At 47.6% G+C, this 71,165-nt stretch overlaps 1 protein-coding gene across 3 annotated transcripts; it reads right to left on the reverse strand.

Moving 5' to 3' along the window:
* Positions 1–1,127: 1,127 nt before the first annotated feature.
* On the reverse strand, positions 1,128–57,220 carry LOC117052298 (hexokinase-2). Of its 3 annotated transcripts, none has more exons than XM_033159106.1 (19): positions 57,143–57,220; positions 27,672–27,834; positions 20,708–20,856; positions 19,847–19,966; positions 18,954–19,031; positions 18,491–18,586; positions 17,973–18,072; positions 16,690–16,873; positions 15,596–15,751; positions 14,987–15,220; positions 14,078–14,382; positions 12,393–12,541; positions 11,241–11,360; positions 10,598–10,693; positions 9,982–10,081; positions 9,018–9,201; positions 7,386–7,541; positions 3,023–3,256; positions 1,128–1,763 (listed from the first exon to the last, which is right to left on the reverse strand). In XM_033159106.1, the coding sequence occupies exons 1-19, from the start codon at positions 57,188–57,190 to the stop codon at positions 1,619–1,621; spliced, it is 2,817 nt and encodes a 938-aa protein (XP_033014997.1). In that variant the 5' UTR covers positions 57,191–57,220; the 3' UTR covers positions 1,128–1,618. The 3 variants fall into 3 exon arrangements, with proteins under 3 accessions (XP_033014997.1, XP_033014996.1, XP_033014999.1); XM_033159105.1 differs by lacking the exon at positions 57,143–57,220 and adding an exon at positions 39,360–39,482; XM_033159108.1 differs by lacking the exons at positions 18,954–19,031; positions 57,143–57,220 and adding an exon at positions 39,360–39,482 and having other exon boundaries at positions 1,619–1,763.
* Between the last annotated feature and the right edge of the window lie 13,945 nt (positions 57,221–71,165).

Raw genomic sequence — 71,165 nt, forward strand, 5'->3', positions numbered from 1 at the left:
GGATGGCCAAGAGTGAAACAGACTTGTGAATGGGTGGAGGAATTTCCACCCAAAGAATAAAAGAACGTGCTTCACTTTGCAAGGAAGCAGAACACTGCCCTTCCCAAACAGGTTAAGCCCTTATCCTGCTCCACCAACACTAACCAAGTAGCAGGTGAAAGAGACAGCCCAAATTTGCACCGCAGCTGCACAGCCTCGGTCCATTGCAACAAACCCGTGTGCCTCCGAAAGGAACAGAGGCTGCAGAAAAAGTGTTTGCAGGACAGAGCCCAAAGAGAAAGAGAAAGAGAGATTGAAGTTCCAGTAGTGGTGATGAGAATGTGGCCAGTTTTCGCCTTCTGCTAATGGATAGGCTTCACATTTTCATATTCCTCTGCTCAGCCTTGAACTGTCTCAAGTATTCTCCTATTTTTTTCCTCCCCATTTTGATCCGCTGCTCCTGCCCACCCCTCCTCCCACCAACCCCACCCTCGGAAACATTTCTGCTTGTCAGAACCCCCAAAACGCTCTTCATCCCTGCACTCCTGCCAACACTATTATCCACACAAGAATCCCCGCCCCCCCACTATATACAGAAAGAGAGGTACAGACCGCAAGACATTTGTTCCAAAGTGTCGAGCCAGTTGTGAGGTAAGGTGAAGGTGCTATTTTCACAGACAAAATATAATAAGTTATTCCCCAAACCCAGGTAAAAAGATAGTGCAATGCAAAACTTTTGAAGGGGGGGGGGTAAAACAAGCTTCTGTTTGGCGACCGCTATATTTACAGGAGTAGCAGCAGAAAGCAATCCCAGTCACCCAACCCCCAGATGTGCAGGCAAGCCCCTCCACACACGCTATCAACCAAGCTGCAGTGCTAATGGAGGAAGAACAGGCTGCAAGGCGGAACCATCCCAGGAGCCCTGAAACACTCCCAGGCACGTGACAGAGTCTTCAGATCAACAAAGCACCTTCAAATGCACTGCAAACAGGCCTTTCTTGACAACAGAACGCTCCCACATTCCCTGGACTCGGCACCCTTTCACGGACATTCTACTCTTGAAATGGGTATACCCTGTCCTTTTTTAAAATAGCAATGCTGCTAATGACAATGAGATGCCGTGGCTTTCATGGAAACAGCAACAATCCTTCAAGCCCAATATTCAAGCAAGGTTTACCCATCTTTTGTATTCTTCTGCTAGGACTGATCCTGCAGTTTGGAAACAGAGACAGACAGAGACCACAGGCTGCAAAGTGGCAACGCGGGTGTCCCAATTGCCCACTTTTTTTTTTTTTTTTTACGGAAGACACAGGTTGTGGGGAGGTTAACGGGTGAGATCTGACACCAACACTGTGTACACAAGAGAGAGAGAGAGAGATTTGGGGTTTGAAGCAGCAGTGGTGGTGGGGAAACACGCAGACACCACTGGGTGCTTGACTCGATATGTGCTCATATGGCATGCAGAGGAGCAAAGGGGACACTTTTTTGCACAGGGAATGCAGGGCCTTGGGTCACAGGAGTGGCATCTTTGGAGAAGAAGTAAAGCGAGGATCCGGCCAGCGGTGATCAGGGGCTCGAGCAGAGTGAGGGGCAGGCGCAGCTGGAGATCTGCTGTGCCCAGCCCTCCTGACCTGCGGGCCTAGTGCTGGCCCGCCTCTCGGATCCTGCACGCCACAGCAGTGATGAGCGCCGCACCCTTGCCGCTGCCGTCTTCCGACTGGAGGAAGGTCACCTCGCACTTAGGAGAGAGCTGCTTCACGGTTTCGCGCATGACGTTAGAGAAGCTGCCGGGAAAAGGGAGAGGAGAATAAGATGGGGCCGGGAGGAAGCCAGCCATAAGTACATGAGGAGAGCTCTTCTGGATCCTGCTCTCACAGTAGCCAATCACAAGACGTAGGCTAGTAACTGTTAGAGCATATATAATAGAATAATGGTATCATTCAAAAGTAGAAATAAATCTATTAGAGTTCATATATACAGTGTAACAGACTAGTGGCGCAGAACGTCAAGCCATGTGTTCAAGATAGGTGCTGAGAAAACATCCGCTGAAACTTTTGAAAAACTATTGAAAAAACTTTCACAAAGGTGGAAACAAGAAGAAATACTGACAAAAGAAGACTGGACAGTGAAATTAATGGATATGCAGAATTGGACAAAATGACGGGAAGAATCCGGGAACAGCGGGACCAGAAATTCATCAAAGACTGGTTAAAGTTTACGAACTATTTGACAAACAATTTGCAGTTGAATACGCTAATAGGACTTCAAGAAGCTTTGTAGTTAATGTGTAGAAATATTATTGTAATTATGGTAGTTAAAGTGAGTAAGAGATTTATGATAATGTAAGCAATGGTAGACTAAAGAAGTATAATATTAAGATATAATTCTGAATGCCATGTGGAAGGTCTGAGGGAAGTCACGGCTATGTTAGCCAAAATTGAAAAATGTATGTGTATGTATATTTTATTCTTTGTAGTAATTTAGTTTAAAACAATAAAAAATTATTTAAAAAAGAAAAAAGAAAAAACTTTCACTTTTGAGACGTGGGAAGTAAAGGAGTTTTGATCTTCTCCCCCCACCCCATGCACACTTAATTTCATGCAAAACACTGTACAGTTAGACCACATCTTACGCACATTTAACTTGCACAATTTCAACTGTACACAGAGGAAGGAAGGCTGGTTGAAATCGTACGAGAGTTTGGTAGTTATTTTTGCTGCAGGTCTCCTTGCAAACAAAAGCAGGGGGCCCAGGCAAGGCCACGCTGGGATCAGGAGATGCCAGGAGCTCAGAGCACGTTTGCCCAAAACTTTGCATAGAATCAGGCCACAGGATGGAGTGACTTTGGTGCAGGAATATTACTGCAAAAAGCATACGCCCAACTCTGGGTGAATGGGTTAAAGTCCTAGAACCAGAGAGAGCCTGATACACACACACACACACACCCTTCCTAACTCTGTGCAGAAGCAGCAACACTGAGGGTCCAACTCTATCCCTCCAGCCCTCCCAGAGGCAAGGTCTTGCTGAAAGAAGAGAGACTTACTGAGGATGGAGCTTGTACAGGGTCCCATCCACGCCGACAGTGACTTTCAGGGAGTCTAGCCCACGGTTCTCTCGGATCTTGTCCACCACCGCAGCCATCCCTGCCCCACACAGCTGGGCGGCACGCCGGGCAATCACTGTGCACACCTCTTTCACGATGATGCTGTCATCACAGGTGCTCTCTAGACCAAGATGCTGGAGGATGGAGCGGACCTGGAGGAGGGCGAGGCGGTCGCTGGGGGGGGGGGTCAAGAGAGAGAGAAGGTTGGGAGGGGCAGAGGCAGGTGCTTCTTGACAGCTACGCCAGGATGGATAGAAGGCGGTCCAGCTGCCTCAAATGTAGGGCAGGAAGGGGCACTGCAGTTCCAGGCACCTGAAGCTAGGAGGCACTGTGCAGATGCACCAAACCAGGTAAAAACAGAGCAGTTTCTTCCTGGACCACCCAAGACTAGCGTTGGGAGTGTGCAGGGTCCCCCTCCCCCCTCCCCAGCTCCGTGCTTAGAGCTGGGGGCTGCCCCCCTATAAGAGACCGAATATGTCTGCAAGTTGGTTACGATATATGGACATATTGCAGCAGGAAGGGGACTCATTTAAGCTGAAAAGCTATGATCAAGTCAAAAGTCAAGTCCCCGACTGGCTGCAATATCACCAGGTATTTGAAACATTTAAATTGGACAAAAAAATTGGTTTTCAAGTGGAAAAATCAAAACTGGAAACAGAACTGATTGAATCGAACTCTAAAAACCTTTCCAAGATGTATAACCTGTTGCTAGAGTGGCATACGAAAGATGAATTAGTTAAATCGGCAATGATAGATTGGGCAAAAGATGTGAGACATAATATTATGATGGATGACTGGGAGAGATTGTGGCAGAAAGGTATCAAATTTACTGCTTGTAATAGTTTAAGAGAAAATATAATGAAAATGGTATACAGATGGTATTTGACACCAGTTAAGATAGCTAAGATGAATGCCAAAATGTCAGATGTGTGTTGGAAATGTAAACATGCGAAAGGTACCTTTTTTCATATGTGGTGGTCGTGTCCAGGGGTAAGTGCATTCTGGGACAAGATTTATAATGAGCTTAAAAAGGTAATGAAAATTACCTTTAGTAAGAAACCAGAGGCATTTCTCCTGAGCATGACCAATGAAGAGATTCCCAGTCAGGACAGAGTATTTTTTATGTATGCCACAACAGCGGCTAGAATTCTATTGGCAAGACTCTGGAAAGATGAAGAGATCCCAACAGTGGAAGAATGGCAGATGAAGCTAATGGAATACATGGAACTCGCAGAACTGACCGCCAGAATCCGAGACCAGAGGGAGGAGAAGGTGTCACAGGATTGGAAAAAATTTAAAGACTATTTAATTAAATCTGTAAAACTGAATATTTGAGCAGAATTAAGCAGAAGATCGGCTTTAGTAGGTTTATGTTAGACAAAACTGTTTAGAAGAATTTTTTTGTGTGTGAATGATTTAATTGTTAAAAAGCATTTTAAGATTTGGTGTTTAAGCTATGATTTATATTTGATTAAGTAAAGTTAAGTGTATCAAGAAATATGGTAAATGTTAATGGAATAAGATATAAAGCTACCTATAACGTATATACGATTTTGAAGACAGTGGAGGGAACGGGGGAAGTCCCCTGAATAGAGAAGATTATAATAGGAAAACTACAAAGATAAGTGTTGGTTAAGGTTTGTATGTGTTTTTTGCTTTATGATTGTTTATATTGTTATTGTTTTAAGTGTTTTATGTATTGTGTTTTTATGGTGTTCATGTTTATGTTTATGCTGTGTTTTTCTCTTCTTTGTTTTAATGGAAAATAATAAAAATCTTTAAAAAAAAAAAAGAGCTGGGGGCTGCCCCAGACCTCACCTGCAGTTTGGAGGTATGGGAAAAGGTCAGGAAGAACTCGCACTTTGGTTGGCCAAAACTTGCTGACTCCTGGAGAGTTGCTTCCAACTGAATACACCACGCAGAATCCCACTAGCCCCGCATTCACATATTTCAAATATTTAGAGGGACGCAGCAACAGACCCTGCAATGCTGAGCATGGCAGTCCAGTTCCGCCCATCACATCCCTTCAGAAAAGTGGGCCCTGTGGTGATATCACTATGCTTTGCAGAGCCATTGCATTCACACTTATTCCTTTTTCTCCAAGGAGCTCAGTTTGGTGAACAGGGTTCGCCCCCTCTTCACTCAAATCACCACAACAACCCTGCAAGGTAGGTTTGGCTGAGAGTGAGTGACCCAAGGTGCAAGGTCACGCAGTGAGCTTCGTGGCAATTTGAACCCTGGTCTCCCAGTCCCTAGTCCGACATTCCTAGTCCCACTGCATCACCCTGGCTCTTTTTCAGCCTTGCTGCTAATCGAGAGAAAACATCACGAAGGCATCCTATCCCATATTTCCTTTGCTAATTAATGTTTGTGCGAAGAGGCTTTGGCCACGGGGTCAAGGTCTTGCCCAGTTCTGCCCAAAGGGAGATAACCAGAATTCGGGTGCCAGCTAGAGAATGCGACGCAGAAGGTTCACTAGCCACCAGGCGGCAGCAAATCACATGCAGAGAACCACATAGGTGGGAAGTTGAAGTCCGTGCAGAATGATGCAGCACAATTGCTGGCAGGAGAGAGACCCTGTCTGTGCAGGGCACCTGCGATCAGAGATCTGCACTTAATGCTGATTTGCTCCTATGCCAAGTTCAAGGTGCTATTATTAGTATACAAAGCCCTTGGGCAACTTGGGATCTGTTTATCGGCAAGATCACCTGAGCCTACACATGCCCTCCTGACCACTTCAGTCTGTGGAACTGGTACTCTTTCAGGTGGCAGCACCTACACTTTGGGACTCCCTGCCTATGGACACCAGGCAGGTGCCTGCTAAAAACATTTGTGTTTAGACAAGCCTGCCTGGATGTTCAGAAAGTTTTAATCTGTTTTCAGCTTTTTAAAAGTTTTACGAATTCTTCTTGTTCACTTTTCTCATTGATAGTTTTGCTGTTTTATCTTTTTCACAAACTGTTTGGAGGTGTTTTTTTAAAAAAAACACAAGTATGCATAAATCTTGTGAAATAAATATACAGTGGTGCCTCACAAGACGAAATTAATTCGTTCTGCGAGTGCTGTCGTATAGCGAATTTTTCGTCTTGCGAAGCACCAATGGGAGAATAGCGGTTTGACGTAAAAAAAAAAAATCGAATTTTTTCGTCTTGCGAGGCAAGCCCATTGAAAAATTCGTCTTGCGAGACAGCCTTCTGCTACCGAATGCCTTTCGTCTAGCGAGTTTTTCGTCTAGCGAGGCATTCGTCTAGCGGGATACCACTGTAAACAACATGAACGCTGGTAATAGTGGAGTGCAATGTTTGATTCTCAGGCTACACCAACAAGCCATGCAGGCCTGACATGCAGGGCAGTTCTACAATGGCCCAGGCAGGCTCCCAAAAGGATCACCTCACACATGGCTTCCTCTTCTGCCCTGCCCTGTAGAGTCTTGTCATTCCCACCCACACTTTGGCCAGTGTTGATGTCCAGCACCCAAAAGACTGGGAGTCCACTCATAGGTAACCTCTTCCACAGGAAGGTTCCTACAAGACTCAGACCACATTTACACAATACATTTAAAGCGCTGTGATACCACTTTAAACAGCCACAGCTTCCCACAAAGAATTCTGGACACTGTAGTTTCTTAAGGGTACAGAGAAGTGCTAGGAGGCCCCTATTCTCCTCCCAGAACCGCAATTCCCAGAGTTCCTTGGGAAGAGGGACTGGTTGCTAAACCACTCTAGGAATGGTAGCTTTGGGAGGGGAATAGGGCCCTCCTCACTACTCTCACCCACTGAGCACTTTCAGCCCCCCAAGCACTTTTTGGGAAGCCATAATGGTTTAAAGTGGTATCACAGCACTTTACATGTATTGTGTGAACGTGGCCTATGGGGACATAGGGTTCGCAGGAGCAGAGGTCCTCTAGTCCTGCGATAAATGGCCACAACCCCAGCAGACGGTCTGTCCATCCTCTGCTTAAGAGAAGAGTAGAAGAGTTTGGATTTGATATCCCGCTTTATCACTACCCGAAGGAGTCTCAAAGCAGCTCACATTCTCCTTTCCCTTCCTCCCCCACAACAGACACTCTGTGGGGTGAGTGGGGCTGAGAGACTTCAGAGAAATGTGACTAGCCCAAGGTCACCCAGCAGCTGCATGTGGAGGAGTGGAGACGCGAACCCGGTTCACCAGATTACGAGTCTACCGCTCTTAACCGCTACACCACACTGGCTCTCCAGAGGGTGGGAGAGGCAATTGGCTCCACTTCCAAACCACTCTTGCCTTTAGATTGTCCCTTCCCCCCCCCATTTTGCCCCCAACCTACCTCTCAATCTGAGACAAGAACTTGGTCTCAAAGATTCCCCTCGTCTTCAGCCGCTCAGAGATCCGCCCACGGAACAACAGGCCTCGCTTGGTGAAATCGATCAGGATGTTTCGGACGATTTCACCCAAGTACATCCCGCTGATCATTTTCTCGTACCTAAGACAGTAAAGGGGAAGGGGATTTTTATTTTATTTTTTATTATTTGCTGTCAGGGAAATTCAGTTTAGGGGGAGGCGGGGCACATTGATGCAAGGGGCCATTGATACACCAATAATATTTCAGTATCGAGAAATGTTACTCATGTCACGACATCACTAAAATGTGTTTGAGTACAACAGTTGTGACTACGCCGTGCGCTAGTTAGCCATTACCGTTTGATGAGAGTAGGTATGTTTTTAGTGCAGCCAACTAAAAAATTACATGAAAATAGCGTTCCAACACTATTTTACGCTGTTCGTTGTTGTTTAGTCGTTTAGTCGTGTCCGACTCTTCGTGACCCCATAGACCAGAGCATGCCAGGCACTCCTGTCTTCCACTGCCTCCCATAGTTTGGTTAAACACATTTAGTTAAGATTTAAAAATACCAAAGGTAAGTTATTCCACTCAGTAATCAGGATTATACGTGATTTTTAAATAAGTTCAGTGGTTTTATTAATAATTGTTAGTGTTTTGAAAATGTCTGTTGGGGCACTTTGATACACTAAGTCCCACTAGTGTACAATAGTGCCCCAATATACAAGTTTGCATGAAATCTCCAAAGTAGTTATTCTGTTTTCCAGAAAATGGTGCAAACTTATAAACCTAAGACTGATAGTGTCTCAGGAAAAAACCAGAATCTTGTAAGTTTGTCTTCCCCACTGTAGAAGATAAGGCAAGCGTTGATTTCAAGGGTGCTGTTTTGCAGTTGCCAAAACATGTGCAACAGAAGCTAAACGTTAAGTAATTATCTTATTTTTTTATAAGCTTTACTATTTTTTGACTACCTAATGTGAGCTCTTATACTTTTTAAAGGTTTTCCAAAGTTTTTTTTTAATGGATAGGTGTTTGAGGAAAGATTAATATAAGTTTTGATATTTGTTAAGAAAACCTGCCATAATCTGATATGTGTGAAACACTGTTAGTTTTGATACGTAATTTAGATTTTAAGTAACATATTGTAAGGCCGATTATGATCTCTCACAATATTGTTTTTTTAATTAAATTTTTGTAAATTAATTACCATTCTCATACAATTTACGCTGTGTATCAAAGTGCCCCGTAGGTAGGGCAGAATGATACAAAACCCATTTATTACTCAACTGATTATATTCTCATTATCTTTAATGGTTCTTTTGATTGCTATTATAATATTGACAAGTTATGCTATGCATAAAGCAATTTTTTATTATTTGACTCATTTTGGTACATAAAATAGGAGATTGAATTTTTCTGCATCAATCTGCCCCACTTTCCCCTAGAGAAAAATGGAGAGGCAAGCATCCATGGGGAAATACACTCCCTTCATAAGAACATCGGGAGGAGCTGAGCGAACAAGGACATAAAACATCCCCTATAGAGCCCTTGATAGGAGGCTGGTATGTATTAAACACAGAGGAGGAGTAGGAGGAAGAGGAGGGAAAACCTCCCACCCACCTTTGTTTCCCAGGATTGAGAGAGTTTTCATCCACGGCAGCATCAAACTCCGTCCGGAAGTCATCCAAGCAGCCATTGTCGCCAAAGGCCCCCCACTCCATGTTAATGCACATCCGGCCCTCGTCCCCTTCCACCAGCTCCACGTTCTTCATCTCCTCCATGTAGCAGGCGTTGCTGCCTGTGCCTGGGAAGCCACAACACAGGTCAGTCTCACACACGGGGGGGGGGGGGGAGAGGACACCTGCTGCAAGCGGGCAGGATAGTAAACGGGGACCAGGGCAGCGACAGCCTAACTTCTGTGGCTTGAGGGCTGCATTCACCCTCTGCCAGACGGATGGTGGTCACTGTTGGAGATTCACTCCCCGTGTCTGCAGTCATGGGATTATTATCCATCACATGACGGTGTTTACATTCCAGAGTGGGAAGTGACTAAGACAGGAGGATGTTTGTGTTACTGTGTTTCCTGAAGTGGGACTATTGTCCTTTGTTCTTTCTCTTTGCTGTCTGATGCTAGAGAGAGAGGGAGACATGTTGCAGTGCTCCATTTGTGTTTATATGTAAATAAAGTAATTAGCCAAAATGCTGAGTTGCTGAGGTCTGTTTACGCAATTGCGCAAACTCTGCTGATCCCCAAGTGTGCTGACGTTTCTTGGCATCAGTCGCTGGGATGTTCGGGCTGTGATGTTGGGTGTTGCCAAAAGCAGATCTGGGTACCGCACAATGTATGAACACACGTGTGCGCACACACACTCAAATTTCTTACAGGTAGGTAGCCGTGTTGGTCTGCCAGATCTGAAGAAGTGTGCATGCACACGAAAGCTCATACCAAGAACAAACTTATTTGGTCTCTAAGGTGCTACTGGAAGGAATAAATTTTTGTTTCAACTCATATTTGTGTATTTCTTATACATTTCTTATGCATACTTATACATTTCATTAAATAAATGAATAAACGAAATCTTACCGACAATGAGCCCAACTTCACAAAAGGGGTCTTCGTACGCGCAGGCCATCATGGTGCCCACTGTGTCATTCACCACGGCCACCACATCCAGGTCAAACTCCTGAGAAAGAGGGAGCAAAGGGTTGGCCTCAGGTGCTGAATGAAAGCCAGAATCTTTCCAAAATTCAGCGGGGGTGTATGTGACCTCAACCAACACAAAAACAAGGATCAAGTACACAAAATAAACTAGGCATGCATCGATCTGCAGAGGCCATTCCAACGGCACAGTTGGGTCATGAGAGTTTTGTTTATATCTATTACTCCTCTGATCACAACCAATAAATTATTTTATTAGATTTTTAGGGTCTCTGATAGGTTTGTGAGACTGGCCTTGCCTTTGCAGAAGCCATGCTGGCTCTGCTTCTGTAGGCCTTGTTCTTCTATATGCCCGTTTATTTTATCCTTAACAATACTTTCCACCAGTTTCCGCAGGGCAGATGTTAAGCTAACCAGCCTGATGCTTCCAGGATCTCTTTTCAAAACCAGTGTTACGTTGTCTACTTCCCCATCCTCAGGTGTGGAGGCTGATCTGAGGCACAAGTTACATATTTTTTCACACCTGTCTGACAGGACGCACCTCTCTCCGGTGAATGGCCTCCTTCAGCAGGCTAACCACATCTTCCCCTTCACAACCAGTAGCATTGAAACCTTTGGTCCATTTCAGGAGAATTGCCTTAAGACAAGAAGAAGAAGAAGAAGGAGGAGGAGGAGGAGGAGGAGGAGGAGGAGGGGGAAGAAGAAGAAGAAAGAAGTTATGCAAACACAAAATTGTCAAGGATACATTGAAGCAAAAGGATGCAATTCAAGAACTGTATCCTAGGATCATTGCAAGGACAAACAGGCCATGTTTGCACATCAGACCATGATTCAGTGCATCCTCCCCATCCTGGTTGCCCCCCCCCAATGCTTTGGGTTACAGCTTCCATCAACCCAAGCCTGGACGATGCAGGGGCCAATGCGACAATAGTGCAAAACATCTGGAAGGCACCAGATTGAGGAAGGCTGGTTTAGCGTGATGTGTGCTAGCAGGAAAAGTTTGCCAGCATTTAGTTTCTTTTCCCCCAAAACTCCGCCAGAGATTGCATTTGATAACAAACTCCACTTAGCCTAACAAGCCAGCTTTGTCGTAAAACACATTGTCTTGTCCTTTTTGCAGCTGGCCAGCATGTTGTGCTTGCAGGAGTGACTTACGGCGGAGGGAGAAGCCAAACGAAGCTCACCTCATCCAGGCTGTTCTGGTCACAAGGGAAAGAGAAGGTGAATCCGAGAGGCAGCGACACGCCTTTCATCCCCATGTACTCCAAGAAGTCAGCAATGCAGTGGACAATGTGATCGAAGAGCTGAAAGGCAGAAGTGCAAAATGGAGTCGGGAGAACACGGCTCAGAGCAGCTGAACGGGGGCCTCTGGTGGGGTCTTGTTGGCATCACAAAGTGAGCAGGACTGAGCCGCTCTCTATCCTGGACCAAACTACCACCAGCATTTGAAGCCATCTTGCATTTAAAGTTCTTCTGCAAACCGCCAACATCGTTTAAAGCAATCTTGGGAATGCAGCCACTAAGTTCCTCATCGTGGGATAAGGGCTGCATTCTGGACAGGGCAGTGGGGTGCTATGGAGGGAGGGCAGCAGAGGGAACAGGACAGGCCAGTCTCCCGCAACCTGATGCCCTCCAGGTGCTTTTGGACTATGACCCCCATTAGTTGTGCTGTCTGATGGAATTTGTAGTCCAAAACATCTGGAGGACACCAGGTCTGCAAAGGCCAGGATGGCCTCAGTCTCCATAGAGCGCATGCACATCGCTGCACTAAGGCACAGGATCCAGGCCCTTCTCTGAATAAGCCATGTTTAATGTCACAGATAATTCAGCCTGCACAGCCCCATTGCACCAAGGGCCTAGCATGAGGTTCACTGCCCAAGGTGCTCAAGGAAACATTTCAGGCAGAAATGTTGTTGTTTTTTTTCCTTGGTGGAGGAGACAGGCATTCCAGGGAAACTGGATCCAGCCTAATGGGGGGCATCATCCTGTGTCACATTGCAAAGCCAATGTAACAAATGTACATTTGAAATGTAACAAATAATGTCACAAGTAAATAATAACACATAGATTGCAAGCACTGAGCTTGAATGGTTAGGATTGTCTGTAAAACACCACTCAGGGCCTTTACTATCTGAAGAAAAGGGAATCTGCAAAAAGGAGTTCTGATATAACAGTCCTTTGGCCAGAAAATGATCCCCATCCCTGGTCTACCAGGTCGGACAGCTGGTCATCGTCATCATCGCACCATCTCTTCTCATCTACAGTTTTCTCTGACCCTCTCAGAAGTCAAAGCCCCCGTTTTGATCCCTGTCACAGTGTTGCACTGAGTTGCTCACCTCATCTCCTGTCCCCTGCATGATGTCCTGAGGGATCGAATAGATCTTGTTGTTCATCTCCACACTTCGCCGCATCCCATTCCGCACACGCACGAGCAGCACCCGGAAGTTTGTGCCCCCGAGATCCAAGGCCAGGAACTCCCCCTTTTCTGAACCAAAAACAGACACACTTGCCATCAGCACTCCCCTCCCCTCCATCTTTCAAGGGCACTTGAACCTAGAGGAATATCTGTGGTCTCTTTTAGTTGGGTGGGATGTGTTAGACCTGCCTTCTAGATATGTATGAGTGTTGAGATAGATACCATCTGCAGGGCACCAGGTTGGCAGAGGCTTCTCTGGTTAATCTGGCACAAGCGAAAATTCCTTTCTGACTCCAGAAAGGGCAGTGGAGAAAAGTGAAATGACAGGTTGCAGCGTTTGTGATTTGTAAGTTTAGAGAAAAGGCGAGTGAGAGATGACTCGGTAGAAGTTTATAAAATTATGCAAGGCATGGAGAAAGTGGAGGAAAAAAAGGGTTTTCTCCTCTCATAACATTCGAACTCATGGGCTTCTAATGAAGCTGAATGTTGGAAGATTCAGGACAGACAGAAGAAAGTATGTCTTCACACACTGCAGAGTTAAACTATGGAACTCCCTGCCACAAGAGGCTGTGATGGCCACCAAGCGGGATGGCTTTAAGGGGATTAGACAACCACATGGAGGACAAAGCTAGTAGCCAGGATGGCCGTGTCTTCCCTCTACAATTGGAGGCAGCAATGCTTCTGAATATCAGTTGCTGGAAACCACAGGAGGAGAGAGCGCTCTTGGGCTTGGATCCTGCTTGCCGGCTTCCCATAAGAAGCATCTGGCTGGTCACTCTGAGAACAGGATGCTGGACTGCATGGGTCCTCATCCTGATCCAGTAGGCTCTTCTTATCTTCTTGGGAACAAGAGCTTCGAAAGCAAAAATTTATTGCGCTCCATATTTGCCCCATGCAAAGTCATGTCTCTTATTCCAACAGTTTCACAGGGTCCATAGAAAAAGGATTTGCTGAGGAGGAGAGGGAAGAGGGGGGGAAACAGAACAGAAACCTTTCTGACACCAGCAAATTCAGACACAAGACACAATGCATCCACTTCCGCTCCCTTAAGGTGTCCGACAGAGACTTTTTCAAACTCTTGCAAGCAGGATTCCAGCACAATTCCCCTTTCCTCTCCTGCGGCTTCCGGCATCTGGTGTTCAGAAGCATTGCTGCCTCCGACTGCAGTGGCAGGGCAGAGCCACTAGTAGCCTTGGATAGCCTTGTCCTCCATGAATCCTCCAGTCCTCTTTTTAAAGGAGGGAAAACAGCTTAATTTCCCACCCCATTCAAAGAGGCCAGAGTTGCCACCACCACAACCACTGTGACACATATTGACATCCCCACGGTTAGATGCCATAAGCCAAAAGGGGTCATATATTACTATTAATTGCTTTTATTATTAGATCCCACCTTTCCTCCAACGTGGTGCACAAAGTCCTCCTGCCCATTTTATCTGCAAAATGGCCCTGTGCGATAGGCTAGAATGAGAGGGTGTGACTTGCTCATGGCTCTGTGGGGATTTGAAACCGTGTCTCCCAAGTCCTGCTCCAATACAAGTGATGCACACGAGTGGCCAACTGACTTTGGCCAAGGACACTGTCCACTATCTTGGTCCCACGTTACCTGTTCCGTCTGGGGTGGAGCAGACATAAGAGGGCAGCATCTTGACGGTGGCCTCCTTGTGCGTCTCTTGACCCAGGCCCCGCTCCATCTCCTCCTTCATCCTCTCCTTTATCTCCAGGAGCTGCTCCCGGCTGAGTCTCAGAGGATCCAAGATCTTCTGGCGGGCTTTGTGCTGGGCTGCCAGCCGGTAAGCCACCGCGGTGACCATGGCCGCGCCTTTCCCACTCCCGTCCTCTGAGCGGATGAATCGGATGTCGCAATCGGGCAGGAAGCGGCGAACCATTTTCTGAAGGCGGCGGGCAAAACTGTGCAAGGCAAGGCAAGGGGAGAGAACAGGACCATTACAAACACATCCACGGCACGTTCAGAAATCACTGGTGTTGACAGACTCCAGCTCCCAGCCAGACGGGGACAGCATCGTCTGGGGGACCACGGATTCCCTCCCCGAAGGATGAACTCCCTGAGCACAGAAAGCAAAGACCACAGTTGAAGGAGCAAATTGATAAGCTGGGGTGTGTGTGTGTGTGTGTGAAGAGGACGGTGGCCAAGGTGATCAAGGGTGTGGAAACAGAGGCAGATTTAGGGCAGTGAGACCAGTTCCCCAGCACTGGGTGCCAAGTTGAGGGGGGGTGCCACAGGGTGCAACAACTATCACGTAGCCGCGCACATGCAGAATGAAAGGTGAGAGGTAGGGACAGCTGAATTTTGGCCTTGCACAGGGTGCTGGTGAAATTTGAAAGACCAAACGTCTGCCCCTGCTGCAAACCAAGCACTTTACGAGGAATGCCTGAGGGAGCATTCTGGGATAGCTTCCCCTTCTAGGATTGGCACGCAAGGGACTTGCTTTCGAATAACCCCAAATGCCCCACCCCCCGTGGCTATGAAGGCTGCTTTGCTTGCCCCACTTACTGAGGATGCTTCTTGTACACTGTCCCGTCCACTCCAACAGTGGAGCGCAGGCGGTCGACACGCTTGTTCTCCTTGATGCGCCGGAGCACAGCCACCAGGGCAGCGCCACAGAGGTTGGCCGAGCGCGTGGAGACAATCTCGCAGATGCGCTGGGTGGCCACACAGTCTTCGTGGGAGGGTTCCAGGCCCAGCTTCGTGAGGATCTCCTGGGCTTTCAGGAGGCCTTCCTTTTCCCTGCAAATCCAGGATGGCAAGCAAAGGGGGTCTGTAAGAGGCAGCAGTTCCTGCACGGCAGAGGGGGGTGCTCTGGGGTCGTGGGGAGTCAAAGGTCCTTTACTATTTCTGCAACAGGTTCCCTGTCCCCAGCATCCCAGGGCCACCCAGTCAGCGTGAAAGGGGAGCTTTTCAGCCACTGAGACGCCTGTCTCAGCCCTTGTGCTGATTGCAGCCGGTCAGAGAAAAAGGAGGTGAGTCGGCCACTGAGGATGGGCTCCTAGGATCCCTCCGGAGAAGGCGCATGGGGAAAACACCAAGGAGGATTTGTTCTGGCTATTCCAAAGCTACAGATTTAGGAGCACGGAAAACGCAAGGCAAGGCCCCTTCACTCACTTTTCAATTGCAGAGACGTATCTGGTCTCAAAGTGTCCCGTCGTCAATAAGTCCGAGGTGAGTCTCCCATTGAAGAGGAGGTCTTCCTTGGCCATCTTCACCAGGATGAGCCGGACCAGTTCACCCATGTACATCCCGCTGATCATCTTCTCGAACCTGTGACGCACCCAAAGGTGAGAGAGCAAGAGACTGAGTTTGGGCAGCAGCAGAAACCGAAGCTCCAACACACCAAAAACTTCTCAGAAGGAGTTTGATGGATAGTTTGGGTTGCATATGACTCCATTGTGGCAAGAATGGGTGGGGCAGGAGCTCAGCCCTCAAAGGTGACAGGCGGGAGTTGTGAAAATGACAGCCCCTCCATACACCCTGTGCCGCTCCCCCTGCAAGGAAAAAGGAGCACTTGGGCAGGGGAAGAGCTCAACAACCATGTAACCCCCTGCAGAGCTTTCCTTGTGCTTCCCAGGTTCTTGTTTCGTACCAGCTAAATATCCTGCTTTAAGCCAGCAAGCATATTCCCATATTACTTGTGGGACTTCAGACGCGCCCTCTCAACTACTTTGATTTGTGACTCCTTCCACACCTGCAAGCAAGCAATCTTTTCATGTGGCAGCACCACACTTCGGAAGTCCCTGCCTATTGATACCAGGCAGGTGCCTTCACTGCACTCTTTTCAGTGCATGTTGAAAACCTTCTTATTTAGGCAAGCCTTCCTAGAGCAAAATATACACCAGGAGCCTTAGTTTAGTCAGAATGGAGCGTACACTTCCAGGGTCAATGCGAGATACATTACTTCTGATAAATGAGCCACTATGAAAATTTGTGTCCATGCTTTTTAACTAGTTGAAACCCAAGGGCCATTTTGGTTGGCAGATGTGGATTGTTTTTCAGCTCTCGTGCCCCACTGCAGTTGCCAGAAACCACAGGAGGGGAGAGGGCTCTTGCTGGTTTCCTACAACAGGCATTTCTGAGAACAGGGTGCTGGGCAAAAGGGGCCTTTTCAACCCGATCCTACAGGCCCTTCTGATGTTACCCAGGGCTAATATATATATAGATTTAGATTTAGATATTAATCGCAGCTGAGGCACAGGACTTACAGCTGCTTTCCCGGGTTCAGGGAGCCCATGTCAATTTCCCGGTCAAACTCGGTCCTGATGTCATTCAGGGCCCCATCGTCGCCAAAAGCTCCCCACTCCATGTTGATGCACATGCGCCCCTCGTCGCCCTCCACGAGGTCAATGTGCTGCATCTCCTCCATGTAGCAAGCATTGCTACCTGTACCTAAAGGCAGGGAGGGGGAGGGAGAGAGATTAGGAGAGTCCAGGAGAGTGGAAAGGCTGCAGCTAGGGCCTCCCACCCTTTTCCTACAGCTGCTTTCAAGGGCAGCCACTACGGTGCTCTCCTGATGCCGCTGAGTGACAGCCCCCATCACCCCTGGCTGTTGGCCAGGTTGGCTGCTGGAAGCTGGGCAGGTGAACGTGGCACCTGCCCATGCTTTATTTCCTGGCCTTTCTGGCCCAGAACACTCATGGGGCTCCGCGACTGCAAGCAAAGTGCCAGAAGAGACTAAAGAAAATCCGCCACTACTTTCTAAGACATATTTTTGGCAGGTCAAAAGACAGCCTGTGTGATGGAGGGATCAAACTCTCTGGATTGCTGCAATGCGCTCTGTGTGGGGTTTCCCTTGCACTTGATCTGGAAGATGCCGTTAGTGCAGAATGCTGCAACACGGTTGCTGGCAGGAGTGTGGCCGTGTCAGCATCGAACCCCTGTGCTCAGAGATCGGCACTGGTTGCTGGTCTGCTTCTGGATCGAGTTCAAGGTGTTACAATTAGTATATAAAGCCCTTAACAATTTGGGACCCCTTGACCTTTGAGATCACCTTACCTCACATGTGCCCCCTCGACTGCTTTGATCGTTGGAACTGGCAATGCAACAGGCGCCACAAAATGCCCTTTCTGCATTTGTAAGAACTCAATCTTTTAGTGTGACAGTAGTTACACTTTGGAACTCCCTGCCTATTGATACCAGATAGGCAGCTTCACTGTACTATTTCCAGTGCCTCCTAAAAACATTCTTGTTCAGACAAGCCTATTCAGATGTTTAGAAAGTCGATTTGCATTTTAACCTGTTTTTACTCTATTGTTATTTTCGGAAAGTCTTAAATTATTGTTGTTAATTCTTCTGAGCATTAATTTTATTGTTTTATCTTAATTGTAAACCGCTTCGAGATTTGTTTTGTTTTGTTTTACAGACAAACAGTGTACAAATATTGCAAAATAACGTAAGAAGCAGTCTGGCCTCAGGTACGCAGGAAATTCAGGTGCTTTCCAAAGGTGGGGGAAATGCCACAGCCCTCCTCTCCCCGCAGACTTCTTACCAACAATCAGTCCGATTTCACAGTTGTGATCGTCGTAGCCGCAGGTCATCATTGTCCCAACGGTGTCATTCACCACAGCCACAACATCAATCTCAAAGTCCTACAGAGGAGGAAGTTGGAAAAGGCCACCGTTGATTCAAATGCTGAACAATGGTTTGTCAAGAAATGACCAAAATACTCAAATATCCTATTCTAGCTTCTATGATGGGGGTGATCAACTCTTAAGAACTCCTGACATGGAGGCTGGTGGCTGCCAGAACCTCAACTGCCCCAAAATAGAAAACCTTACAGGATGTGCAACTTTTGCTTTGGTACAAAAATATGTGGAGTTTGGCATTAGCTGAAAAAATTAACTCATAAATTAACTCAAAGACTCGGAGGATCCCAAAAAATTGTTGTGTGGATTAAATGAGGACAGGCAGGACCATGTATGTCCCCTTTTAGCTCTTTGGAGGAAAATGTGGGATATAAATGTAATAACAACAACAACAACAACTATCTTAAGAGGCTTAGATTACCCCTCGTCTTTTTATGGCTTCCCGTAAGAGCCCCACGACGTCCCGGCCTTCCACACCACTGGATTTGAATCCCTTGGTCCACGTCACGAGGACGCTCTGTTTGAGAAAAAAAGAGAGGAAAGGAAATAAGGAACTGCCTGCTAGACAGAGGAGACAAGCAGAGGTTCAGTCTCCAAAGCAGAGAGAACTTCCCCACATCATACTTGTAACACAGGTATCTCATAACTTAATGCACCTTTAACATGTGTTTTCCCAGTAAAGGAGGAGCTTTTAAGCTCTCTGCCTTGCCTTAAAAGCTCTCTGCCTTGCTTGGGGGGGAGTAAGGCCTGCTTGATGCTTCAGCTCCAGAAGAAGGTAAGACTGCTCAGGGCAGGGGCAGTTCCAAGGGAGTGGTTTGAGTATACACATTTCTGTGTACATGTGCCTTCCCTGAAACATAATCCCCTTGCAAGATGTGACTTACCTGGGCCACCCAACTCCTGGGACTGTAATTTGTTTCAACTTTTGAATACTGAATTTCAAACCTGCCCTGGGACCAGCCCTGGGAAGAGTGGGTAAAGATCACAATAAAAACCTATGAGATCACCTTGCCCTGCATATGCCCACTCAGCCACTTCGACTGGCAGAGCTGGGAGTGCTCTAGGTGCCACCTAATACTCGTTCTGCATTTCTAAGAACTCAAACCTTCAGTGTGGCAGCACCTGTCCTCTGGAACTCCCTGCCTCTTGACACCAAGCAGGCGCCTTCAGTGCACTCTTTACAGCACTTGAGAAAAACGTTTTTGCTTAGGCAAGCTTAATGTAGGTTTTAATCTGTTTTTAGTTTATTACTGTTTCTATCTTTTAAACGTTTCAAAGAGTTGTTTTTACTGATAGCTGTATTGTTTTATTTTCTTTGTAAATTGCTTTGAGGGTTGGTTGGGGGTTTTTTTGCAATCAAGTGGATGTACTAAATTCTATGAAATAAATAATCATCGTAACATTTCCATTTGTGCTGCCGCTAATTGGAAGCCACCCCAGTTTCTATCACCAAAAACAGCCATTTCTCCTCTATGCAAAAGTCCTGAGCTCCAAAAAGTGCCTGACACACCCTCATAGATTAATTATTCTTCATATCATGAATGTTGAAAGTATTCCATGTACATCATCTTAGTAAGTTCTTACAACAACCCTGCAGGGCAGACCAGAATTATTACCCGCATATGTTGCAAATCAGGTGCCAAGAAATTAGCTTCTCCAAAGCCTCCTAACTGAATTCATGGAGGAGGCAAAGTTTAAAGCAGGGAATCCTCCAGAATTCCTGGAGCCTTTGCCACCTCTCTCACAAATCCCAGGAGAACTTGAGTCACAAGCTTACCTCATCCAGTTTGGTCTGGGAGCAAGGGAAGGAGAAAGTGAAGCCCAGAGGGAGTTTCTGGTCCTTGATTTCCAGTTGGTCCATGAAGTTAGCTAAACATTCAGCAATGTGGTCAAAGAGCTGAGGGGCGGAGAATGAGATACACACTTAGGAAGGCTGGCTGTGGTCAGACAACGGTGGCATCAGGATCCACCTTATTTATTTATTTCTATACTATACACACAGTATATACATCCATTGAAACCAGAACTTGGCAGTTGGAGTCTAACGACGAAACATTCATTCTAAACTGCAGAATTTTGAACCTTTTTTGGAGCAGAAAATTTGCAAACACTATTTTTTTTTGTCTTCCCACTTAACCCGAATGACTTGGAAATCGTTTGTCAAAGGATTCGAAAATGAATCTGGATCCTATCAGCTTCCCCAAAAACATTTCATCACAAGGAAACAGTGCGATTTAAGAACGCCCTCTGTTTCTAAACAGCTTCCCTAAGAGTTGAGAATTTGCACAAATGACCAAGAAGCCATCACAAATCGTGTGAAATTAAGCAAAGCGTCTGAGCAAAGTGTCTGAGCAGCTGACAGGAGCAGGTGACAATTTTGTACCCTCAAATGACAAGCTTGTTTCCAAGCTCAAGTCAAGGTGCTGCTTTTGCCATTTAAAGCCAAATTGTCCTGGGCCCAGGAGATCTAAAAAGCCACTTAAGAGTGTTTGCCGGGGTCCTCTCTCTGCAGTCCTTCGTCACTGCTTCCCCATCGCTGGAAGTATGACAGTCCCTGATTTAGCTTCCTTTTTCAACAGACAACAGCAATGCTGCTAAAAGGTTCCCGAGATGGCCAAGAGGCGGCAGCTCAACTCACCTGCACTCCGCTGCCCCGCATAAGATCCTCGGGAATAGCATAGATCTGGTTCTCCATCTCTACTTTCTTGCTGCCATTATCAGCCACCTTGACTCTCAGGACCCGGAAGTTTGTGCCACCGAGGTCCAAGGCCAAGAAGTTACCTTCCTCTGCAGGGGAAAAGAAAAAAAAGAAAAGATGGGGATTGTTTCATTCACTGACGTAAGAAGCCCTGGATGGTGAACTAGATTTGGTTGGGCATCTGCTGGAAGACATATATTGAGAAGCTACCAACCATGGTCACCAGGCATGGTGCCTATGCAGTCAGAGGCTGGAGAGCTTCTGAATATCACTTGCTGTAAACCAAAGAGAAGAGAGGGCTCTTGTGGGTTTCTCATAGGCATCTGGTTGGCCACTGTGAGAACAGGGTGGTGGACTAGGTGTGCCACTGGTCTGATCCAGCAGGGTCATTTTGGGTTCTCAAGGGCCTCTCTCAGTATCCAATTCTCCTTGCAGAAAAGGGAAGTTGTCAAGGCCAGGAACTCTGTGAGTCTGAAATTCCAGGTCTTGTGAAGAGGCTTCTACCCATATGGTGTTCATCTAGACAATCACCCAATCAGACATCAGTTAGAGCAGGGTTCCCCAAACTAAGGCCCGGGGGACGGATGCGGCCCAATAGCCTTCTCAATCTGGCCCGCGTACGGCCCGGGAATCAGCATGTTTTCACATGATTAGAATGTGTCCTTTTATTTAAAATGCATCTCTGGGTTATTTGTGGGGCCTGCCTGGTGTTTTTACATGAGTAGAATGTGTGCTTTTATTTAAAATGCATCTGTGGGTTATTTGTGGGGCATAGAAATTCGTTCATATTTTTTTTTCCAAAATACAGTCTGGCCCCCCACAAGGTCTGAGGGACAGTGGACCAGCCCCCTGCTGAAAAAGTTTGCTGACCCCCCAGTTAGAGGCTGCCATGACCCCATTCCTCACTGTATATGGAGAAGAAGAAGAGTTTGGATTTGATATCCCGCTTTATCACTACCCGAAGGAGTCTCAAAGCGGCTAACATTCTCCTTTCCCTTCCTCCCCCCAACAAACACTCTGTGAGGTGAGTGGGGCTGAAAGACCTCAGAGAAGTGTGACTAGCCCAAGGTCACCCAGCAGCTGCAAGTGGAGGAGCGGAGACACGAACCCAGTTCCCCAGATTATGAGTCTACCACTCTTAACCACTATACCACGGGCGGCTTGCATCCGTGAGAAATGGGACTGTCAGGGGCTCTTTACCCATTATTCCTGCACTGTGGGGGGTTGAACTAGACGACTCCCCACCCAGCCCTACAATTCTATGATTCTATGACATGTACAGAAGCTTCTCAATGGACTGCACCCTACTAAAGCTTAGATACCCATCTGATGTATGTAATTGCATCTCTTTCAGTGTTTTCTGCAATCCTTGGTTTAAGAAACCCTACAGCGCCTCTTGCTCCTAGGAATCAATGTGGGGTCCCGGAAACCGACACCCAGAACTCAGAGGGCAGCTGTCCCAAGAGACTGCAGTGACCCATATCAGAAAAACGTACACCAGAGAGTCACTCTGCAATTCGACAACAGCATGAAAGTTATGAAAGGAAGGCAGTAGAGAAGAGGGCAAGCAGGAGATATGAAATGAATACTCTCTGAACAGGGGCCTCGGCAACCCACCCCAGATCAGGGGGGGGGAGAGGAAGAACCCTATTGACTCCAAACTGAACCCATGCAGAGTTCTCCCACTGCCTTCCTGCTTCAGAGTTGCAAGCCAGCTGGCAAGGAGAGCATCAAAACAGCTTTTCTCATGGCAAGGGATTCCTCTCTTAAATACATTCAGCTTCCTATGGGAATCACCCTCACCGTGTTGGCAGGATCTCTGACAATGTCCAAGCACCGAGGCTTGGGTGTAAGTCCTCCTGGTCTCTGAGAGCAGAGCTCAAGACTGCAAAGGAGAAACGGGGGCTGGTGCTCGGGAGAACTAGTGGGCTAGATATGGTGTGGGAGAATTGCTTAACCCTTCCCCAAACAGTTGCCCCCCACCCCCGCAAATCATCCCCGCTTCCCATTTTATCTCTCTCTCACACACAGCCAGATTCTTAAACTGAAAGTGGATCTCACTGGGTGGGAGGTGGGGGAGGCAAATGACCTCAAGGGAAATTTTGCCAAGGAGGCCTGACAGGCACGGGAAGGGTTATGCCCCCTCCTCCCTGCATGTCTGTCATCTTCTTGGAAAGTGCAGAAATAGGGCTGTGTTTTTGCAGAGATCAGCTCTGCTTTCCCCATGGGAGATATCACAGGCAGGCTTTTTCCTGCAGCAGCACCATAAAGTTAACCAAACCAGGGGCATAGCAAGGGGGGCGGGGGGTGGGGTGTCATGACGCACCCCCCCCCCCGCGATGCCCCACCCCCAGGGGTGCCTCTTGGGTTCCCGCCCCCGGCAGCCAAGGGGCTAAAAAAAAGGCCCCTGAGCCAAACCATAGCCTTTCCTGTGGGTTTGTAGGGGATCCAGGCCATTTTGAGAGCAGGATTACCTAATTCTAAACAACATATTGGCACACGTAGACCTTAAGACTTCAATACTTAATTAGGTAAGATTAATTTTCTTTATATAATTTTCTCTATATATCTCATATATTTGTTTATATAATTTTTAGATAACTTTGGACCGTTGTGGCGATAATTTACATAGGGTCTCTTATTGCTGCAGCTGAAGAAGGAAGAATTTCTGAAACAGGGCCTTGTCCTGGTGCTTTGTTTCTACTCGACACACAAATACTAAGAAATTTTTTTACAAAAGACTTGTAAAACTGAAATTAATCAAACCATTACTGTGGCCTGAGTTCTTGTTACTCCATTATTTCCTGCATCTATTCATCAAGAACTCAAACTTTTTGAGTCACTGGACTGATCCAGCAGGGCTCTTCTCACATTCTTAACCGCAGGCAGCAAATATGCCCCCAGTTGGAGGCAGTGTAGTGTAGTGGTCAGAGTGCTGCACTAGGAGAGACCAGGGTTCAAAACCCCATGCAGACATGAAGCTCACCGGGTGATATTGGGCTGGTCACTCACTCTCAGCCTAACCTACCTGACAGGATTCTTGTGAGGATAAAATGAGGAGGAGGAGAACTATATATACACCACCTTGGGGTCCTGGGAGGAAATGTGGGATAGAAATGCAATAAATAAATAAATAAATAAATAAATAAATAAATAAATAAATAACCACCCACATCAACAAAGGTCTAGTGTCCCAATCAAGGGAAACAATAGTCCCGCTCTATTCTGCCTTGGTCAGACCACACCTGGAGTATTGTGTCCAGTTTTAGGAAGGATATTGACAGGCTGGAAGGTGTGCAGAGAAGGTGTGCAACTAAGATGATCAAGGGTCTGGAAACCAAGCCTGATGAGGAATGGTTGAGGGAGTTGGGAATGTGTAGCCTGCAGATGAGAAGACTCTTGTGAGAAATGATGTGGTAGTTATCTTCAAATATCTGATGGGCTGTCACATGGACAGCTTGTTTATCTCCTGCTCTAGAGCAGGCATAGGCAAACTCCGGCCCTCCAAAATTGTAGTTTTGGAACTACAACTCCCATCATCCCTAGCTAACAGGACCAGTGGTCAGGGATGATGGGAATTGCAGTCTCAAAACATCTGGAGGGCCAGAGTTTGCCTATGCCTGCTCTAGAGGATAGGACTCGAATCAACAGATTCAAATTACAAGAAAGTACAGTATCAGGAAGAACTTTCTGACCATAAGAGCTGCTCAACAGTGGACCGGTCTCCCTCTGGAGGTTGTGTAATCTCCTTCATGGGAGGTTTTTTATGCAAAGGTTGGATGGCCATCTGTCATGGATGCTTTAGTTGAGATTCCTGCAATGCAGGGGATTGGACTAGATGACCCCCTGGGGTCCCGTCCAATTCTACAATTCTATGATATGGCTGAAAATGCCCTCAAATGAGAGCAGAGAGAGAGCGCCACATATTCTCCTAACCCCTATTTACAAAAACTTCCCCGTTTGGTTTCCTGAGGGAAATTCTCCCTTGCCGCTTTACAAGCCTAGATAAGGGCCTGACACTCCTTGCAGAAGTAGCACATTCCCTTCTGACTCATCAGTTCAACAATCCTATGATCTTTCAAAGCTGAGCTTTGGTGATCCGCACAGGCTGTGGAGCTCAGGCCTGGCTCAGTGAGCCCTTTTCTGGGCGGTGGTCATCGGCCTGTTCCACCGCTCCACACCCCACCCCATTTACAAAAGCTTCCCAGCTTGGTTTCCCGAGGGAAAATTCTCCCTTCTTGCTTTGCAATCTTGGATAACCATCTGGCGCTCCTTGTAGAGGCAGCACATTCCTTGGCCCTCATCCACCTCCAGAGGACCCTTCCCCACTTTGGGGCCCGTCTCTCTGCCAACTCAAGAGGAGGTTCCAGTGTTGCAACAGTTCATGTGGGCAGCCTGCTCCTCCAGCCGGACAGGGAGCTGCCTCTCCTCAGGGTTTTCATCCAGGCAATTCTTAGAAACCAGCTGGCCCCAAACCCAGGCTCCCCAGGCCTTGCTTTTGAGGGGGGAGAGTGGCAGCAGCAACATGTGGAGGGGTCAAATGCAGGGGACGTTTCTGACCAGCCGCCAACCCCCTTTCCAAGAACCCAAGAGCCCAGTGCCAATTCAAGATCCTGGCACCAAGTCTGCAAGCCGAGACTATCCCGCCCTGCTCTTCTGCCCCAAGCCTTGTAATTCTCCCGCTCAGCTCACCTCCTCACATTTCCAAAATGCCCCTGCCCCACATCTATTCTAACTGCAGCAGACCTAAAGGAAAACTACCATTTGCGGCCCTTCATCAGTGGTATTCAACGCCTTATAAACTGAACTTAATATCTAAGTTAGGGTGGGATAAATGTTGGAGATGTGAACTGAATAATGCAGATTACATACACATCTCTTGGAATTGTTCTCAAATAGAAATATTATGGAAATCTGCTCAGGTCAATATCTCCGGCACCTCAGGAGACCATATACCCTTGGCACCTGAAATATTCTACTTGGTTATCTAAAAGATGTTATTCTGGGAAATAGTCCTGAAACAGTGTTTAACCTTATAACTGCTGCTAAGATTATAATAGATAAAAATGGGGGGAGGCACAATATCTCCTACTATATCTGGTCCACAGTAACAATGATTAAGCTAACTTACTACAAAAGAATACATATAAGCCAGACAAGCCAGAAATTGGTTTGTCCTCAAGGTCCCTTCCAACTCTATGATTCTAACAAGTTCAGTGATAATGCCCGGCCTCATGCCACGTTCAACCTGCTTTAATAGTATTTATTTCTGCCCTCTGTCTTTGTGAGACGGGAAAAGGTCTCTTTACTGGACCTAAGCGCATGTTACGGTATTGAGTGAAAAATCTCTCCCACCCCAGCCATGAAAACAAGGAGTGAGCTGCTGTGATTCCTGCATTGCAGGGGGTTCGATTACATGACCCTTGGGCGTCCCTTCCGACTCCACAATCCCATGACTTGGGAAGCACAGCAACATTGCCGGGGCTGATGGGAATGGGAGCCCAAAGCATTGGGAAGACACCAGGTTGAGGAAACAGCAAAAAGCCAAGAAAGGATGTTTACAGGAAACGTCCCACTAAAGAGCTGGCAGAGAAGCTGGAGGCTTCCAGCCCATGACTTCCTGAACTTCAGGGGGTCAGTTTGGCTGCTAACCATCCAACAACCCAGACTTCCCTGACTGAAGCCAGCTTTGGTGCTGACTGAAAGGCTTTCTGTTCCCCTGTTGCCTGAGAGTAATTCAGATGTAACACCCCAAGGGTGCAGTCCACGAGAGACCATGGTTGAGAGGCTGGGGGCTTTTCTGCAGGGCTGAAGGGTACACAGAGCAGTAGGACATCTGATCAGACTGTGCGAGCTCACTGCCCTCTCGCCTCTAGGTAAAGGGGGTTCTGCACATTTTTCCATCGTTTCAAAAACTTGCAAAACCTGTCAGACCAGAGGCAACAGTGAGCAAATCCAAAGAGTGTCTGTGTATAATATGTGTGTGCGTGTGTACACACACACAGGCAGAAGACATAGTGTAGTGGTTAGAGTGCTAGGCTAAGACTTGGGAGAACCACAGTTCAAATCCACCACTCACCAGCTGATCTCTTACCATAACCTACCTCACAGGTTCAGTTACAGGTAGGTAGCCATGTTGGTCTGCCATAGTCAAAACAAAATAAAATAAAAAATTCCTTCCAGTAGCACCTTAGAGACCAACTAAATTTGTTCTTGGTATGAGCTTTCGTGTGCATGCACACTTCTTCATCATCTTCATCTTCTTTCTGAAGAAGTGTGCATGCACACGAAAGCTCATACCAAGAACAAACTTAGTTGGTCTCTAAGGTGCTACTGGAAGGAATTTTTTATTTTATTTTGTTCTACCTCACAGGATTGTTGTGAGAACAAAATGGGGAGGGGGAAACCATGTTTGCCACCTTGAACTTGAGGAAAGGTGGGGTATAAAACAAATACATAAATAAAAACTTCCTAAATTCCTTTCAGCTCCCTGAAAACTATTTTCTTTCTTGAATTTGAAACTATTAAGTGGACGAGGGCCAAGAGACCAGCAATGGAGACCAGAAAGGAACAGAGTTATTTGGAAGCTCACCCCACCCTTGGGGGACTGCAGGCTTCAGAGCCTGAAGGTCAGGCCTGTCTCCTTAGAAAGTGGCCAGTGGTTGCAGAGAAGCAAGTCTGCCAACAGTCTCAGTTACATAGAGGAAAAAACACTTGGCACGTGCTCAGAGACACTCTCCTGTTTAATCGTCACCTCCCATTGCCTTGCAGGGGGTTGGACTAGATGACCCTGTGGGTCCTTTCCAAGTCCATGGTGCCATGATCTTTCAAAGCTGAGCATTGTCGATCAAGACGGGTGCCAGAGCTCAGAAATTTAACCCTTTCCTGGGCGGTGGCCCTTTACCTGTTCCATCTGGGGTGGACCTCACAAACGTCGGCAGCATTTTCACGGAGGCTGTAGGGTTGGTATCTGCCCCAAGGCCCTTCTCCATGTCTTTCCGGAACCGATTTGAGATCTCCTGCAGGGTTTCATCTGAAAGCCGCATGTGGTAGAGGTATTTGTCAATCTGGGGGAGGAGAGGGGAAAGTGAGGTCAATTTGGCATTTGAAAGAGACGTCGCAACAGCGCTAATCCTCGAGTCTTCGGCGATCTCAGTCCACCACAAGCCTCTCAGAGATGCCATGAGAGAGGTCTGACCCCTTCTCCTGAATCCCAGGAAAGCTTGTTGCAACAGGTCTGCTGTTATACATGGACCTGTGTTTCCTATGAGCTTGTCCTTTTATGTGCTACGCTACAAAGACGGAACATTTCAGAGACTGACGAAACCTAGAGCTGCCCAACCGCTGCTTGGTTGGAATCCGGTTGGGAGCCTCTGGGTCTGCCAGGGGCCGTCTTGCCTCAGGAGAAAAGGGCGCGATGCATTTTATTACCCACGTCAAAAGATAGTGAAAGCTGGAAAGCTGATCATGGGATCTACCAGTATATGCCTCTAGGAAAGTGGCCAATGTTTTACACAGGATAGGGCTGGCAATGGGTGCCAGGCATGCTGGCTACATTCTGCCTCCCCTATTGGAGGCAGCATGTCTTTGAAGACCAGCTGTTGATAAGCAAAGCAAGGACAAATGCTGCTGTGGGGCTTGGCTCTGGGGCTTCCCAGAATCAGCAAGTGGTTGTGCACTGCAATGGCAGGGTGCTGCACTAGACAGGATTGGGTTTTTAAAGTGAGCCTTCAGAATAAAACCATGCCTATCTGCACCATCTGAAATCTCAGCACTGGGGGGAAGTGTTGATCCATTTGTCTCTACAATTACCAAAAGTATCAACCCTGTTAAAGGGACGCAGGTGGCACTGTGCTCTAAACCACAGAGCCTAGGGCTTGCCAATCAGAAGGTCAGCGGTTTGAATCCCCACGATGGGATGAGCTCCCGTTGCTCGGTCCCAGCTCCTGCTGGGAAAGCAAATCAAGTGCAAGTAGATAAATAGGTAGTGCTCCGGCGGGAAGGTAAACGGTGTTTCCGTGCGCTGCTCTGGTTTCGCTAGAAGCGACTTAGTCATGCTGACCACATGACCCGGAAAAACTATCTGCGGACAAACATCAGCTCCCTCGGCCAGTCAAGCGAGATGAGCTCCGCGCCGCAACCCCAGAGTCGTTCGCAACTGGACTTAACTGTCAGGGGTCCTTTACCTGGTTTTTTTTATCAAGCCTGTTGAGTACAGTGGTACCTCAGGTTACAGACGCTTCAGATTACAGACTCCACTAACCCAGAAATAACGCTTCAGGTTAAGAACTTTCCTTCAGGTTAAGAACAGAAATCGTGCTCTGGCGGTGCAGCGGCAGCGGGAGGTCCCATTAGCTAAAGTGGTGCTTCAGGTTAAGAACGGACCTCCAGAACGAATTAAGTTCTTAACCCGAGGTACCACTGTACTGAGAATGCTTCCTGTTCTAACAACAAAACATTGAAAAACAAACTGTTCTTCTTACAAAAGGTATTGAGCAATGTGGACAAATGGCCAAATCTTGTCTGGCCCATCAGCTTGGCAGAGGCTGAGTGGGGAACAGAAGCAGGTAAAGAAACAGAAGTATGAGAGGAAGGGCTGTAGTTCAGTGGCAGAGCACCTGCTTTGCATGTAGAAGGTCGCAGGTTCAATCTCATCTAGCATAGCCAGTGCTCAAGGATGATGGGAAGTAACAAACAGCATCCGGAGGGCACCAGGTTGCCTACCCCTGTCCATATAGCACTGGGGCTGATGGGAGTTGTAGTTCAAAGTATCTGGAGGGCGCCAGGTTGCAGAAGGCAGAGTGCCCTCGATTGCATCCAGCTAGGCCCTATTCAGTATATATCCACGGAAATTAATGACCGCACCACAGCATGTGGTTCAGAGGAACTGATCCAGCTTGCTTGTCTGATTCCGTATCAGGGCTAGTTATTAAACAGCCGTGTAAATATTGACTTAATATTGCACCCTGCATTCTGCCTCACAGATCCAGGTTTCTACAAAAGAGAGCTATCGGGGATCACGAGTCAGGGCAGAAGATGAGGGCAAGAGCATGGAAGTTGGAGAGCTATGAGGCAGAGACCAGAAAGCAGGACTCATGGGGAAGGCAGGTCAAGGAATGAAAGATCCTATCCAGGCCTTGGCTTCTGAATTCCTCCCTCATGACACGAGGTAGTTTTACAGAAAAGATCCCCACAGCTGAAAGAGTTAAAAACTAAGCTGGAGGTTGAGGTTACCCGGATCTCAAATTCCCTATGCTGCAACCCCACAGAGACACAATATACAGTATGTCAATGAAAGGGGAAACTCTGTCCTTGCTGCGGCTTAGTCTGGGCAACTTCCAATAAGGAAATCATTGAACGCAGAAAAACCCCGGAAGGCCTGCCAGGTTAAGCAAACACAAGGCAAGGCTTAGAAAAAGCTGCCCTGCACAGGAGGAAAAGGGAGACATGAATGGCCAATTGACACCCAGGGAGCAGAAAGTCACCCTCTCCCAAGGAAGGAATTCCAACAGGTGCAGCCTGCGCAATCGCTGCCTCTTAAGAGAGCCTTCTCAGCCACAAGTGTGTGCGTGTCATAGCGCAAGTGGAAGCAATGAGAGGGCGTCACACTGGTGGGAGCTGGAAGAGCAGCCCACCATAAGAACGAAAGCAGTGCTAGAAACTCAGATCTATAATCTAATTACCAAATAGCACCTGAAACCTAAGGTGCCATGAAGGAATCTCACGGCACCATTTCCCCCCTCCCCCAGTGAGATTTCTTATTGTTATTATTATTCATTTAGTTTCTACACTGCTTTATGTTTTAAAGAAAGAATCCCAAAGTGGTTTACAACACACTGAAACACCAAAAAGCAATCCAGAATCAAACAAATTCAAGCTTCAAGGAAAATATTTCAGATCCTTCTCTGAATGACATTTTGCTTTCCGCATTATTTATTAACCTGTATTATTTATATAGCTGCCCCATAGCAGAGGTACTATGTGAAGTCAGTGTGGAGTAGTGGTTAGAGTGTCGGACTAGGGCCTGGGAGGTCAGTCACAGCCCCTTAACCTACCTCACTGGGTTGTTGTAGGGATTAAATGAGGAGGGGGTGGACCACGTACTCCTTGGAGAAAAAGGAGGGATATTAATGCCATAAATAAACTCTTCTGCTTAACTACCTAAGAAAGCGGGAGGGGCTAGCCAGTTGCTACTGTTATGAGAGGGAGAAAAACTTTCCTCTACTTTCTCCATACAATACAATGCAAAAATTCCAAATGCCTCCTTGTGTTACGCAGGCACTGCTGCTGCCGCCGCCCCATCTCAGAGATGACGCAGACAACCAAGGGGCAGGGCAAGACGTGCCTGCAGAACAAACCACATTTCTCTACACATGTAGGAGCAAAAATGACACAGAACAGGAACTATGGGCGTGGCTTTCACAATCTTCTGCCGGTCTGAGTATGAGGGGGGCGTGCACTTGTTGGAAGACAGGCTGCTTCCTGTAAGTCTTGCCTTCTCCCATTTCACGTATCTTTCAAGGCAACCAGCCTGTCCCATGCCAGGAGTTATGGAGTATTTCCACAGGGCCAACTCAAGGGGGAAGAAGTGTGTCATCTTCTTCTTGTAAATCTGGCCTTCTGCTGTTCTGTGCAAAATCAAGGAAACATTGCCAAAATTAAAAACACAGGAATCACATGTGGTGCTTGTGGCTCTGCTCTGCTATTAAACGGCAAAGATGAACAATAGCGTTCTTGTTAACTTTGCGCTGCTGCCTCTCAGGCGCATCCCAGGTTTGTGGAGCAGCCTCCCAAAGCCCATTTGGAACAGCCGCAGAAATGCTCATGGGAAAAGTATGGAGAAAGACGGCAAAACAAGCCATGCGTCACTCGCCCGGTCCTTCGGATGCGGCCACCAACCCACTGTCCCGCATAAGTCAGTGGGCAGGAATTAGGGAAACCATGTGGAGAAACACATTGCACACCCACACCCTGAGAACAGCTGGGTCTCAGAGCCATGTGTCCCAACAAAAGTTCCCCTGATGGCTGAAAGGTGACTGCAGCCCGATCAACATTCGATATTGTGGGCCAGTAAATGTGGGGCTGGCACAGCTAAAACCCCTTCTGAGAACTGCTGTTTTCTTGCATCAGCTTGGTGGTCTTGAGCACTGCTTGGAGAGCCACACAGCTCTTCGGCGTCGGGTTAAGTTGAGCTCTTCGGAGCCTCATTAAAAATAATAATAATAATAATAATTAGTAATAATAATAACCCTCTGCCCCTCTCTGAAAGATAAATTGGCCCCAAACAACCAATATATCCTGGCATATTAATGTTCCACACTATCCTTAAAATGCTAAAGAGGAGGAGCTCTGACAGTTATGGTATTTTCCTGGAGGGTGCCCCACCACGGTCCACACGTTAAGCATAGGTGAGCAAGCTAAGATTTAGGTCGGGGTAGGCAACCTAAGGCCCGGGGGCCGGATGCGGCCCAATCGCCTTCTCAATCTGGCCCGCGGACAGTCTGGGAATCAGCGTGTTTTTACATGAGTAGAATGTGTCCTTTTATTTAAAATGCATCTCTGGGCTATTTGTGGGGCCTGCCTGGTGTTTTTACATGAGTAGAAAGTGTGCTTTTATTTAAAATGCATCTCTGGGTTATTTGTGGGGCATAGGAATTTGTTCATATATTTTTTTTCAAAATATTGTCTGGCCCCCCACAAGGTCTGAGGGACAGTGGACCGGCCCCCTGCTGAAAAAGGTTGCTAACCCCTGATTTAGATCAATCCTGAGAAGCACAGACAGCCTTGGAGGGGGTGCCAGGGGCCTTTAGATCACTTCCTACTCCAGCAAGGGCTGAAGAAGCTGGGCCTGCTTGTGGCTTCCTGAATGAAGCATGACAGTTACCCAAAGTCCTTTCACAGCAGAACATGAGTCACTTTCCTGCTTGTCCGGTTCCTCCCTCCTCTGGTTCATCTCCACCCTCAGTTAGCACCATAGCCTGTGTCTGAACTCTTAGCTGGGACAGAGAGTTAGCAACCAATTACCAAGCAGAAGCCTGGGCTCTCCTGCTGCAGCCTCATGACATTCAGACACACCTTTTGCAGGGAGAGCAGCCACTGCCAATCCCCAAGCTCAATCCCCATCATCTGCAGGTCGGCCCAGGAGAGAACCCTACATGAATAGGGCATGTTGAATTTTTCAACTTCCAAAAATGAGGGGTGCTAAAAAGTTGCAACGTGACTTGGGAATGCAAAATATATTTTGGTTCAATTAATATAATTTAGTCTTGCTTGGTAAGTAGGCCTACAATGTGTGTAAAATTGCATAGAAATCATTAAAAACGATTGCCAATTACATGCAGCTGTTGTTTAGCATTACCTAATATTTCCAGAAGGTACAATTAAAATCATTTGGTTTTCCAAAAATAGTTTGTGTGCTTCTTCGTCAAACGTAGATAGACTTACCAAGTTAAATAGCAGATTTGAACTTAAGATCTACCCTGACAAGCTAATCAACCTGCTATAGACCCACAAACCTTTGTAGGTATTGATTGGGTTCTGCCAGGAAGGGTTTAGATTTTGAAAGTCTTGGATTCAGATCCTGTCTCAACTTGCTGGCTTGCTTGATTCCCTCAGCCAAAATCACTACTCCATGTCATTAGCTTTAGAGAGAACAGGCAAACATTGAGGCACAGCGAGGATCTATTATAGTCCAACTCTACGCATGTTTACTCAGAAGTAAATATCACTTAGTTCAATTGGGCTTGCTCCAAAGCTAAGTCTGCATACAATTGCTGCTTCACTGCACAACCCTATGCACATTTACCTTCAAATTCTCACAAAGTTCAGGGGTTTACTCACTAGTAAGTGTGCTTCTAATTATGGAAACTATTCTGTGGATGGATGACTTCATCCACAGGCCCTTTCCGCAGACTCTGCTCAATGATGCTAAACTTCTTGGCAATGAAACTCAACTTTGAGAGTGATCTAGGTATGCCAATGCAGGTGCCCTCTTTGGGAATATCCCAGCAATGTAAACACAAATGGGTGCCCTGGATTGCTAGAAACTGTAAGCCAAAAGAGGTCTCCCACTGACTTTCCTTTGCATCTCCTCCACCTCAAATTGCATCAGTTTAAGGTGCAACTTCTGCAAGAGCATAAATGTCCATGAGTCACATTCATAAGTACGGGCTGGGGAAATTCCTTTTCCTAAACGCTGGCAAGTATTAATTAAGAAAAGAGGAAAAACATTACAGAATCCCTTGCTATAAACCGAGTTTATAGCTCAACAACAAAAGTCAGTGACTTATATAACATGGTTGCAGTGTTTCAACAGGCACATCCCAAGGGCAGTTCATGAGGAACTGGGATTCTGAACTGGAAAGATCCTGGGGAAAGCTGGAAAATAGAACCATAGAATTGTAGAATTGGAAGAGGCCACGAGGGTCATCTAGTCCAACCCCCTGCAATGAAGGACATTTTCACCCAACATGGGGGTCGAACTCATGACCCTGGAATTAAGAGTCTCATATTCTACCAACTGAGCTGAGATTTGTGTTTACAGCTTTGGAACCCTGTCCACCTCTTTCTTTGGAAGCAGCAAATGGCTGGTTTCCACCAACCACAATAAAACTGCAATTGGTCAATCAGGTCCCTCTAATATAGCCTTACCCACTTCTGGTACTTCCAAGATGCTTCTAGGTCAAGTCTGAATAACACAATGGATTAAGGTAAAAGGTAAGGTAAAGGACCCCTGGACGGTTAAGTCTAGTCAAAGGCGATTATGGGGTTGTGGCGCTCATCTCGCTTTCAGGCCGAGGGAGATGGCGTTTGTCCACAGACAGCTTTCTAGGTCATGTAGCCAGCATGACTAAACTGCTTCTGGCGCAACAGAACACCATGACAGAAACCAGAGCACACAGAAACACTGTTTACCTTCCAGCCACAGTGGTCCCTATTTATCTACTTGCACTTTGACGTGCTTTCGAACTGCTAGGTTGGGAGGAGCAGGGACAGAGCAATGGGAGCTCACCCCGTCGCCGGGATTCGAACCGCTGACCTTCTGATTGGCAAGCCCAAGAGGCTCAGTGGTTTAGATCACAGTGCCACCCGCATTCCTAACCCAATGGATTAGAAGAATCTGGGACTTTTCGCCCCTCATTACATAAGAGCAGTGACTCACTTGATGCCATCAAGTGCTCTCCAACCTTTTCTAATGCGCCAACAAGGATGCATGGGCTCCCTCAAAATGATGCCCTTTGGGGGTTCCATGTCTCTGACTGCACTAAGGGCTCTACAAATTGCATGCAATACTTTCCCAAAGTTTCTTCCACTGGTGCTGCATGGAAGGTAGGAAGCACCACTGAGGTTCAAGCAAAACAAAATAAGAAATAATAAAATTCCTTCCAGTAGCACCTTAGAGACCAACTAAGTTTGTTCTTGGTATGAGCTTTTGTGTGCATGCACACTTCTTCAGCAGTTTGGTTTGCCGGGTTTGTCCTGAACAAAAAGAAGGGGGGTGCCTTCCCCCAACCCCCCCCCCCAATTCTTTTCTGCCTCCTTATTTTTTGTGTCCCAAACTACACATATCCAAATGAGATCTGGTTGCTGCAGGCATGGTCCATTTTAAGTGGAAGAATCACTTCCAAAAGTGACCCACTTTGGACAGGAAATAGTTAAAAGCTCAGACCCTTCTCCCCTCAACAAGGAGGGACAAACTATTATTTCACAGGGTGCAGCAATTAACAAGATCAAAGGAATGGCCAGGCTGTGGCATACATGCTGTTCCCAAGTTGCAACTAAGTAAACGATCAAAAAGAAGAATGCCAGTGTTGCTACAATCCCTTGGCTACATCTTCATCTGCAAAGAACAGGGGTCAGCAAACTTTTTCAGCAGGAGGCCGGTCCAATGTCCCTCAGATCCTGTGGGGGGCCGGACTATATTTTGGGGAAAAAATATGAATGAATTCCTATGCCCCACAAATAACCCAGAGGTGCATTTTAAATAAAAGGACACATTCTACTCATGTAAAAACATGCTGATTCCCGGACCGTCCGCGGGCCGGATTGAGAAGGCGATTGGGCCGCATGCAGCCCCCGGGCCTTAGTTTGGGGACCCCTGGCACAGAACATCCTTCACCAACTGGTGCCCTCCAAATGCTCTTGGACTACAATTACCATCAACTTCACCCACATGTAAATGGCTGCTTGCAGCTTTGGATGGGCAGATGAGGATGGAGGAGTGAGTCAATGAGCACTCAACCAAGGAAGAAGGCATCCTCTCTTGATAAGGTTCGAGGGTTCCCCAGAATACAATTCCCACCAGTCCGCATGGTTGCAGGATGTTGCTGTGTCCCCTGGTGCAGATTCAAGTTGCAGTCGGAAACATCTGGAGGTCAGCAGGTGTGCAAAGGACGCTCTAATCAGAGGGAGCCAACTCTGATGCTATCTGTGATCTTTGTCATAACTGCAGCGACTCTCGTGGCAATAGAAAGAGATCACATGAGCTCTCCATTTGTTATTTCTCAACCCAAGGTCAGAAAAGGAGATACAAATTATGCAGTGTTGGCATATTTGCAGTCACATTCCTCCAGAGACAGATATTAACACCAGGGTAACATTTTAGAGGCTCGCATAAGAAAAGGGAGGAGAGAAAGAATTAGAGTAAACAATGAAAGGAAGCAGAGGAATTCAGCCATAGTTGGAAACAATTTGAGATTCTTTCTCCAGACCCCTTTAAGCCTGGTGTCAAATAACCTCTAAGCCCTTCTGCACATGTGGAGGGATGATGCTTCCCCTCCCCTCACAGCAGGACGTTCCCACACCCCAAACCTGGAGAAGAGGGAAGAAAATATCAAAACAGCTTTTCAGAAGTCCCTGACAAGGAGAGCAAACCTTCTCTGCCCTGCCCCTTGCTTTGCAAAAAAAAACCCAATCTTTTCCTCCTCAGAAACCCTGATAATTCTCACTAAGATTTCCTAACTTAACCCCAGCCCTATTCACAAGTCAGCCCTGGGCCACAAGGGAAAAGGGGAGATGCCCGCAGCTCTTTTTTTCCTCGGCAACTCAGGAGTCATAGGAAGGAGGAAAGCTGGAACCGTCCAACAGCTGGAATGAAGGGAATGGAGCAGAGGAGTGGAAAAGGTTTCCCCGAGATCAAAAGCACAGCAGAGGAAGCCCTTTCCCTGTGTGACTTTGACAGACTGTATCTGAAGAAGTGTGCATGCACACGAAAGCTCATACCAAGAACAAACTTAGTTGGTCTCTAAGGTGCTACTGGAGGGAATTTTTGTTTTGTTTTGTTTTTACTATGGCAGACCAACACGGCTATCTACCTGTAACTTTGACAGACTGTGTTTCTCTGTCTGAGGGTTCATCTAGGTCTGGGTGGTCCATGCAGCAGAGACCTTTTTTGGCAGTCCTCAGCAACATCTTATGCCCCTCCTAGCCCACATGCCACCTTCCCAAAGCCTAGTTGGTGCTTTCTCAGCTTTGGGAAGCCAGCATGCAGGCATCAAATTTTGGCCTTGCTTCCCCTCCACCACCGCACAACAAGGCAGAGTGCAGCCATGGCTTTTATATCCCACTTGGTATGTAAAGTTGGACTTCCCTGATCTACACAGTAAGCCATCCAAAAGCAGAAGTGTCCCACTTGCGTCAGTTCCTGTTGGGAGGTAACAGCTGCTTTGCTTCAGCTCTGTTTGCACACAAGCCAGCAAGACTCGCCAGCAGGCAGGACAAATTGGCTTCTGCGGGCAGCACATCTGGGACACTGTGAAGTAGAGTCGTGAGGGGGGCAGGCAGATACGAGCCAGGATGCAACCCCCCCCCCCGGGGGAAATCCTCCTGCGTACAAGTCCCCCCACTCACTGTGATGGGGAAGAGGCTGAGGAAAATGTCTCCCTGCAAAATAGCCATCAGATCACTGGTCCATCCAGCCCAGTATTGTTGACACTGATTGGCAGTGACTGTTCGGGGCTTCAGACTGGGAGATGCCAGAGATTGTACCTGGCACCTTCTGCATGCACAGCAGACGCTCTACAGCCTGTCCCTGACGCTGCTTGGTCAAAGTGGATGTTCTGCCTTGAGGATCAGAGGGTTTGGGCTGGTCCTGCTGGCAGCAGGTCACCCACGTCCAAGCGCTGCTGCTGTGGGCACTCACACAGTGTTGGCACATTGCAGCCACCAGCACGCTATAAATGAAAGAGGCTGCCTTCTGTGGCCATCTGCTGCTCAGCGTCAGAAAGGAATTTGCAAAATTTGATAGCCAAGAGGTCACGATCCGGCTGACATGAAACCTTAAAGGCACCTAAAACCCCCAAATGGATGCATATTGCATCATTATGGGCAGCTACACTCCACTCTGCACATGCCCCTTGCCAAGATTAAGCCTGGGCATTGGAAACGAAAAGCCAGCACAGAGCCAAGTGGCAATCCTGTGCAGGTTTACTCAAGAAATACCACACAAAAGCTTTGCATCGGCATAGGCTATGCAGAAGCGTGTCCACATCTATAAATCTTTGTGTGGGGTGTTATTATTTTAAACTACAGTACAGTACTGCAAACTCAAGTCATCTGTATTTAAATACAATTAATCTTGCTCCTGAGGCTCCAACCACACACACCAGACTCCCCCACAGGGTTGCTAGGCTAAAAAAAGGACTTTCCCCAATGCCTAAAGTTCTCAGACACAACTGTAAACAACAAAGTTTTCAGAACTAAGGAAGCTTCTAAAAAGGTGGGTTTTTAAAAATTACTGCCTCGAGGCTGAGGTCCACGGAAGCTGATGCCACAAGGAGGAGGGCGTAATTTTAAAGTGAAAACAGATTCCTTTGTTGTTTGCCGGGGGTGGGGGGGGTAGAGATCATCCCTCCATCACCACCACCCGCTCCTGGCAACATAAAGGCTAGAAGAGGCCGGGGAAGGAGTAGCCCCAAAATGCTGCCGGGGGGGGGGGAGGAGCGGCTTCCTTCCAATCGTATCACGGCACGGACTTTCCCCCCTCCATCCTGAACCACTTAAGGGAGTAACTATCGAGAAGGAAAAAGCAGGATTGGGACCCCATCTCTTCCAGAGAATCGTGGAGGTGGGTGGCGCTCTTCTCTGCAATACATGAAAGTTTGGAGAACGGAACAGACTTAAGAGTTTTTTTTGGGGGGGAGGCCACGTGGAAGCGGGAAAGAGCGCCTCGCATCTCCTACTGCAGCTCAAAGAACCCATTAATACAATCCTATTTCCCCCAGAGCAGTAGTCAGATCGTAGCAGCAGCAGCAGCATCCGCCGCCGCCGCTTCCTCCTGTCCCGGGAAACGGGGCGCCCAGAGCCGCCCAGCCCATCTAAGACGGGAGGGTCCCTCTGGATTCCGTTTCACGAGATCTCCGCGTCTCCCGCGCAGACGGGAATTCCCCGCTTTTAAGCTCCAGCTTAAAAAGCAAGCAAACGTTCTCTGCGTGTCCCTCTGAGCGCGTGCAGAGCGGCGCCCCCCCCCCAATCGCGCAGCCATTTCCTGAAAGGGCCCCAGAGCCGCCGCCCCCCCGTGCTAGCCCCGCTCCCTCGCCCAGCCCCGACCGGTCCCTACGCTGGGCGTCCGGAGTGGCCCCGGGCGCGCCCTCACCCGCTGCACTTGGCTGTGGTTGAGCTCGGTGAACAAGTACGCCAGCAAGTGGGAGGCGATCATGGCGCGGCGAGGCTGGTGGGGCCCGGAGCCCCGGAGCCGGGTGAAGGGAGACGAGGCGGAGGCGGAGGCGGAGGCGGCCCTGCCTGGCTACCCGGCGCTGGAACAAAGTGGCTTCTTGAGGCTCGCCAGCGATGCCATCCTCCCCTGCCGGCTCCCGCGTGACGCGCCCTGCCCGGCGCCTCCCATTGGCCCCGGCCGGAGGGTGTGTAAAGCAGCTTCAACCTCGCAGCAGGAGGAGGAGGAGGAGGAAGAGGAGGAAGGCGACTTCTTGGAGTTCTCGGTGGCCCACCAAGGCGGCAGCGCGCCTTTATAAATAATAATAATAAAAATTTTATTTATACCCCGCCCTTCCCAGCCAAAAAAAAAACCGGGCTCAGGGAGGCTAACACCAATTAAAATCACAGCAAAAAACATAAACACAGCGGAGGCTCCCCAAGGGAAAACAGCGCGTCCTGGGGGTCATGGCTCCGTTTTGCACACACACCCCACGCCCCATCCGAGGCGCTTCTACTCGGACACAAGTGGCAGGGCATAGCCGTGCGTATCGGAACGGGACCAATGCCCCACCCGGCCCTTCCCTTTGCGCCTCCCTGGACACGAGGGCACTTTCTCGGTATGGGCATCTTGCGTGGAGCGGCTGAGCAAAAGGAGCCCTAAAGGCGCGGCAGCAGACAGGCCACTTTGGAGATTTTTAGCTCTTTATTGTCCTGCAAGTGCAGCATCGGAAAACTAGCTACGACCACGTTTCGGAGAGAGTCGGCGCCCCTACAGGAATCGCATCCGGCTCCGACCCGCCGCGCACATGGCGCTCCGGCTACCCAGGTTGAGCCGAGGACTCGACGCACCGCCCTCTCCCTGCGCTGCCCCGCCTCCACCGGCGTCGTCACTCCGCCGGGGGGGGGGGCTGGCGAGCGTGCAGAACCGCACGACGCTCGTCTGAGCAGGGAGGGGCTGGCGCAAGGATCGCCGCCTTCCGGAGGCGCTCTGCGGCATCGGGTTCCTGAGCGCGTGCGGAGTGCGGCGCCGGGGCTAGACGCGCCGCTTCGAAATTGGCGGCTGGCAGGCGCGGCCAGAACTCCGAAGGGGACGTGAAGCTTACTCCCCTGCGGAGCCCAAAGGGCGGAGGAGCGAAATAGTTCTTAAAGCCATTTTAAATTCCAGTATGCACCCTGAGGGTCGTGATGGATTCTCCATTAAAAATGACTTAAATAAGGAAAGCTAAAAGTGCTTTTGGTGCCCTTTCAGAAAAGACTTCCAAATAGAAAGCTTTTATGGTGCTGTCACGTTCTTTGGCAAAGATGGGGAACGTGTGGCCCTGCAGAGATTGCTGGACTCCAACAGCATCGCCAGTGGTCAGGGATGGTGGTCAGGGCTTTTGTCCCAGAGGAGCTTGCATGCAATCAAACATAGTATTTGGGGACCCCCACAAATTTCCCACTCCCCTTTTCTTTCTGCAACACCTTCTACAGGATGGGCAAGCAATCCATGCGAACAGAGCTGTCAATTATATCCTCAGTTATTTTTCAAGTGGGATTGGACCATACCTGGCAAATTCAGCCAGAGACACAGGACACTTCCACACCACCAGAACATTCCAGGGTGGGTTCATTCACATGCTGTCAATTCCAGGTTGTGTAATATTTATTTTTATCATGCATTTTGTATTTTTGATATTGTATTTTTATGTTGTGAACTACCCTGAGATCTACAGATGAAGGGGGGGGGTATACAAATTTTAATAATAGCAACAACAATAGCATATTTGGCCTTCAAAACCTATATCCAAAATTCCCCACCACCCCAGACAATTTGCAGTAAGGACCATGAAGGGGAAGATGCATTGAATATCTGAAATAATAATTGCTTGAACTAACGTCGTATAATCTCATTGTGTAGTCACAGTTGTGTAATTGAGAACCAGTGCAGTGTCGTGGTTAGCATGCTGGACTAGTACCTGGGAGGTAAAGGTAAAGGGACCTCTAGACATAATGGTCAGGGGTCCCTTAACCTTTACCTTTAATCTCTTATCATACCAGCAGCATGCCAACAATAATAGTGGCTATTTACAGTGGGTCTGATCATGGCAATGGCATTGGCTGCCTCCATAACAGTGTTTGTGGACAGTGTAGTCCCTGACTGGGAGACCAGGGACACACCCGCTGTTTTTACGTCGTTTCTTATCTGTGTGTGTATATCCATTTAAAATATTATGAAATTGCTTCTTAAATAACATGCTTCACAAAGTGCTTAATCACACTGAACCCCCAATAACACCATATAATGTTATGAACATTAGGGGAGCATGCTGGATCAGGCCACCCAGAGCCCTGTGGAGAGCCCACAAGCAGGATTCGAGCACAGGAGCGCTCTTGCAGTTTCCAGCGACTGGCATTCAGAAGCATTTCTGCCTGGGACTGTGAAGTCGCAGCTTAGCCATCATGGCTAGCAGCCATCGATAGACAAATTTTTGGAGGAGGGGGCTAATTCTCTTTTAAAGTCATCTTTGTGGTTGATGGCCACCTCCTGTGGGAGCGAGATCCATAATTCTAACTACCAGTATGTGCTATTAATTTTAAAACAAAGAATCTGATCTAAAGCATTGCTGGCCGTGGTGGCTGGTGGTCCATTGCAGCATGTAGAGTAACCTCAGTCGCCCTCATCCAGCCCTCACCTACCTGCCTGCCTTCTTACCTCAACCATTCTAGGGGGTGGCACTGGCCAAGGTTGTCCGCTTCCTCCTGCTCCTCAGTCTTGGGGTTGCCCTTGGAAAGACAAACCTAGTTGGTTCTGCCTCATCTTGGCAATGACTGGCTCTAATTACCGTTTCGGCTCCCTGCCTTCTTCCCCGTGAGTATGGATGGGTGCCAGCCACTGCGTTTTCTTCCTTCCCCGCAAAGCTGAATGGGTACAGGTGGTGTATCCGCAAGACGGTGAAATTCTGAGCTTAAACCTGCTCTGCTCATCTGTGTAACCGCCTACCACTCACTGGCAAGAGAGCTAGTGGCTAGAGTGTTGGGCCAGGTCCTGGGAAACGGGGGTTCAAATCCCACACTCAGCCATGAAGCTCACTGGGTGTGACTCTGGACCAGTCACTGCCTCTCAGCCTAACCTGCCTCGCAGGGCTGGTTGTGGGGGACTGAACAAGGAGGGGGGCGACCAGGAAGAGCTGGGGTAGAAATGCAATCAATCAATCAATAAATAAATAAATAAATAAATAAATAAAAAATGTGTTAGGATGTAGGGGGGGTGGATAAAGCATCCATTGAAGAGGATGAAACCAGCCCAGCTGCAGTACTGTGAAATGATTACCCAATTTTGATGGCCACTTATGGGGTTTTGATTATGGAAATAATCTACAAAGATGGATGCATTTAATTAGGGAACAAGAAGTTAGCAGCAATTTAAGATGTTAAAAATACCATGAAAGGTGGAGCTCGAGTGCGGTTTCGCTATATCCTAGGGCCGCAATGTTTAACCAGTTAATTAGTTGATTAAGGCTGAGGTACTATACACAGCTGCATGGGAGTAAGCCCCATTGAACTCAATGGAGCTTGTTTCAGAATAGACCTTCATAGAATTACCTTATATAATGGGTGCTGATTAATTGGATAGCAAATGTCTCAGAGCTTATAAGTAAGACGAGTGCCTATGGAAAGTGCAGCTGGCAATGAGCAGCATCTTAAAATTATGGAGTCCAGGACGTCTTTTACATAGGAAGGTGACAGTGACTCCTCTGCCTCCAGGACGACACACACACACACACACACAACCACTAAAGTAGGGCTGGGCGATAACTGGTTTTCAATATCGCAATATATCACCAGCTAAACATCATGATATATCTGATATCAGGAATCACAAGACAGAGAAACCAGTAGCAGAACACTTCAATCTCCCAGGACATTTTATACAAGATCTCAAAGTAGCTGTCTTAATACAAAGGAATTTCAGAAATAGACTGGAAAGAGAAGTTGCTCAATTGCAACTCATTATCAAACTCAAAACCACGGAGAGACCTGTCTGAACAAAGACATTGGATTCTTATCTCATTATACAAAGCTATCTTTAGCCATCTCACCCCTTGCTTTTTCCTGTAAGACCAATTGCAGTCGTTAACAGTTGTCAACAGATTTTCCACACCTATCAGCCAATCACCCATTCCCACCACCCTTCTGAGTAATCTCACTCTCTCACTATATATAAGGGTCTGGTGACTTCTGTTTCACTGTATCTGAAAAAGTGTGCATGCACACGAAAGCTCATACCAAGAACAAACTTAGTTGGTCTCTAAGGTGCTACTGGAAGTATTTTTGTTTGTTTGTTTGTTTTGATCGTGATATATCGATATATCACAATATCTGAAATAAGGAAGGAACTACGCAGAGGCAAACAGGACAATGTCCTGGCAACTGCTACTACTTCTGCAAGTCCTTGCAGTCCACTGCCGCAACTGCCATCACTTTCCATCGTTAGCATGATTTAGAGAAAATGGACTTGTGAACCAATTTTGGGCCACAGGCAGGAAGTTCTACAACACCTGATCCAGTGTCAATTGGAAAGTGTGCACTGGAAGGGTCAAGTGCCTCTTTCTACAAATGTTAAATTGTATTGTTTGCTTTAAAAAACATATGTTTTCCACCCTGATTGCTTTCTGAGAAATAAATCAAATATTTAGTTTCTTCATGGTGATTCACTTTGTAATTTTATAGCTCTCCCCTTTTAAAGGGCCATCTTCCTCTCCCTTGAACTGTGCCCTGCAAATCCAAAAGCCCCTCCCAGGGCATCTGTCCTGTCTAAATATAGCCTCAATGCAGTTTTATTGAATGCTGTAAAGGGCACGGAAGAATTATTACTTCCTGGGGAGCCTTCTGTACAGCAGCACCTTGACTGGGTTTTACAATCCCTCGCAATCACTCTCTAAGGCAAGTCATTTAGCTCAGAACCGAGTGGGAGACTTTGTTCTCCCAGAGGACATTAGAGGTGTGTCTGAACCATATAGGTAAAGCGGTGGACTCATACAGTTGGAAGACACTCCACACACAAAAACAAGAACCCTGCCCAAAGAAAACTGTTTAGGAGAAGAGCTGGGAGTGGGAGTTATTGCCAGATTTTTTAAATAAAAAGGTTCCAGGCTGGAGCCCTTTTTGATGTGGAAAGAGGCACGTTCTTATGTGAAGTCCCTCGGAATCTAATGTGGTCCAAATCCAAGCAGAGATTCATCGCCAGAATGGTCCATGCAGTTCAGCATCCTGTTCTCAGGTGACCCAGACACTGATCCGGCCCTTATATAGGGAAAGATCCTTGGAAGTCAAGCCTGCTACTGTCACAGATGCTGATGCCGTTTAATCTTTTCAGCATGACACTACGTCATTCACTGTCTCCTGCTAAACCCCAGGCAAAATGAATGCGTGACTCAGGCTCAATAGAATGGAGAACATCTGCCCTTTGCTTGTAAATGACTTTTTAAAAACCCATTTCAAATCAGATACATACAAACAGCGGATAGCTAAGCCCTTTCCTCAAGCATCTCGGTAGATTTGCATGGATAAAATATGAATGGCACACTCTCACTCCCAATCCATCTAGCCCAGCATCCTGTTCTCACCTTGGCCAACCAGATGCCCAAATGGGAGGCCCACAAGCAGGAGCGGAGCACAAGAGCAACTCCCCCCCTCCTCTCGTTTCCAGCAACTGGGATTCAGAGGCATTGCTGCCTCTGAGCATGAAGGGAGAGGAGAGCTGTCCAGGCTAGTAGCCCCTGATAGCCTTCTCCTCCATGAATTTGTCTCATCCTCTTTTAAAGCCACCTAGGGTGGTGGACATCACTGCCTCCTGTGGGAGGGAGTTCCATAGCTTAACTATGCACAATATGAAGAAGTACTTTCTTTTATCTATCCCAAATCTGGATGTGTTACTGTTAACAAAGCAAGTCAGCTGCCCAACCTTTTGCTTTGCTAGCACTAAGATAGTTCCTCCTGTCAGGCTCACATTCAAAAGAAGAAGAAGAAGAGTTTGGATTTGATAACCTGCTTTTCACTACCCGAAGGAGTCTCAAAGCGGCCAACATTCTCCCTTTCCCTTCCTCCCCCACAACAAACACTCTGTGAGGTGAGTGGGGCTGATAGACTTCAAAGAAGTGTGACTAGCCCAAGTTAGTCTGCATGTGGAGGAGCGGAGACGCAAACCCGGTTCACCGGATTACAAGTCTACCACTCTTAACCACTACACCACACTGGAAGGAGGGAAAAGGGAAGGTTGGGAAGAGGGGAAACAACCTCAAAGTGACAACTGTTGTAATACAGCTTTGCCTTTGCAGATTCTGGCCACGGGTAAGAGCAGCAACCCGTGACTGATCTCAGTGGCAGCTCTGGCTGCCTCGCCCTTGATAAAAAGCAGCCTCATTGTGGCTTCCACCTGAGGATCTGTGGGACTTGTGGTTCTGTGGTTGGAAAGTGAGATGTTTTTACTAAAAGAGTCTGACCACAATTCCCAGAATCCCTTCAGAGAAAACTCTGAAGGTGCCACAGGTGGAAGAATCCTGCGACCGTGGCACCACACAAGCCACTGCCAGAGAAGCAAGAAGCAGCAGTGGAGACTGAACTCTTGTGAGATTTCGCTGCTAGTGCAGCTTCGCCTCACTTTTCCCATGGCAATGAGCCACCCATCGCTGCTGCCACTAGAGAAGCAAGAAGAAGTGGCTTCTGTGTTCTGACGAGATCTCACCGGAAGCCGAAGCATGTGATTCCAGTAAGCAGGACTGCAGCAGCAGTGGGAGGACAGCACCGTCCCATTTCGCCTCAGGCAGTGAAACAGAATGTGTCCTGGTCATTTTACAGTTTCTTGAACTAGAAACAATGTTAGTCAGGCCAGTTTCCAAAGGGTAGAGAAGAGGCAGATCACTTGGGGCTGGATGTGGGCCGAGAAAAGCATTCCTGCTGCTTGGCTGTGCAGGAAGGCAGAGCTCTAGGCTCCAGGAGCACAAGCGGTCCCTACCACCCTCATATCTGAGGACAGCATTTTAATATATCGGTATCTGCCTATATACATAAAAGTGTAATGCTGTCATCACACGCAGCCCCCGTTGGAGGATTAGTAGTGTCACATCACAATCTTGGAAATGGTGTTGGGAAGGTGAAAGGGGCACTCAGTAGTTGCATGAGGTGGGGAGGGGAAGCTCTAGAGCAGCCTTTTTCAACCTTGGGTCCCCAGATGTTGTTGGTCTACAACTCCCATCATCCCTGAGCACTGGTCCTGCTACCTAGGGATGATGGGAGTTGTAGGGCAACAACATCTGGGGACCCAAGGTTGAGAAAGGCTGCTCTAGAGGGTTAATATGGGGAGAATGGTGGGGGGAGGGGTTGGTGAGCAAGGACACAGCACCGTGTGTGTGTGTGTGTGTGCGTGCGTGCATATATATGACAGATCAGTATTGCTGCAGGGGTTCATGATGACGAATACTGACAACTAAGGATCACAGCTCACTGGCAGAGCACATATGTTGCACACAGAAGGTCCGAGGAAAAGTCCCTGGCATTTCCAGTCCGGACAGCTAGTGATGGAAAAGGTGCTTCTCTGCATAGCTGTCAACTTTTCCCTTTTCTTGCGAGGAATCCTATTCGGAATAAGGGAATTTCCCTTAAAAAAAGGAAAAAGTTGGCAGCTATGCTTCTACTTCTCTGTCCAAGTCCCTGGAGAACCATAGAGAATACTCAACAAGAATCCGGATGAACAAATAGTCTGACTTGATACAAGGCAACTTCCATCATTGGTTCCTGCTCCTGCATTTTAGCATTTACAACACTATAGCATTTTCACAGGCATCTGTCTCCATAATTATTTTACAACAGCCTTGTAAGGTAGGCTAATATTATGATCTCCCTTGCTGCAGATGGGAGAAAGGCTGAGACAAGAGGCACTTACATAAGCCTGAATCCAGATGCCAGTAATCTTGGCGTGAAAACACGCCCAACATTTCCTTGCCCATACAGGGCTCAGAGGGAGCCAGTTTTTCCAGCTTTGCACACAGCTGACTGCCTATCCTTTGTGTCAGTCATGAGGTCTCTCCCTTTTCTGGGAGGATGGCTGTGGACAGGGTCACTTGGCTGGACTTTGCATCAGTCAGGAAGTTAAGAAGAAGAAGAAGAAGAAGAAGAAGAAGAAGAAGAAGAAGAAGAAGAGTTTGGATTTGATATCCCGCTTTTCACTACCCGAAGGAGTCTCAAAGCAGCTAGCATTCTCCTTTCCCTTCCTCCCCCACAAGAAACACTCTGAGGTGAGTGAGGCTGAGAGACTTCAAAGAAGTGTGACTAGCCCAAGGTCACCCAGCAGCTGCATGTGGAGGAGCGGAGACGCGAACCCGGTTCACCAGATTACGAGTCTACTGCTCTTAACCACTACACTACACTGGCTCTCCCCCTTCCCACAGAGAGGTAGACAAAATGTGTTTTTTCGAAAGTGCATGTCTCTGTGTGTAAAGGAATCAGTCAGTAAAAAAACCGAAAGCCCACTTCAATCATCAGGGCAGGAATGACCTGAAACCAATCACACATGCCGTATCAGTACAGGAGTTGCCTCAGCACACACCCCGACTGCAGTACCCACCAAGAACGTAAGAGCTTGATGGATCAGGCCAATGGCCCATCTAGTCCAGCACCCTCTCTTCACAGTGGCCAGCCAGATGCCTGTGGAAGACCCCACAAGCAGGGTGCAAGATGAACTCTCTCCTTCTGTGGTTTCCAGCGAATGGTATTCAAAAGCATTGCTGCCTCCAGCCGTGGGCAATGTAGCCTTCATGGCTAGTGGCCATCAACAGCCTTGTCCTGCATGAATTTGTCTACACCTCTTTTAAAGCCATCCAGATGGTTATCGCTGCCTCCTGTGGGAGGGAATTTCACAGTTTAATGTGCGCTGTGTGAAGAAAGACCTTGTTTTATCTGTCCTGAATCTTCCAACATTCTGAGGATGTCCAAATGTTTAGTGGGATTCTCCTTCCTTGTACGGTAATTTGAATCCAGTTGGTTTTGGTCCAACCCTCCGTAGCAGCGAAAGCAGCCCTGCTCCATCTTCCACGTGACAGCCCTCTTGCACCCAGGTGAGAGGGTGCAAATGTGGGTGAGCGGAAGAGCCGTGGTTGCATTTCAGAGCGAGCGGGTGGGTAGAGGCCCCTTTCCAGGGGCTCAGTTGTGTGAAAAGGGCTCGTGGTTGCCCACAATGGCTTCATATTTGAGAGAAGAGGACTGGAGGGGCTGGGAAAAGCTGGGGGAGGCACTTCTAAAACCATTCAGCCTTGCTCCTTCACATCCTATACCCTATAATGCAATTCAGCTGGGATTTGTGCACCAGGCCAAGAATTTGTTGTGCAGGAGACCTCCCTGAAAGAGCACGTGGGCAGAACTGAAAGGCCAGGTCAGAAACCTCCCTGTCCCTTGTAACCTGAGCATGCTGGTTCTGGAATAGGAGCTGCCACATGCCTGCCAAACTGCCCAATCTAAATGGTGTGGAAACATTTGCCCTCTGAGACTGACCACTGGTCCTGATAGCAGCAGCTGCTCGGACCCCGGTGCTCCAGCTTGGGTTGGTCCTGTGGCCCCCAATGCCCAAGAGAGCAGCAGATATTGGAGGAGGCATCAGCACCTGAGATGTTCTACACCTGCCAGGGTCCATCGGGTCTGATGCTGGTTGCTGCAGCATCACTCCTTCCTTCTTCTTTTTAAAAAACAAAGCATATAGCCGAGGAATGGCAAAGGAGGCATGAACATGGTTGCAAATGCTGGTTTTATTATTTTTATTAAAGCTTTTCTAGTGCTTATTCCCAAATGTTTAGCATCAGGAAACAAGACAGCAGCAGAAACCTCCATTTTATTCCTGTAGTCATGTTGGTGCTCAGAGTATTTCCTTCTGCAGTCCGTGTTGGCCAGCTGTTTTCTTGTTTTTTGCTCCAGCTTATCAGGAAGGCAGGTGCAGTTGCAAAGCATACAATGGCTGAACGGGAGAGAAGTGCGATTTGTGTGCTTTGCAACTGAAGTAATGCACAAAGCTCCCTACTGCCCTCCACGCAGAGTCCAGAGGCAGATTTAGGGGAGCACAACAAAGAGGCTCGGGGGCACTACAACTATGATGTAGAATGGAAGGTGAGAGGTAGGGGGTGCAGCAGCTACATAAGACCAGAGGGGCCCCTCCTGGATCCTTAAACCTCATTTCTGGCCATATCAGGGGAGCTAGAAGCTCTGGCCAGCCGTTCCCCCCATTGTGCCAGCTGCCACACTGCCACCGCAAGGAAGAAGGTTCAGGGGTCTTGGTGCTGCTTCTACGAACCCACCACTCTTCACTCCTCCAGTGACCTCCACTTGCCTTTTTCCATCTAAGGTCTTGCCTTGCAGAACCATATGCTCCAGGTTGACCCAGCCAAGCATAACTTTAGCCTAGGCACTGCTGCAAAGCACCTCCTCAGGAGGGAACAATTTGCAAGGGAGGAGGAGGTACTTAAGGTCACACTGAAACTCTTTCCCCTACACACACAGAGAGACACAGAGACAGTACCTGTTTACACAGAAGATGGAGCCAGCTTGTTTTCTGCTGCTCCAGGGAGAGGACCTAGATTGGAATCCTAGAGTTGGAAGAGACCCCAAGGGCCATCCAGTCCAACCCCCTGCCAAGCAGGAAACACCATCAAAGCATTCCTGACAGATGGCTGTCAAGCCTCCGCTTAAAGACCTCCAAAGAAGGAGACTCCACCACACTCCTTGGCAGCAAATTCCACTGTCAAACAGCTCTTACTGTCAGGAAGTTCTTCCTAATATTTAGGTGGAATCTTCTTTCTTGTACCGTAGTTTGAATCCATTGCCCCGTGTCCACTTTTCTGGAGCAGCAGAAAACAACCTTTCTCCCTCCTCTATATGACATCCTTTTATATATTTGAACATGGCTATCATATCACCCCTTAACCTTCTCTTCTCCAGGCTAAACATACCCAGCTCCCTAAGCCGTTCCTCATAAGGCATCGTTTCCAGGCCTTGGACCATTTTGGTTGCCCTCCTCTGGACACGTTCCAGCTTGTCAGTATACTCCTTGAACTGTGGTGCCCAGAACTGGACACCTGAACCAATGGATTCAAATGACAAGAAAGGACATTCTGACTAAACCTTAGGAAGAACTTTCTGACGACAAGAGCTCTTTGACAGTGGAACAGATGCTTTCGCAAAGTGGTGGGCTCTCCTTCAATGGAGGTCTTTAAACAGCATTTGGACGACCATCTCTCTGGGATTCGTTAGCTGTGATTTCTGCCTTGCAGGCAGTTGAACTAGATGATCCTTGGGGTCCCCTTCCAACTCTATGATTCTACCCCACCACTAATAGAGGTTCCCGAAAAGCAACCTGGGGAGGGATTTCAGAGAGAAAAGAGAGTGGGGGCGGGTGGGTTTTGCACACATACATGCCACACAACCACCATTCTGCTGCTGGAGATTCCGCTGTGCTAAGGACACATTGCAGTGGGAAAGAAGTTGTTGGGTTCATGTTACCCATGGCTGCATCATAACATGTCAAAAGATGGAGTAAGTACACTAATGTACTCATTCCAATGGCTCCTTTGCAAGTTGGAAAACTGCATCACAACATCTGGAGAAATGCAGATTTTGAGTGACTACCTCTCCTCTCCTCTCCTCTCCTCTCCTCTCACCTATATTGCTTTATTTTCCACTTTCCTCCTCCTCCTCCTCAAGTGCTACTCAAGTGTGCTTGTCGCAAACAGAGCTGTCAAAAGCTGGCTTCTTCATCCAGAGGGCAGTTTTGCATTGCAAGCAGGATATATAAAGCACAGAGCAAAGGACATGAATGTCATTCATAATAACATATATTCATCTGTCAACGTCACTTACATGGATTGCTTCTTGCTAGTTACTTTAAATAAATAAATAAATGTCTTCCAAACTGATATCATAGAGCTGGACTCGGGTCGAGCTGTGTTTCTGCCAAGAAGAATCCAGGAGATTAAGGTGACAGTGCAGCAATTCAGAGAAGTGATTTACAAGGGATCCTGGGTGGAAAATGTACTTGGCTTCTACTATTTACTATACAGTAGTAACCTCTCTGATTTGGAATGTGTAAACACATTTGTTGTTGCCAATGTTGAGTTTTGCCTGAAGTGTTGTGAGGCTGAGCAACCCTCTTACTTGTTTGTTTGTGCATTTCTAGCCCATCTTTTTCTCCAAGAAGCTCAAGGCAGCATACATGGTACTCCCCCTCCTCAATTTAATCCCCAGAAGAACCCTGTGAGCTAGGTTAGACTGAGAGGCGGTGACTAGCCAAGTGAGCTTCATGGCTGAGTGGCAGAATTCAAACCCTGGTCTCCCAGATCTATTACTGTGCTGGCTAGGACTGATTAGAGTTGTTAGCCTAAAACATCTGGAGGGTACCAGGCTAGGGAAGGCTGATCTAAACTCAATGGGTCCAAGACCAAAATTATCATCTTCCTCCTCAAGTCAGGTTACGTCTCCCATTCCAGCATGGCAAAAACATGTCCCTTCCTCTCTGTCCCCTTGGCATACAATTCTGTGCCCTGTTGTTGCCTTGTTTTGGTTTGATTTCATTTAATATTTGCAACCCACATTCCCCACGTAGCATAGTGCAATAGTGTCAGAAAAACAGCCCACAAAACAATATGTCAAACGATCAACAGAAAACACCAAATAAAGATAATGCGATGTCCACCTCCACAGGCCCCATCACCTCTGTCTCTGCTGCAAAGATAATTAAACTCTCTCATCTCTCTGATCATGCGATGCCTCTCCTGAGCTACATACCGTATACAGGTGAAACTCGAAAAATTTGAATATCGTGGAAAAGTCCATTTATGTAAGCAATTGTTTTCATTAGCTACTGGAGTTTACTATATGAGATAGACTCATGACATGTAAAGCGAGATATGTCAAGCCTTTGTTTGTTATAATTGTGATGATTATGGCGTACAGCTGATGAAAACCCCAAAGTTGAAATTGTTAATTTGGGGTTCTCATCAGCTGTACTCCATAATCATCACAATTATAACAAACAAAGGCTTGACATATCTCGCTTTGCATGTCATGAGTCTATCGCATATATTAGTTTCACCTTTTAAGTTGAATTACTGAAAGAAATGAACCTTTCCACGATATTCTAATTTTTCGAGTTTCACCTGTACATACAGGCTTCCTGTCAGTACCCAGATGCAGCCCCTCCTGTCTCTCCAGAAACATTCATGACTGCCTTGTCCTTATCCATCTGCTCTGTGCGTCCCAATGCACACTTTCTGAAGTACCATTTGCACGCCGAGAGCTCCACAGAATGACCACTTATGCCTTATTGAAACAGAGGAGATGCATTGCTCCAAAAAGAAATCGGGCAAAAGAGACATATGCATAAACTTTAAATGCGCTAGTTTATAGGCACAGGTGCAAATTTAGAAATAATTGCTATAATTTTTAAATAAAATGCATCTCATCATAATGACCAGGTGACCTCAGCTGTTCGCTGCTGGTGGGCAACTTCAAGGCCCACTGATCTTCGTCTTTATGGTTCTTTCTCTTCAAAACAAACTTCAACTGGAAAAGCACTTTAAATAGAGGACTGTCCTCTGTAGAGCACAATGGATGCAACACGACTACCTGAACAGTGGCTAGTGCAATATGTGGTGCTTTCCAAATGATTTGTTGCAGCATGTTGAAACCGACACTATGCAAGAAGGGAAGCTAAATTGTGTCAGTTCTTTGACAATGAAAATACGTTGAGAAAGGACCCAAGACAGTCAGGTGGCAAATCTGGATTGCACACATAACAGAGCACACCAGGTCTTGTGTCACCAGGCCTAGATGCCTGGTGGGGCTCCTGCTGGGGGGTGTGTGTGTGTGTGCAGATAAGAGTCCCCTGGTTCTGCTGCAATGAGGAGGTAGGCACACTGAGTATGGGGCTAGGGAGGGTGTTTTGCCCAAGGTTCTGTCAAAACCTGGACCCCAAACTGCCATACATGTGTATTCCACATATCCCACTTAGTAGAACACCTGCCTTGCTTGCAGAAGTTCCCAAGTTCAATACCCTCAAAGCTTGCAGGTAGGGCTGGAGAGCGACTGCCAGTCAGAACAGGCAACACTGAGCTAGTTGGATTCAGCTTCCTATGCTGTCAAAGTAGCATATCTGTCTCCTCCCCCTCTCTTGCCATATTAATGGTGCACTGCAGGTGACATATTGAGTCAGATCATGAACCCACCAAGCTCAGTATTGTCTGCTCTGACTGGCAGTGGCTCCTAGCTGTACCTCTCTCAGCTATACCTGGAGATGTTAGCAGGGGCTGAACCTGGGACTTCTGCATGCAAGGCAGGTGCTCTGCAATCTGCGCTATGTTCCTTCCCCCAGCAGGTGGAAAAATCACGTCCCGCTTTTGTGGGGTCTAGTTGAATCACTAGATCTCAGTTATTTATAGTTCTGTTCGACTCAGTAAATGCATTTTCATTTTGGAGTAGTTGTTTCAAGTATTACGCATCTGTTATTGTCACACAACATCACCATCAGGAAGCAAGTTCTGTGCTAATGACAAACCATGTTCAAAGCTGTTCAGAAAAAGTTAGCATGTCAGGGTGAAGGCTTCTGGGTGGGGCTGCAGGAGGTGAGGGGTGGGCCCTCCCTCACTGGAGGTCTTTAGGCAGCCCTAAAGCCAGTGTGGTCTAGTGGTTAAGAGTGGTAGACTCGTAATCTGGGGAACCGGGTTCGTGTCTCCACTCCTCCACATGCAGCTGCTGGGTGACCTTGGGCTAGTCACACTTCTCTGAAGTCTCTCAGCCCCACTCACCTCACAGAGTGTTTGTTGTGGGGGAGGAAGGGAAAGGAGAATGTTAGCCGCATTGAGACTCCCTAGGGTAGTGATAAAGCGGGATATCAAATCCAAACTCTTCTTCTTCTTCTTCTTCTTCTTCTTCTTCTTCTTCTTCTTCTTCTTCTTCTTCTTCTTCTTCTCCTCCTCTGCTTGGGATGCTGTTAGATCTGGATCCTCTGCACTGAGCAAGAGGTTTGACAAAATGGCCTACAAGACCACCTTCCCATTCTTTAACTCTAGATTTGTAGCTTTGGAGTATTTTTAAATGCAGCCTTTAAGAAATGTCCACCTGGTTCATACTCCCCGAATCAACCAGCAGCTCCCCTTCCTAGAGAAACATTAAACAAGCAGGACTGAGCATTTTCACGAATGCTAAAATACCTGTACAGGTTTGATTCCAAGCCTAGCTCAAAGTGCTAGACTGACCATGGTATGGCCGGATCCCTTGGGAATCTGCCTGATTGTCATGTGCCTGTGGAGGCTCTGTTCTGAATGCTTCCCTCATGGAGGTAATGAGCATGGAGGCTATAGACGGGGCCTTTTCTCTGGTGGCACCCCAGCTGGGGATCTCCCTCCTCAGAACAAGTCACCAGGCATGAGCCCCATTAACATTACCTGCTCAAAATTTCAAAGCCACACACTCTTTCCCATCTCTCTCTCTTATGTTATACTTCCTTGAACCTACAGAGGCATCTCTGTCAATCTCTGCGCAACTCAGCCATTCCAAAAGACCAGCTATGGCAAAGAGGTCCCTCACATGTGTCTCTAAGCAGAAAAAAGCATGTGATTGACTGGGCCGACAGTAGGCCCTTCCTCCATCTGAAAACTGTGGTATGTTAAGGATGCTTGGAGTTGTAACTCTGTTATGGGAAAACTATAGTTCCCATGATTCTTTGGCAGAAATCATGTGCTTTAAGTGTACATTGGGTGTACTTTTAAATCGAAACACACACACACACACACGGCTGGACCAAGGCATATTCTGCCTGTAAACCACTTTGAGGTTTTCTACAATCCAGCAGTATATCAATTTTATGAAATAAATCAATGAAGTCAAAGTAAAAGGTTATGCTCCCATCAGACAGAATCCAACCAGCTTGGCAGGTGAATCCTATTGCAATTGCAGCAACAGTGCAACATTCACCCCCATTCCTGAGGGCAGCAGGGCAGGTTACAGGACTCATGGGGGGGAATGGGGGGGCTTGCTGTAACACCCAGCATTTTCCTTGCTCAGGTAAATGCCAGGGCTGAGCCTGAGCCTGAACACATCCAGATAGGAGGGACATTCATTCTCTGGATGAAGCCAAGCAGTCTGCACTGAGCAGGGAGAAAGCTCAGTTTGCCCATCAGGTCGAATGTGTTTGCTTGACTGACTCTTCTCATTTTTATCTAAATGCTCAATTACACACTTGAAACAAATACTGTTGTATCTCAGCAAAGAGAAGATTCTGAAACTATTTATTGTAGATTTAGTTAATTAACACAGAGACAATTAATGCATTCTTTGGCAAACCCTCTTCAATACTTGGCTCGAATCAAGAGTTGGAGCAGAATGACTTGTAACAGAACAATGCAATTAGCCCTGATCCCTCTGTCATGGGGGCAGCTCCAATTTAAAAGTCCACCGTTAACATGTATATCAGTTAATTAACCAATCAATCCTGCAATTAAAGCTAATTATTACGAATACATCTTTCTGCTTAAACTTCTGAACTGTTTCTTTTGCAGGCTTTCCCCCTCCCCCCCCAAAAGGGGGAACATGTTATTCCTTTCCCAGCAACCAGTAAATGTGTGCCATGGTCATATTTAATAAAATCTTGTCTGTTGCATAATAACCAGGAGTGCTCTCTTCCCCCAGACAGAGCTACATGCTTATTGTAAACCTCAGTGTTTGTGGGGAAACTGTTATTCTGAACCTTGCATCACTTACCACCAGCAGCAAGATTTCCGGGGAAACACCTGTCTGTAGAATTAAACCAAGGGCAGCAAACTTCAACCTGAACCAAGCCAGTTCAGTTACACTTGAACCAAAATCCAACCAGAAAACATAATGGGTTTGACACCTGGGTTCTGTTAACAGAAGATGCTTCTCCAAGTCTTCTTCCTAGAGGCCTTATCTTTACTCCAGGAATACAGTTCCAGGTGTCCTGCAGGTGTCGTTGGACTCCAACTCCCATCAGTCACGACCACCATGGTCAACGGACCTCCAGTTTCTAGAGGTCTACAGCTTCCCCATCCTTGCCTATAGTCCAATCACACTCTGCTCTCTTTAAAAACCATTCTCTGCTTCCAACTTCAATTATCCACACAACTCTAGTTTATCAGTTTATGTTGCCCTGTAAAGTCAACAGAATCATGCATAACTACACACTCGTTTCAACATACGGGGTGTCAACATACATCCCAGCCAATGCAGGATATTTGCATTGTCCATCTAGATTTTATCTTTCCTGTTGCTGAACATCTCCCTTCACTGATCGCTACGTTTTCCATACAGTGTTTAATTCCTAACAGGCTTTGGAGGAATCAGAGACAGAGAAGACACACAGAGAAAAAGACACCAGCTGAAAATTCACCACGGAGCAAGGCAAGCTGCGTTCATCCTGAATTTATCAGGATTATAAACACTGCAAGTGACTAGGAAACACTAGATTGGAGCATTTAAACCTGTGGTGAAAAGGGTTGCACCAAGTTCATCTGAAGGATGAGCTACCTGTTTGCTCCAAGAAGCTGAAAATTACACACCTACCTAAGGTGTATTCCTATTAAAAATACTTTATTTTCAAGTGGGCTGTAAAAACTGAAGCCTGGCTTGCTTCTCCCTCTCACCAAAACAGATAAGGAGAGGTGCTTAGAAGTGAAGAGAGAGTGCTCTTACCTGGTTGAAGATTTCCTGGTCCATGGCATCAAGGTCCCTGCCAGCCATCCTCTCTCTCAGTTGTGTGGAAGGAACTTAGAACAATGTGGTGCCAGCTCTGGAGTTCCCTCTTTAAAGACTTGCTCAACACGGACCGAGTGGGTGGAGAGAGAGAGAGAGAGAGGAGAGGAGAGAGAGAGGAGAGAAGCGCATCTACGAGACTCACTGGGGGAGGTCACTGCCTGGGCTTGAGGCAGAGAAATACGGGATTGTAGCAGGAAGCAGTTTAATCCCAGAGCTGAGCGACGATGAGCAGCCAAATAAATAAATAATTCACCCCTCTACTGTCAAAAGGCTTGTCTGTGAATGTAAAAAGCCAGAATCTTTGGGACGCCGGGAGGTTCAATGCAATTTATTTACCGGTATTTTGATTTCACAAAGCAGCTGGGGGACATTTCTGCAACTACGCTGAAAACGTGGGGGCAGCAGCTCAGTCACTGAACCCCCTTTTTGTGTGCAGAGGTAGGAGGGCGGTCCCAGCCAGGTTCAATCTCTGACACCTCCAGTTTTTCTTAAGGTTCTCTCAAGAACTCATTCTGTTAGAAAAAGTCTCTCTCTCTCTCTCTCTCTCTCTCTCTCTCTCTCTCTCTCTGTGTGTGTGTGTGTGTGTGTGTGTCTGAGACCCTGGAGAGTTTCTGCCATTTGGTGATGTCCCTTCAGGATGGTTTGGACTACAACTCCCATCAGCCTCAGCCAGAACAGCTGGGCTCCCACCAGTGCTGGCATCACACAGCTGTGCTGATGGAAGTCATAATTCAAAACATCTGGAGGACATCAGACTGGGGGTGGGGAGGGAGGCTTGCTTATTCATCCATTTAGGTGCATTAAAACATTGCTAGTTTGAAAACTAGCAGGGCTGTGGCTCAGTGGCAGAGAGCGTATGCTTTGCGTGTGGAAGGCCGCGGGTTCAATTCCAGGCAGGGTTGCTGCCAGCATGGGAAGACTCCCAAAACTCCCCCCTTACCAAATTTCAGGGACACGGGTGGCACTGTGGGTTAAACCATGGAGCCTAGGGCTTGCCGATCAGAAGGTCGGCGGTTCGAAACCCTGCCACGGGGTGAGCTCCAGTGCGGTCCCAGCTCCTGCCAACCTAGCAGTTTGAAAGCACGTCAAAGTGCAAGTAGATAAATAGGTACCGCTCCAGCGGGAAGGTACACAGTGTTTCCGTGTGCTGCTCTGATTCTCCAGAAGCGGCTTAGTCATGCTGGCCACATGACCCAGAAGCTGTCTGTGGACAAACGCCGGCTCCCTCGGCCTATGGAGCGAGATGAGCACCGCAACCCCAGAGTAGTCCGCGACTGGACCTAATGGTCAGGGGTCCCTTTACCTTACCTAGTTTGAAAATGAGAAAATTATCTTGTATTAAGACTGTGGCCCCTGTACACAGCATGAAACCACTGTAAACAGCCATGGGTTCCCTGCACAGAATCCTGGGAACTGTAGTTTGTTAAGGGTGCTGAGAGTTGTTCTCCCAGAGCTGTGGTTCCCAGAGTTCCCCGGGAAGATGGATTGCCTGTTAAACCACTCTGGGAATTGTAGTTCTGGGAGGGGAACGGGAGTCTCCTAACAGTTCTCAGCACCCTTAACAAACTACAGCCCAGGATTCTTGGGGGCAAAGCCATGGTTGTTGAAAGCAGTGTGATGCACTGTGCGGATGAGCCTGGGAGACAGACAAGACCCCTTTTCAGGCATGGTGAGTCATTCTGAAGAACAAGTGACTGGAAGAGCAGGCCATGCTCACTGGTCCCACCCCTGCTGTCATCATCATCATCATCATAAACTTTATTACACTAGCCAAAGGCCATGGCATCATTCACAAAGGGAACAAAGAGAGAAGCAACGATAATGACAAAAAACCCCACAAAAACATCAGGCACTGCAGATACAATGAACCATGATCACTTCTCCCAAAAATTATTTGTTGCCTACGATAGAATAGCAAGGGGTTCTCGGGTAGAATGTGCCAGCTTAAATGTCCAAATCACCTTTGCTACTGACTGCTATTTTATCTAATTCTTTTCTCCTGATCTTCTTAGCTGCCAACACATATAGTGCTACTTTATAAGTTGTGAAGTTATCAGTATCACCCAGCAGCCATTTCACGCTTTCCACACTGTTTGAGTGTGTTCCATTCGTGAGCAGGGGTTTTATAAATCGGTCTCTTGGTTCTATATATAGCGGGCATTGCAATAAACAGTGGTGCAGGTCCTCTACGCAAGGTTGCCCACACAGACAAAGTCTCTCCTTGTACTGTACTTCGCCGTACCGACCATCCACCACCGCCGAGGGCATCGATTGGAATCGTAATTCTGTAAAAGCGATTCTTAGTATGGCAAGTGGGAGCTTTGTCAGATAACTAGCTCGGATGTGCTCCGTTTTGGTAAGTGGGAACCATGGTGAACTTTTGGTAGAGGCAATTGTGGTCAAACCCCTTTCTGCATCAGACCTGAAGAGACGATCTCTTAAGTGCCTCTTATCTATCTTCATGATCACCTGGAGATCTTGTAATTGATATTGGGTCAAGAGGCGATGGATGCCAGCCTTCCAACATTTGGTCTGTTCCCCTTCTGTGTGGGCCATAGCAGGGAATTTCTCCTCTGAGAGAAATGGAAGTATTTTCACATACCGGTAGTTTAGACACAGATCGTCAGTTCTAGCCCTTATTGTTGTCACGTCTGCTTCCACGCGGAGAAGAGCACAGGAATTTGTTCTGCACTATTCCTAAGGCTTTCTTAGCATTTGGGTCCATGCCCCATATCACTACTCCATAGAGCATCTGGGAGACCAATTTACTGGCAAAGATTTTCGAAACAGGTTCTAGTAACTGGCCACCCACCGTAAAATAGAATTGCATTAATGTACCCTGCTGTCATGTCAGGTGTTATGTATTGAAGTTCTCACCCTAGGCCACTAGGGGTGTGTGTATATAGTTCATTCTGCTGCAGTTTTCACTCAGGTCCGCACATGCAAATGAAGGATTGAAAAGTGACGTTCAGGGATTGGGTAACTACAGAAAGTTGTTACTGTTGCATTGTAGCTGAGTTCTATATAAGCAGGCTGCTGAGCCCTTCAGCTCACTTCTGTTCCAGCCTGAGAATAAACAAGAGCTGCCTGAAAATCACTGTGTCGTCTGCTGTGTCCACCCACAACTTAACATCAGCCCCCCACCATCCACAGGTGTGGAAGGTCTGGAGCAGGGAGCCAACTCTGGACAATTAGAGTCACCCCACAATTGGGAACCCTGCACAATCTGGGTTCTAAATGGCACCAGGAGCCACCACACAGACCCAGGGCCCCCCATGGGTGGAAAGGGTTTGGCTGGATGATCAGAGCATGGCTAAGGGTTTGGAGAAAGCGAGGAGAATGCCCGCCTCTTCCCCTCATGTGATCACAGATCGTAGAGCTGGAAGGGATACCCAAGGGTCATCTAGTCCAGCTCCCTTTTCAATCACAGCTTAAGAATCACTGGCAGATGGCCATCCAACCTCTCTTTAAAATCAAAACAAAAAAACAATGAAGGAGAATCTACCAACTTCTGAGGGAACCCTAACTGCCCGAGAGGATAGAATGCCTGAAAAGGTTGATTGTTATGATCACATGAACCACTCCTTGCCTATGCAAATATACAAATTAGTGTGACTGGCATTGACATTTCCCCTTGGCTGAACCTGAGCAGGAGCCAAGCCGGAACAAGCTCAGTTGCACCTGAAACCAGAAGGTTTTCCTCATTGCGTTATCAGATAAGGACTCAATAGTTACAATTAAACACGCTGAGGCACTAAAGAGCTTTTCAGGGTAGAGTTAAACAAAGTCAAGTTGCTTCCAGACCAAGTATATGCTGAACATTCCTCTTTATTTGTTTTCAGGGAGCTTGGATGACGTGTCAAAACAAGGCTTTCCCCAGACTTCCCAAGGCATTTGCATAATTTCATAGAATCATAGAATCATCGAGTTGGAAGAGACCACAAGGGCCATCCAGTCCAACCCGCTGCCAAGCAGGAAACACCATCAAAGCTCTCCTGACAGATGCCTGTCAAGCCTCTGCTTAAAGACCTCCAAAGAAGGAGACTCCACCACACTCCTTGGCAGCAAATTCCACTGTCCAACAGCTCTCACTGTCAGGAAGTTCTTCCTAATGTTTCGGTGGAATCTTCTTTCTTGTAGTTTGAATCCATTGCCCCGTGTCCGCTTCTCTGGAGCAGCAGAAAACAACCTTTCTCCCTCCTCTATATGACATCCTTTTATATATTTGAACATGGCTATCAGATCACCCCTTAACCTTCTCTTCTCCAGGCTAAACATACCCAGGTCCCTAAGCCGGTCCTCATGAGGCATCGTTTCCAGGCCTTTGACCATTTTGGTTGCCCTCCTCTGGACACGTTCCAGCTTGTCAGTATCCTTCTTGAACTGTGGTGCCCAGAAATTTGCAAAAGGTCTGATCTTTTGGAGAAGCAGGGGGTTAGACAGTGCAAGGAAACCAAATCACCTATAACAGTGCAACATGAATTTGCCAGTACCATAATCAGTGTGGTGTAGTGGTTAGAGTGTCAGACCAGGACCTGGGAGACCAGGGTTCGAATCCCTTCTCAGCCATGAAGATCACTGGGTGACCTTGGGCCAGTCAGTCACTGCCTTCCTAAAGTACCTCACAGGGTTGTTGTGGGGAATAAATGAGGAAGAGGAGAATCATGTACCCCACCTTGAGCTCAATGGAGAAAAGGTGGAATATAAATGCAATGAAATAATTCTGTTATACAAGTCTATGGTGCAACTGCAGTTTGAATGTTGTATACAGCTCTGGTCGCCTCAGCTCTGAAAGGATATTGTAGAGTTGGGAAAGGTTCAGAAAGGGCTGGCCAAATGATCAAGGGGATGGAGTGGCTCACCTGTGAAGAGAGGTTGCAGCATTTATGACTTTTCAGCCTAGGGAAAAGGTGAGTACATGATAGAAGTTTCCAAGATGACGCATGCAGGCATGGCATGGAGGAAGTGGAGAGAGAAAAGCTTTCTTCCCCCTCTCTCCTAACACTTGTGGACACCCAGTGAAGTTGAAGGTTGGAAGCTTCTTCGCACAGCACAGAGTTAAACTATGGAACTCTCTGACACAGGAGGCAGTGACGGGCACCAACATGGGTGGCTTTAAAAGAGAATTAGACAAATTCATGGAGGGGAGGGCTATCGATGGCTACTGGCAACATGGGCTAGCAGCGGGTGTATGCCTCTGAATACCAGTTGGTGGTAATCTCCAGTGGGTAGGGTGCTGTTGTCCTCCTTTCCTGCTTGCAGGCTTCCCATAGGCACTGTGAGATCAGAATCCTAGATCTCTAGGATGGACCACTGGCCAGAGCCAGCAGGCTTGTCTTATATTCAGTCTGGATTGAACCCCATCCGAAAATCATGACAACCCGAAGGCACCCCCTGATCCTCTGGTTCTGCTTGCAGAATTCCCAGAGGCATTTAGTTGGCCACTGTGAGAACCTAATGCTGGATTAGATCAGCCTTTGGCCTAATCCAGGAGCCAGGCTTTTCTCGTGTTCTTATTGTCCCTGTAATTCATTGGAACAAATCCCCCCAAGAACTGGATTTGATCTAGTGGCTATTAGTCACAGTTACTAGATGGAACTTCCCTGTAGGAAGCAGTCTACCTCTGAGTAGCAGATGCTGGTAACAAAGAACAGAGGAAGCCTGCCACTTTTTTTCCTTGGTAGGAGCTCCTCATTACTGACCAGCAGAGTTGGTAACAAGATCATAGAATTATAGTTGGAGGGGACCACAAGGCTCATCTAGTCCACCCCCCTGCAATGCAGGAATCACTGCTGAACTATATGTTCTTAAGTGAAAAAAGCCCAAAATAAATCACACAGCAGTGGTGTTGTGGGTGCCCATTCTCTGTGTGTACAAGTTTCTGTTCACAGCAGTTCTCATTCCACAGAGAAGGCCTAGGAATTGGCTTCTATATCTGCAACTGCTTCCAGAGTTTCAGCGAGGAGGAAGGAGAACACTTTTACTTTGCCTCTTCTGCCAGCAGAAGGTAGAAACCCAATTTAAAAAATCGGTGTAATTCCAAAGTTTATATGCTACTCACTAACAAAAGGCAGTCTCGAGTAAGTTGCTGGCTGCCCCTTCCAACTGCCCACCCTTTGATAAGCATATCAAAAGGCTTCACAAACCTTATCGCTGTCATTTTTTACAACATCTAGGCAATAAGGAAGGCCAATACTATTATCTCTATCTTACTAAATGGAGTAGATAGTTCTGAGTCCACAGCTCACTGCTGCAACACCTGCCTTGCATGCTGAAGTTTCCAGGTTCAATCTCTGGTCTCACCTAGCAGACCTGGGAAGGAACCTATCTCTGCCTGGGAGTGGACTAGTGATCTGACTAAGCATAAGGCAGTAACAGAGATGCTTGTTATCTGGGGCTGCCCTTGAAGACTTTCTGGAAGCTGCAGCTGGGGGCAGCAAGGTGAGGCCATGTGTCACTGCTCCCGAAAGCACTGCATGGCCTGTCACCTTTAAGGTGTTGGCACTAGTGCATAAAACCCTAAAGAGTTTGGGGCCCAAGTACTTAAAAGATGCTTTCTCCCATTACTGACCAGCCCTTAAGAAGCATAGAATCATGGTGTTTTCGAATTGGAAGGGAATCCAAGAGTCATCTAGTCCAACCCCCTTCAGTGCAGGAATCACAGCTAAAGAATCCCTGAGATGAGGCCACCCGAATTCTGTTTAAAAACCTCCAGCAAAGGAGTGTTCACCGCCTTTCTTCTTGCTCTGGGCAAGGAGAATGATCTGGGGGGGGGGGCTGTAGTGGAGACCTGCAGCAGGGCTTCTCTGCAGCAGCACTCCAATTTTGGGACCCCCCCCCCCATGAAGTGCACCTGTTCACTATGTCACTAGCACTTAGATGTAGCCTGAAAGCTTCCCTCTTGACCCCTGTGTCCAGTCCTTGCAGGGTGGGGTATTTTTAGCAGTTTGGAAACTGATGTGTGTTTGTGTGTGAGAGAGAGTTCATGTTTGTTTTGCATTTTGGTAATGTTTTTAATTATGTTGTATGATGCTGTATGTCTGCTCTGGGCTCTTTCAGGGTCAGAATCAACCTTGAATAAGGCACATTTTAATAGCTGAGCCAGCTTACTGGGCTCTGAAATAGACATAGCCAGAATTTTGGCAACAATGAAGGCTATGAATGTGTTGTTGTTGTTGTTGTTCTTGTTGTTGTTTTTGTTTTGTTTTTTGTTTTTTAACTGTGCCCCTATATTCACTTACGTAATTCTTTAGATGGTTCTTCTTTTGCAGATGTGTCTGAGCAGCCTTCCGTAGCCTGGAACTCTCCAGATGTTTTGAACTACATCTCCCATCTCACCACAACAGTGTGCTGGCTAAGGACCTTTGCTGGCTGCATGTGCTTCCCATCCGTACGTACCTAACATGCACACACATGCACAGCTGTGTCACATATACACACTTGGCCAAGCCTTGATCTGCCATTCCGATTTTCTTGCCATCTCATGGGCATGTGGTGGATGGGGAGTGGGAAGGGTGTGTGTGCCTGACCCACGTGTGTGGGCATGTGGTTAGTTCCCTAACTGGGTGCCCTCTAAAGCAGATCATCAGCTCTGGATCTCACATGACAGCTTATGCAAAGTCTCTCTCTCTCTCTCTCTCTCTCTCTCTCTCTCTCTCTCTCTCTCTCTCCTGGCTTAACCATCAGCAGAAGCAGATGGGGGGGGCAATGCCAACAGAAGAAAGAGAGAGCAAGCAGCAGCAGTGATGCCCGCCTGGGTTTCTTGGCAACACCCCAGCTGAGTCCATTTGCCTTTCATTCACTCTGCTAAGTACGTGATCCCCGGCACACACACACACACACAAGCCTGGCGGCTTCCTCCCTGTGTTGCAATGGAATGGGCAGCAAAAAGAAAAGAGGTTTAAAGCAGCGGTAATGATGCACTGTTAATTCAGCCAGACTCAGGCTCTGTAGGCTGCCACCACTGCAAGCAGCAGGAACAGCAACACAGAAAGTAAGGCTTTGTCCCAAAACGACCTCCCATAGAGGGCACAAGTGTCAGACCAGCTGGGTGGCTGGCCTGTGGGTCTCAGCAGCTGAGGTGACGCCGCTGAACCTCTGTGGCTATAGGGGCCTGCAAGGGCCGGAGAGGCCCCTGGAGAAGGATACGGCGGTTATACGAAACAGTGTTCGGGACTTTTTAGTTTAGGCAAAAAAGGCTAAGAGGCAACATGACAGAGGCGTATAAAATTCTGCATGGCCTGGAGAAACTGGATAGAGAAAAGTGTTCCTCGATGTATCATAACACTAGAACTGGTGGGCACCCAATGTTGGAGAATGCAGCAAGATTCAGGATGGATAAAGGAAGAACTTCTTCATGCAGCCCACTTCTACAGGAGGCAGTGACAGCCACTTTTCAAGATGGCTTTGAAAGAGAGTCAGACAAATAAACAGAGGAGAGAGGGCTCTTGGTGGCTCCTAGCCCCAGTGGCTCTGTTCTGCCTCCACAATGCGTCTAAGCATCAGTTGCTGGAAACGGCAGGAGAGGAGAGAGCTCTTGGGCACAAATCCTGCTTGTGTGTTTCCTACATGCACATGGTGAGACTAGGTGAGCCATTGGCTGATCCAGCAGGATCTTCTCATGAGAGCCAGTGTGGTGTAGTGGTTAAGAGCGGTGGACTCGTAATCTGGTGAACCGGGTTCGCGTCTCCGCTCCTCCACAAGCAGCTGCTGGGTGACCTTGGGCTTGTCAGACTTCTCTGAAGTCTCTCAGCCCCACTCACCTCACAGAGTGTTTGTTGTGGGGTTAGGAAGGGAAAGGAGAATGTTAGCCGCTTTGAGACTCCTTCGGGTAGTGATAAAGCGGGATATCAAATCCAAACTCTTCTTTCTCTTCTTCCTCTTCTTCTGCTGGACTAGGGTAGGGCAGGGAAGTTAAACTATGCACTCAGTGGCATAGCGGCGCCCCTGGGGGGGGGCTGCAGGCCTGGGTGCAGAATCTTGGGGAGCCATGACATGCAACCGCCCAAAGAGCGCAGAGGGTGCTCTTCACCCTCCATGCTCCCCCTGCTCCCACCTGCCTTAAGAGCACCCTCCATGCCCTTCCCTCGCCCAGTGGCGGCAGCAGCAAGGCCTGGGGTAATATGCTCCGCCCCCGCATGGACAATGCTACTTCCCTGTAGGCTCTGTGTGAAGAAGTACAGTCGTTCCTTGGAAGTCGAACGGAATCCGTTCTGGAAGTCCCTTCGACTTCCAAAAATGTTCGAAAACCAAAGCATGGATTCTGATTGGCTGCAGGAACCTCCTGCAGCCAACTGGAAGCCATGGAAGCCCTATCGGACATTCAGCATCCAAGAATAGTTTGCAAACCGGAACAGTCACTTCTGGGGTTGCGATGTTCGGGAGCCAAAACGTTCGGGTAATAAGCTGTTTGACTTCCAAGGTACGGCTGTACTTTATTTTACCTATCCTGAATCTCCCAATGTTCAGCTTCAATGGATGTCTATGAGTTCTAGTGTTAAGAGAGAGGGAGAAATTTTTTTATCTACTTTTTCCACGCCATGGAAATGTCCTCCCCAGATGGCATCCTTGGCCAGTTTTAAGCTTGGATGCCTGAGGAGCTCAGGTCCCATAATGACCACCTGCAGGCTGCTGGACCACAACTCTAAAACAACGTGATAGTTTACAAGCATTTTGAACAGAACATTTGGACCTGGCAGCCTCTTAACTAAACTTTTTATTGCAATTTAATCACTTTGTGGTAGTATATCAGCCAGTTTATCATAATCACTTTACGGGTGAGTGGAAGTCCTAATCTAATCAGCAAATGGTAAAAATTATGGCAACCTGTAATAAATGCAATAAATATTACTAATAAAATTATAACCTGAGGTTAGGATAAGCTTTGATTTTCCCTTTCAGAAGAAAAACGTTTAGAAGTCAAGGAAAGGAAGCTTGTGCATGTCCAAGAGCAGCAACAGGGGCTCCCTTAAGCATGGGTGGTCCAGGTGGTGTCTCCTTGGAGGGGCAGCTGAGAGCCTCTTTGCATCATCTGCCTAAACTGGACATGCCTAAAATGCTCCCCATTTTCCAGGCTGTAGATGGAGGAATTGAGGCAATATTGGCTCCTCATGGCAAGTTCGTGCATTCTTAGCTGAGGTGAGATGAGAGATGAGCTCGGGGGTCGCATAACTAGTTAGCATGCCAGAGTCTCGTTCGTTATCGGAATTAACCAGACAAATCGCTCCACCAACTAAGAACGGCCATGCACCACCACCCACAGAATCGAGAAAGAGCTATCAATCTGTCAATCCTTTCCGTGTCCGGGCCGGGTGAGCTTTCCCGTGTTGAGTCAAATTAAGCCGCAGGCTCCACTCCTGGTGGTGCCCTTCCGTCAATTCCTTTAAGTTTCAGCTTTGCAACCATACTCCCCCCGGAACCCAAAGACTTTGGTTTCCCGGAAGCTGCCCGGCGGGTCATGGGAATAACGCCGCCGGATCGCTAGTCGGCATCGTTTATGGTCGGAACTACGACGGTATCTGATCGTCTTCGTTCCAGATGAGCATTCAAAATAGGAGGGGGGCGGGACTAGGGCGGTTTTGGGTACCTTTGGAAAGAAGCAGGATAGCATCAACTGCCCCAACTTGAGGATTAGTGGCCTGCGGACTGGGAACCAAAGCCTCTGCTGTTTCTCCTCTGTTGTACTTAAACCGGCTCTCCGAGAAGAAGAAAAGATGGCCACCAAGACCAGGCAGCCTTGAACAACACTTGCAATTCCAGGGAAGGGTGGCCTCTGGCAAGGCAAGTTTCGTCAAGCAGATGAGAGAGAGAAAGAGCAGCAGGAAGCCAGCTAAGCCCCGTGCCTGCCTGGCCACTGCCTTCTCCACCGTCTGCCTCCCGGCATGGCTTCATTTAGATCATGTCAGGGAAATGTGAGTTACACAAGGCACATGATGCTGTCTCAGAGCAACTGGAAAAGAAGTCACAGTGGAGGACCACCTACTTGAAGAACATAAGCAGAACCTGCTGGCTCAAGCTCTTCTATATCACCTTTAGAAGACACCTGAAGGCAGCCCTGTCAAGGGAAGCTTTTTAATGTTTAATGTTTTATTACCGTATGTTTTTATATAGGGACACGGGTGGCGCTGTGGGCTAAACCACAGAGCCTAGGGCTTGCCGCTTGGAAGGTTGACGGTTCAACTCCCTGCGAAGGGGTGAGCTCCCGTTGTCAGTCCCTGCTCCTGCCAACCTAGCAGTTTGATAGCACGTCAAAGTGCAAGTACCGGTATATAAATAGGGACCGCTCCGGCAGGAAGGTAAACGGCGTTTTCGTGCACTGCTCTGGTTCGCCAGAAGCGGCTTATTCATGCTGGCCACATGACCCGGAAGCTGTCTGTGGACAAACGCCAGTAGCCACCCAGGTTTATTTTTCATTCATTTAAGGTCCAGATCCAGATGGAAGTGGAGAGTCCAAGCACAGCACCAGGGGGCTGGGGGCAGGGAGCAGCCAAAGAAGAAGGCCTGCTTCTTCAGTGTTTGGGAAGAACAGGAAAAAGAGATGCAGGTTCCAAACACATACACATCTTCCTCTGAGGCATTTTTGGTTTTTGTCACCTGTGTCAGGAGAATCCCTTGCTTGCTTCTGTTTGCTGCTTATGCCCCACGTACTGGCCCTACCATTAGGCAGGCTGCAGCAGTCGCCTCAGGCGGCATTTGAGCATACAGTATGTGTCACACAGACAGCCCTGATGTAGCCAGCACCTCTTGGGTGTAGCAAAGGATGCTGCCCCCTGTATGGTGTTGATGTGAGGTGCAACCTGGTTGGCTTTTGCACATTGAATGGGGAGATGGGGGATCTCTTGTCCTTTCCCACAGGCAGCAAAATGTATAGGGCTGGTCCTGGCACTTGGGGCCCACAGGCAGCCTTCAGCTCAGTCCTTGGTTGTATCAGAGCTCCCTTTGATGGCCCTTCCCTGCAGAGTGCCAAGCTCAACAAAGGCAATCAAAGTTGCCTGAAAGGGACCTCTCCCGTTGGGAAGGTTACCTCAAAGATCTCTGGGTCGACTGACATTCCTGCTGGTTCTTCTCCTAGTCCTAGGAGGAAGGGCACTCCTTACTCTGCCCAGTTATTCACAAGAGGCCAGAGAGAGAGGTCATTTGTGCCACCAGGCCAGCTGCCATCAGGCTGAAGAGGTTGCCTGTGGTGCAAATTTGCATATGGTGAGTAAGAGTTCTTTTTAGGAAAGGGGCGCAGCACAAAAGACTTGGGGGCCACCCCCTAGCAGCCCCTGTGTAAATGTGATCAGACAAGGAGGAGGAGTTAGCTCCAGTGCCTTTAATACCTCTGCTGAAGTGAGAATTTTTGCAGAGGGTTGGTCTAGATGACCCTTGAAGTCCCTTCCAACATGACAATTCTATGATTGTGTGATTCTCTCTGTGTGTGTGTAATAGGGACAGTTGAAGTCTAAATCATTGGTCCAGGCAATGTGGGCTTCTCCTGTGTTGTGTCGTAATCACTCGCCATCTCATTTCCTGCATCTTTGCAATTGCTGCCTCAAGCAGCAACACCATTTACTCTAAATAAATACCTATTTCATTCGCATTTATCTTAACATTTATTGTGTGTCGCTGTTTTTGCCAAATAAGCAAGATGGTATTGGCATTATTGCCTAAAGTGCAAGAAGGAAACCCTGTGGCACACAGCAAAATCCAAATTAAAGATCCTCCAAATTGTGCTTCATGGGTAGATGAAGCGTAACCTGAGGGGTCATGGGGGTTGGACTAAATGACCCTTTGGCTCCCCTCTAACACTACAGTTCTATGATTCTATATACACTTGCAAAATAAGGACACAGGCGAACCTGCTAATGCCCTCTGTTATAAAAATTCTGTAACTGGGTCCGTCTCCAGAAGGGAGTCCATAACCTCGGGAAGAGCGCTATATTTTAAGAGCCCGTACCCGAAAATGCAGCACAAAGACAAAGACAATACCGAGTCTCCCAAAGCAAGGCCTTGTTTATTAGAAACTGTTGCAGCAGGGTGTTTTGCAAGCAAAAGACCTCAAACAAAGGCGTGCAAGCTCCTATATAGACTTTTGAAATCGCCCCCCCTCCAGCTCAAGACCACCCCTCCATACATCATACATACATCACAGATACATCGGAACTACATCACAAATTGGGAGGGTCTGGTAGCAGCCATCCGCATCCTGGACCCTGCCCCCCATGTCTCCTCTTGCCCTCCACCAAAACCCATCAAGTAAAACAAAAGAGATATTTACATTTCCCTGTTTCCCAGCCAAGGCTATCACACCCTTTTGTCTCCATCTGACCCTGCTATCTTTGGAATGGCCACCCAGTCTGGCACTCAGGCAACAGGATGCCAGGGATTATCACCTTTTAATTCCTGAGATAATGGGAAGGTACCCCAACCCTCCTTCCTTGCAGAGAAGCAGTTTGTCAGTTTGGGAGTGAAAATTGGTGTGAGGCCTGTTCTTCCTGTGTTTGCGTGGTAAATTAATAATATATATTATATATATAAATTGTTGTTGTTGTTCAGTCGTTCAGTCGTGTCCGACTCTTCGTGACCCCATGGACCAGAGCACGCCAGGCACGCCTATCCTTCACTGCCTCTCGCAGTTTGGCCAAACTCATGTTAGTAGCTTCAAGAACACTGTCCAACTATCTCATCCTCTGTCGTCCCCTTCTCCTTGTGCCCTCCATCTTTCCCAACATCAGGGTCTTTTCTAGGGAGTCTTCTCTTCTCATGAGGTGGCCAAAGTACTGGAGCCTCAACTTCAGGATCTGTCCTTCTAGTGAGTACTCAGGGCTGATTTCTTTGAGAATGGATAGGTTTGATCTTCTTGCAGTCCATGGGACTCTCAAGAGTCTCCTCCAGCACCATAATTCAAAAGCATCAATTCTACGGCGATCAGCCTTCTTTATGGTCCAGCTCTCACTTCCATACATTACTACTGGGAAAA

The sequence above is a fragment of the Lacerta agilis genome, chromosome 8, assembly GCF_009819535.1.
Source record: "Lacerta agilis isolate rLacAgi1 chromosome 8, rLacAgi1.pri, whole genome shotgun sequence".
Classification (NCBI taxonomy): domain Eukaryota; kingdom Metazoa; phylum Chordata; class Lepidosauria; order Squamata; family Lacertidae; genus Lacerta; species Lacerta agilis.

Excerpts from the sequence above, each read along its gene's own strand:
- LOC117052298 (XM_033159105.1), bottom strand. The coding sequence starts at position 39,422 with ATGATCGCCTCCCACTTGCTGGCGTACTTGTTCACCGAGCTCAACCAC. Across the intron at positions 19,032-19,846 it reads CCCAGACCAAACTGGATGAG|GGCTGGTCCCAGGGCAGGTT; the intron begins GTAAGCTTGTGA and ends CACTCTTCCCAG. Across the intron at positions 18,073-18,490 it reads AAGCCATAAAAAGACGAGGG|GACTTTGAGATTGATGTTGT; the intron begins GTAATCTAAGCC and ends CCTCCTCTGTAG.